The sequence below is a fragment of the Carya illinoinensis genome, chromosome 8, assembly GCF_018687715.1.
Source record: "Carya illinoinensis cultivar Pawnee chromosome 8, C.illinoinensisPawnee_v1, whole genome shotgun sequence".
NCBI classification, from domain to species: Eukaryota; Viridiplantae; Streptophyta; class Magnoliopsida; order Fagales; family Juglandaceae; genus Carya; species Carya illinoinensis.
The window spans coordinates 25989151-26061239 of record NC_056759.1 but is presented as its reverse complement, the minus strand read 5'-3'; the positions used below and the strand labels follow the sequence as shown (position 1 = coordinate 26061239).

The window sequence follows — 72089 nt, the reverse complement described above, 5'->3', positions numbered from 1 at the left end:
AATGGAGGACAGAGCACTGGAGGATTTTGATGAGCGGTGTAAGAGAAACGACGTTGTTTTCGGAAAAAAATAAATAAATGAGCGGGTGTATAACCGGTTACGGATTACCGGGTTTATAACCGGGTCCGGATTTATAATAACCGCCAGGGTATAATGTGGGCGGATAACTGCCCGGATACACCCGAATCTAGATTTCCGGACCGGATCCAGAAAAAATCCGGTCCGGATGCACACCCCTACTCCCAAGATACAACAATATCGATTCTCGGTAATCTCCTTTTCCATAAACACAAAAAGAGAATCTCAAGCCTAATATAAAATAGTCAAAGCTCAAAGAAAGAAATGCAAAATGAAGGAGAAAGTGTATGCTGCCCAGATGACTTAACACAAGAGGGAGGTAAATTGGGTTGTATTTAAAAATTAACAATTATAAATAAAATATATAATATAAAATATGAATAAAATACAAAGTAGTAGTAAATATAAAGAGTTAGGGTAAGAGATAAACAAACTCAATATTTTAATGAGGTTTAGCCTCACTGCCTTCTTCCTCGCCTCAAGCTATCACTTGAGGATTCCCAAATTTACTATTCAACCTTCTTCAGGTAGAGATAAAAACCTATTACACTTTTGAGTAATATCACTACAAAGAGTCTGTGTATAATAGCCTCTACACTTACAATGACATTACACGTAGTGATTCAACTATTCTCTGTGTAGAACACCTTTTATACACACTATTTTACTGATACAAGAGTTAATAGTGGATAGGTTATCAGATAACACTCAATGACTGCAATGAAAACAATGTAACTCAAAACTATATTTCTCTCAAAATGAACAGGAATTAAGGCTCAATGCTTAGAGAAGATAGATTAAAAGTTTTGCATGAATGTTATAAAACTTGAAACTGATATGTTTATGCTCTTATTGTAAATTTGAAGATCTCAATTGAGTTATTTATACGCATATGAGACTTCATTTTCAAATTTAAAAAGATTCAGATATAAAAAAGAAGCACCACTCGCTTTTCAAAAATTTCAAATAAGAGTTTCTCCATTTTGCAATTGTCAAAGACAACACCATTCACTTTTCAAAATTTTCAAATCAAATCTTATGCTTTTCGTATATGACAAAAGGAGCATTATTTACTTTTTAAAATTTTCAAACAAAATCTACCTTTTGCGTATGTCAAAAGGAGCATCAATCACTTTTCAAAATTTTCAAATCTAATCTTTTACTTTTTGTATATGACAAAAGGAAAATTATTTACTTTTCAAAATTTTCAAACAAAATATCTACCTTTTGCGTATTTCAAAAAGAGCATCAATTAGTTTTCAAAGTTTTCAAACAAAACATGCACTTGTGAAATATGATGATCAATTATCTTTCAAATTTTTTAAAATTAAAATTTTTAATCATGTCATGCACATGTGAAAAATGCAATTTAATGCTTTATGAGAAAAGATTCTTTTTGAGCCTTAATCTAATTCCAAATTTTTCAAGAGATGTACAAAATCACTCTAAGAGCTTTATTTGTGAGTTTGTTCCCTTTCTTACTCATGCTTGGCTCTATTGTGTAGACAACTTGAATTTGAAACTTCTTTATGATTGAATTCATTTGTTATCATTAAAATTCATGTGTAGATATATAATTATATGAAGCTTGAAACCTTGGGTTCAACAGTGTTTCTATAATTTTCTAAAGAACTTGGACTCTAAATTCGTGGATAGAGTTCCCTATTTATAAAGAATGAAATGATACTTGGGAATAGTCACAACTAAAACAAAATGGCACATGTGAAGAGTCACTAAAATAAAAGGATACTTGTGAAAAGGAAATACTCTAGCAACAAATGGATTAACAAAATTAATCCCAAAATCTGATGTGGCATAATGTAATTTATCATATTGTAACATTATTTTCATTGTAATGTAAATCTAACAGACCATATAAAGCCATGTCGGTTTGTGAGATTAATTTTGTGTAATATTTTGGTGATTGTAGTAGTACTTCTTGTGAAAAGTCACAAATAATGAAAGAATATTTGTGAGAAGCCACAACTTTTCAATTTAATGAGAAGGCATTGAAAAAGTTTCTAATTCACTGAATGGCACAACCCCTCGTTTGGTAATTAAGGCTCATATCCCCAAAAAGCATGCATTGGTCCAAGTAACCATGTCACATATTCATTTAAACTTTTGACATCCGAATCAAAACATTGAATAATAACAATGGTTTACACAATTTTTTGCTTACCTGTAAAATATTTTAACCATCCTAACTCTAAAAACAAAAAATCCCCCACCTAATTAAAATATTTTAAAGACCCAAGAAATTTTTTTGGACGAAGTACTATGCATCAATAGAAATAGCTTGCAACTTTGAATGTCTACCTAGTGTTAACATGTTTTCATCTAAAAGATCCATGGTGAACCAACTCTTGAACCAGAATCTTTTAACTCAGGCTTCTCTACACCACACACATCATACTACAACATGTATCAGGTGCTTATCAAGGTGGTGTATAAAGGTTGTGCATGGTATCTTGGATTCATGAGCACTTTAGGGAGTAGCCCAATTACCATAGACTGCGGCCCTATAATCACACTCACATAGGTGTGTCCTCCAAAGATACATGCAATTTGATACTTGGCCTTAGTCTTGGACTCATTCAAAACATTTAAATTTTATTTTACCATTGCATTTGTAAAACTCACACCCTATGGATGAACTGAAAAATAATATTTTAAGGGAAAGGCTTGTATGCTGCCCCATATTGACCGCCCATGTTGATCGTTGGTCATTTTTTTTTTTAAACTTAGTGATTAAGGAAGTGATTTTAAGTGTATTGATGTATTTTTTTATTTTTAAAAATATTTAAAAATGATAAAAAAATGTGAATAAAAAAATATAGTAAAAATTAAAAGATGAAATTTAGGCTAGCGGTCACTTGTAGTGGTAAGCTGCAAGTGGCACACTAGTTTGACCCATATTTTAATAGTGCTCCAGTCACTCAAGTACTTTGTTATTCCCAGTGAACCTTATTCTTGGGATCTCCTGTTAGGAAGTTTGGGTTGACATTATCGGTGACCTAATTAATGGGCTTTGGTCCAATCCCTTAATGTACGTATAACCTTTGACTTTGCTAGTCCTTTTGTCAAAGGATTTGATAGGCTATCTTTTGACTTTATAGATTCCAAAGTCACGTATTCATTCTTTATCATGTATCTTATTGTAAAATGTCTAATACTCAGATGTATCCTTTTATGATTAAAGTGTTTATTATTACAAGCACTTATCACAGCCTAATTGTTACAAAGAATAGGAAAAGCTAGCATTGGCTTTTTAACTAGTGGGATTTTTTACAATAAATTCTTAAGCCACTCTACACTCATGTTCAGTAGTATCCAAAACTATTAATTCAACCTCCATAGCAGACCGTGAAATCACAATTTTCTAGGAAGATCTCCAACCCACAGCAACTCCATCAAGAGTGAAGTATATCCACTCGATCGCTTACAATCTACTATGTCAATTGTCCAACTAGCATCATTGTATGCTTATAATATGATGAGGTACCTATAATGAACGTAACAGCTAGTTAGAAATTCAATGCTGAAATTTCTATAGGCATTAGGAACCTCATGAAAACCTCATAAGTTTTCACAAATCGATTAATCGTATAGGTTTTAGTCTGTCGTCAACATAGTTAGTGTTATTACTTACTATGGTATCAGAACTGCGATTTTAATTATTTGAGATAGTTAGAAGTGTTAGAGTGTGTTATGGTCTATCCCATTAGACTCAATTGATTATTTAGGATTTTGTGGCGCAATAATCTCATTTTCATATTTTCAAACGAAACGCCTGGTCAAAACTATGTTTTTATTTTTAGGGACACTTCGAGTTGAATTTTGATAAATGAATTGCATGGCTAGATTTGTATGAATATTTAATATTTTATAGTGTAATTTATTGTTCAATTTTTCGTAGTGAATAGTAACCCCAATAAGCACACCAAGTGAAGTATTTTCAAAATCCACAATGTGGAATATCCAAATTTGGCCAGAGAAGTTTTGTTTGGACACTTGGCAAGATCTTAACCACACATAGTGAATAGTATTGGACACTTGGCACCAAGAGGAACTAAGAGATGGATTGTGAAGGAATCAAGGTGTTTGATCATGCCACTCAAGTAAAATCCTATTCCATCCAGCCAACTAGATTGTGCCGAACCAAAGAGGATTTCAATCCTAGTAAAATTCTAACTGGTTGGAATCCAACTAAAACCCGAATGTATGGTTGAAACCGAAACCCTAAACAATTTTCTCCAAACCCTAAAGTTCACCTTCAAACCCTAACTGAATTGGTTTCTAGCATTGCATTTAATCACTTGATTAAATCATTTTCACATGCTATTAATCCTTCAAATTCACGTTATGACATCATTATCCAACCTTTTAAACCTTGAAAATTTGATTGAGTCAAGAAAAATTGGATTTGGGCTTGATAGCATCCCAAACCCTCTTGAAACCCCAAATTGAAGCCCATTAGGTTAAGGCCTTTTAAGGCCCATGAATTTGGCCACCTTGCCCCTTGACAATACTTTAAGTATTTTTTTCCCCTCAAGGCAGACTGGCCTTTGCCCATATAGCCCCTAACTTGTACTTTAAGAGAAGGCTAGAGCCCCTCACTTTTCTCCTCTCACAAGGCACCTCTAGACAGCAATACCATGGGTTGGTTTTGTCCACTATTTTGGGTTGACAAAGCCATCCCTCAAGGTCATTCACAACCCTCTCATCATCCTTCACTTTGTAATTATTCATCTAGCCCATTTCACCCTCATTCTCTCCCTTTCTCATACTTATCTTGGAGAGAAAATAAAAGGTTCTCTCGGGCAGTTTTTCTTAGTCACTTTGCATGCCATTTTCAAACTTTTTATAAGTATTTTATCATAAAGTTTCCACCACTAAAGTTATTTAACCTCGTAAAGGTCATTCTAGGCAATAAACTGGAGAGTATGTTATATTTTTTAGTTTTTGACCAAGCTAATGGACAGATATTGATTTGATATTTTTATGGAGTGTTGTTAATATGTGTATATGATTATTGGTTAAGGATTTGTTGCATGATTAAAGCTTTTGATGAAATATTTTCTTAGAACTAGGAACTTAGAAACTGGAAGAGGAAAAACAATTTACGTTTTAAGAAAATTTGGATCTTTTGGAGTTTAATCTTACTCCATTGGCTTTGATATTTTATTTGAGGATCCTAAGCCTTTTATATACATCTTAGGATATTATTTTGAGGATTTTTTGTATTAGTTTCAAAGATATGAGTTTTTATTCAAGAGGAAACTCGGTTAGGCCAAAGGATTGATGTTTTTGAATAGATCCATATTTTGGTTGATTTTTAACCATGCGATTTTGAGTTTAAAGCTTGGATCTGCTTTAGGACACATTTTTAAACTATGTGATGTTTTGGTTCGAAGATCTCATCTTTTTAAGTCATGGATCAAGTGGTTGATCAAAACTAATTAAAAGAAAAATTTTGCTTTTGGGCTAAGTGTGGAGTCGAGAACTCCAAGTGATGTTTTGTGATTTTTTAGTGACTTTTGTTTGATGATTCAAATCATGTTTGTTCTTAGCAATATGTTATGAATATGTTAGAAGTAAGATTTGTATTTTCTAAAGTTCTTTAAGATGCTTTAAAATAGGTCAAACTGTATGATTCAAGGGTTTACCTTTTTAGTTAAAAAGTTTAGATCTTTTTACTAAAAATTTTGGTGCTAATAATTAGTATATTTATCGATTTTTTAAGTATGTTTTTAAACTAAGGATAGAAATATCTTTGTTGCAAAACTTCGATTTGATCATGAGTTTTGAAATTAGAAGAATTGCAACAAAAATCAAGAGTTTAGCCTATGAATGTTTTGGCCCTATGAGGTTTTCTAGAGTTGTGATTTGTTATAAATTATTCAAAGTTGATATTCGAGTTTAAGACAAAATTTACATGAGGCATATAAATTTTGATAATTTTTGAAGTTAGGATGTGGAATCCTTAGATTATGGGTAAAATGGTCATTTTTCCCCATGCAGAGGGTGAAATGGTAATTTTTATCTAAGTTAGTATTTTTCTATGTTTCTAATTGTTAGTGATGAAGTTTCTAACTTTTAGAATCATTAGTTACAGTTCCTTGTGTTCACGCTTGAATTCTCATAAAACGCAACAATCGAGATAAGTTAGCTCTTGACCTACTATCAATTTACTGTGTATGTGTGATGGGTAAGGGAACTACATTTTCGTATGTATGTTATCATATATGCACGTCATGTTATGTCTACATGTTTATCTGTTACACATGATTTATTATGTCACAAAATACTTATCTGTTACACACTCTGTTATGTTATGTATTGCTATATGTTACAAGTATTTCATGTTATGTTATGCCATTTGTTACATCTATGTCATGTAACGTAATATTCACTGTTGCAAGTATACCATGTTATTAAATATTGTCTGTTACATGTAATGCCATATTATGAAATATTGTCTGTTACATGTAATGTTATGCTATAAAATGTTTGCTGCCTCAAAGTACGCCATGTCCTTCAACTTAAGTTCATGTCATGTTACACTATGTCAAGACTTCTGTCTTTTCATTTCATGTCACGTTTCATCTCATCTTGAGTTCAATTTATGTATTTCAGGAACATCTTTTCAAGTCATGCCTAGAATTCTCACGATGTAATCATAATGATTTTCTAAGCAAATCCATGTATAATTCATGTGAGATACTTCCGGCGTAATCATTTTGATTGTTAGGGTATCCCATTTAAAACACTCATGATGTAATCATTCTGATTGTTAGAGTATTGCTAGTTAATCCTTGCATAATCATTTTGATTGTTAAGGTATTTTATTTAAAATACTTATGGTATAATCATTCTGATTTTCTAAGTATCTCTAAAGGAATATGTTGGGTGGAATCATTCTGATTGTTCACTATTCCTGATGAAATGACTGACGAAATTATTTTGATTGTCAAAATTCAAGTTCACATTCATAGTAAGTTCAAGTTCACGTTCATGTTATGTTTCGTGTTCACGTTTATGCTATGTTCAAGTTCATGTTCATGTCATGTTTCATGTTCACATCCATGCTATGTTTAAGTTCACGTTCAATCATGTTTCAAGTTTACGTTCATGTTTAATTTCATGCTCGAGTTCAGTTTATTGAGCAAGATTCCAAGTTCATGTATTTCAAGTCACGTTCATACTATGTTCAAGCTCATGTTCATGTTATGTTCAAGTTCACTTTCAAGTCTTGTCAAGTCAAGTCAAGTCTTAGATACTTTCATGTTATGTTCTAGTTCATGTTCAAGTCATATCAAGTCAAGTCTTAGTTCATGTTCAAGTCATGTCAGGTCAAGTTCAATTCACATTTCAGTTCAAGTTGTGTGAGTTATGTCATGTTATATGTCAAGTTATATTACGCTTAGTTATGACTTTGATTATGCATTCAAAACTTTACTGCCATGCATACATTATTAACCTGTGTGGAAGTTCTATATTAACTTGATGAAATTTCTAATAAAATCTCACTATGATAGTCCCAACTACCATTCCCTCCGAATGGTAGACCATGTGTCAAGATCTGAAGGTGCACCAAAGGTCGACCAATTAGAGATGGTCGATTAGATGACGATAATACGACAAGAAGCTTATAGCCTCGATGCTCTGATTTATAGATAGTATTATGGCATCCCTAGATGAGTTGAGCGAGCTACTCGATGGATTGCCTAATAGTTACTCTAGTTATTACTTGTACTTAAGGAGTTCAATCTCTAATACTCTTATGATTGCAGTCATTTTGAACTTGTATCGTCATAATGGATGGTTAGTATTTTAATATATATGGATATGTCTTAAGTATTTGGGATACTTTCAGTTTGGTGCATAGTATTGCTCAAGAAAAAAAAACTATTCGCTGTGAATATTCTATAATGTTAGATGCATATTAGGATCATTGCGTTTTATATGTCATGAATGAGGGCATGTAACCTTATGTTGCATGTCTCAATACTTCAAATATCTGTCTGATCCCAAGTGGAATTTGGAGGTGTCAGAATGGATATCATATGTCATGGTTCATCTCAAATATCTAAGAATGATGTCCAATGTCTTCCAATGAGAATCATCAAGCCTACTACTGAATTTGCTAAGTTTACTCACAACATATGAAATATCAGGTTTAGTAGATTAACAATGTACAATAGCATACATATAATATGGGAATATCTTAGTCAAGACACATGATCTTTAAGATTCTTACTTACAGGCAAACAAGGAACAAAAGGAATACTATCAGGTTTGCAATCAAATCTCTCAAACTTCTTAAAAATCTTTTCAATATAATGATATTGATTTATGATAATACCATCACGATATCTCATTAATTTAATACCAAGAATTACATGTGCATACCCTATATCTTTCATGTCAAAGTTCTTAGATAGAATATCTATATTGGTACCAAAGATGAGAATATCATCGACGTAAAGAAATAGCATTGCACATGCACCATCAACAATTTTAGTGTTCAACATTTATCACATTTACTTATTTTAAAATCATAAAATAAAATTATTTCATCAAATTTATGATGCCATTGTTTAGGGGTTTGCTTTAAACAAAGGAGAGATTTACAGGTTTTTTAGGAAACATATCCCATCTCACTACATGGGCAAAGGGGGGATTTTGCTACCCAGAATCTGGCCTTGCACCTCACGGATAGGGGCCCCCATCTGGGTCTCGAGGGGTGGATTGGTCCCTTGGTCCATCCGCCCCCCATTCAGTGCCCACCCATAATGAAAACTTTAATGAATCTAAAAGCAAAACTGGAAAACCAACCAAGAAATAACAAAAAAAAAAACAAATCCACAGATGCAAGCCTAAAATCTACAAATCTATCATCCAATAGTCACAAACACGTAATGAAAAAAAATAACTTAAAAAAATTGCAACTGTTTTGGTAAGACCATTGTGTGGTCATCGGTCAGAGCAAAGAACCACGACCATGAATGGTTGTGGGTCTCTGTGCAAAACCCAAGACCATTTATGGCCTCAAACCCACGGCCACATTGTGGCTTATGGCTCGTGGGTGTCTGAAACGCCATGTTGGTGTCTCACAATTACAACTCACGAGCTTTAGCCTTCAAGAAGAAAAGGTGGAGGAGAAAAGAAGGAGGGAAAGAGGAGATTCAGAGAGAACGGTGGTGGGATAGAGAGAAGAGAGGATTTGATTTAGGGTTTCTATTTGAACTTCCATTATATAGTACTCAGTTTATATTCAAAACAACGTTGTTTTGGAAAACCCCAAAATTATGTCATATAATATTTTTATTCAAAATTTTCCCTTTCATTTCCCAAAACCCAATAAAATATTTTAACTCAAACCATTTCACTATTATTCACAGATTTCTCATCTTATCTCATTCCCCAAGCATTCCTTAATAATTTAACCAATTTTCATTTCCTGTCATGGAACCACAAAACTCTATGGTTGATCCATTTATATCTCTTCTTCTAGATTGTCATTAAGAAAGACGGTCTTTTTGTTCATTTGGTGGACTTCAAGTTTATAGATCACATCTAGAGCAATTAGAATACACATTGTGGTTATTCTAGTAACATGAAAATATGTATCAAAATAATCAACACCCATTCTTTGTGTAAATCCCTTTGCAACCAGTCTAGCTTTAAAAGATACACTTTTTAAATAGCAAACCTCACTATGAATTAATTCAAGTAATGACCTATTTCTTAAATCAGACTTAAATGATTTTCTAGGTTGTTTTGATTGAATACATATCAAATATTTTTCATCCAGATCATCAGGAACTTTAGGTATAATCTCTAAATCCATCATTCTTCTAATATTATGGTAATTAACAAAGCAGTTTTGAGCATTTATTATAAACAAATCATCACTCACATAATCTTACCCCACATGTGACACATATTCTGTTACAGTAACATTATTGGATTGATAACAATGTGTAGTGTACCCCCATTAAGTAAAGATAAACTAATTAGGTTTTTCTAGCACGTAAAATACTTATTCTATTGGAAGGGTGCTTCCAGACATTAGTTTAAATTCAAATTTTCCTACTCCAAGTACTTGTGCAGAGGTGGAGTTACCCATTGTCCCTTTCATGTTGCTTATATCATGATACGATAAAAAAATATTGCAGTTAGAAGTGACATGTACATTGGCTTCTATGACTACTATCCAATCAGTAACACTACCAGCCAGATAAACTTGGGGATGTATGGTTACATACCGTTCACTAGTTACAATGGAGTCGGTCTTGGAAAGCACCATATGAGAATGTGGGTTAGGCAATTTTGGCTCTTCATTGCCTTGGATTTTCCTATTCTTATAGCAACCATTTTTGGCCAAGTGACCCAATTTGTGAAAATTAAAACAAATGGATCTCTTATCATTCTTGTTGATATAGGACTCTGGTCACAAATTGTGCCCCCATAACTAGTTTTACAGTTATTGAATTTGGACATCTGGTGTATTGGGTTTCTATGTGTTCTATGACCTTCTACAATATTTGCTTTGGACTGAAAATCAGAAACCAATGGTGGGATAGGATCATTTTTAAAGTGCTGTTCTTGGATCCTAATGGGAGAGATTAAGATTTACATGGTCATATCTTCAGTCTTATATTTAAAGACCAAAATCTTTTCACAAAGGAGGCAAATTGTTTATTATAAAAGCAACTTGGAAATGTTCGGTAATACCCATTCCCCATCGGCCCAATTCATGGTAAAGGATAGTTTAGTCATGTGCTTCCTCTACCATGTATTTGAAACCATCCCTCTTAAGGCAAGAAATTGGCTTGTGGTATACTTATCCATTACGGCATCTTATACACCACATTTCTTATCAAGAGCATTCCAAATCTGCTCGACAAATTTAATGTATAGGTAAACATAAAAAAGGTAACAATTAAATGATTTAGAATTATACATTTACACAAATGATCTTTTTTCTTTGTAGGTTTGCAATTCAACAATACGTGAGGCTTCATGTAAGGCCTCATTTGGATTTAGAAAAGAGATCAGATGAGATGATATGATTTTAAATGAAAGACAAAAATTGAATAAAATATTATTACTATTGTTTTGAGATTTGAAAAAGTTGACTTAGAATTTGAAAAAGTGGAATTGTTTATTATATTTTATGTGAAAATTTAGAAAAGTTGTAATAATGAGATAAGATGAGATGAGATCACTTCCCAATTAAGGCAAGTCATCAAAAGACTGAACATTTTCAATAACAAAATATAATCCAAGCATTTTTATAAATATTTTCGTCTTTTGTTGCTAATGTTTAAAATTGATTCCTCCTAATTTCTTGGGTGCAATAGGTTCGGTAGAAGCCATGGTGACAACCAAATAATTAATACTGCACCTCTAGTTTAACAAAGAGAATCTCTACTCTAAGAATGTTGGGAAAATATGAATAATAACAATATATGTGTAAACGCTTGGTAAACAAGAGATTAAATTAAAATTGACAAGAACAAATTAGAAAGAGAAAACTCGATGTTGAGGCACATTGTGAATGATGCTTTTCTTAGAGTAGATTCTATTGGTTTCATATCTAAACATGCACTAGGCTTCTTGGCAATTTACTCCCAATATATAACAATGTCGGTTCCCGTTAATCTCTTTTTTTAGTGCACACAAAAGGAGATCCTCAAACTCAATATAAATTAGCCAAAACCCAAAAAAAGGAAGGCAAAATGAAGGAGGAAGTGTTTTTCTAATTTTCTAGAGAGTTTGGAGTCTAAATTCATGTATGGAGTTCCCTATTTATATAGAATGAAATGACACTTGTCAAAAGTCATGACTAAAACAAAATAACACTTGTGAAAAGTCACAACTAATATAATATAAAAGGTTACTTGTGAAAAGTCACAACTAAAATAAAAGTGCATTTATGAGAAGTCACAACTTTTCAATTTATAGTGAACACATTGAAAATGTTTTTAATTCACCCAATAACACAACCCCGTTTGGTGGCCAAGTGGTTAATGCTCTTATCCTTAAAAGGCATATATTGGTTCAAGTAACCATGACACATTTTCATTTAAACTTTTGATGGAACAAAAGTAATGATTCACATGATTTTTTAAGTATTTGTAAAACATTTGAATGATCGTAACTAGATCTGTTACTAGAGCTAACAATTCATTTTCATATATTGAGAGAAACAAGCTTTTTCCCTTGAGTCCCTGACTGAGATAAGCTAAGGGTTTGCTTTCTTGCAAAAGAACTGCCCCTATCCCTTCACCTAAAGCTTCACATTCAATAATAAAGACCTTAGAAAAGTTTGGTAAGACTGGAGGTTTAACCATTGCTGACTTAAGGGAGTTGAAGGCTTGTGTGGCCTCCTTTAAGGCTTGTGTGGCCTCCTCTATCCAGCAAAATGCATTCTTCCTTAAAAGTTGGGTTAATGGAGTTGCAATCCCTCCATATCCTTGCACAAATTTTTTGTAATATCCGGTGACTCCTAGGAAGCCCCTCAATTATTTAGGAGTTCTAGGGATTGGCCAATCCAGCATGGCAAAAATCTTCTTAGGATTGGCTTTTACTCGTTCTTTGATATTAAATGCCTGAGATATTCAACCTCTTGACAGCCAAATGTACATTTAGATAACTTGGCATATAGCTAGTGTGTTTGTAGAATACTCAAAAAAAATTCTTAAATGCCCCAAGTGATCATCTAAATTATTATTGTATATGAGAATATCATCAAAAAATACCAGCACAAATTTTCTGAGATATGGCATGAAAATTTCATTCATCAACCTTTGAAAGGTTGATGGTGCATTGGTAAGCTCAAAAGGCATTACCAAAAATTCATAATGCCCCTCATGTGTGTGAAAGGCAATTTTGGATACATCTTTAGATTTCATTTTGATTTGATAATAGCCCGATCGTAAATCAAGTTTGGAAAACAACTCAGCACCATGTAATTCATCAAATAATTCATCAATTTTTGGAATGGGATACTTATATTTGATTGTTTCTCTATTGAGGGCACGATAATCCACACACATGCACCAGCTTCCATTATCTTTCCTTACTAGTAAGACAGGTGATGAATATGAACTTTGGCTTGGTTGAATGATACCTACCTTTAACATTTCACGTACTAACTACTCAATTGCCTCGTTCTGGTAGTAAGGATATCGATATGGCCTTACACAAGTGAGTTTGGCTTTCTCCTGCAATTGGATGCCGTGGTCATGACTCCTTGGTGGAGGTAATCCAATAGGTTTAGCAAACACCTCTTGGAATTCATCCAAAATGGATTGTATGGCTAGATTCACATGAACCTGTACCTTGGGTTTTTCTGCCTCCATTAATTGTAGCCAAACTCCCATTCCTTCCATTCGAGTGAATTTATTGATGTGATTGTCTTCCTCCAAAGTAATTCTAGGTGGTTTTAGCCCCTGCAACTACAATCTTTTCCCACTAATGGGAAATTGCATACTGAGATCTGCAAAACTCCCTTGTATGGTACCTAAACCACACAACCAATCCACACCCAACTCTATATCACACCCTCCTAAAGTTAGGATATAAAGACTAGCCATAAATTGAAAATTTCATAAAGTGAGAAATACTGCCTTTCAAAAACCTTGGCAAGTGTAACCCTATTAGCAACTTTGACTACAATGTGGCTTTCCTCCACCGAAAGCCTTGCTCTCCTTGCTACATTTGGATCAATGAAGCTGTGTGTGTTCCATGTGTCAATAAGTATGATGACAGAATGTTGGTTCAGTTTACCCATCAACCTTATGGTTTTTGGGGAAGGTGCTCCAGCAATGTCATGTAAAGAAACGCCTAATTATTTTCTCTGCTACTCTCCTTGTTCACCATATGCGCTAGATGGTATAATGATGGTGGAACCTCTCTCTCCTTCTTCCTCTTCATGTGGACGACTACATCTATGCCCAGGTTGGTACTTCTCATCAGAGTAATAACATAATCCTCTCTCCCTTCTTTCTTGCATATGGTTGGGTGTAATAGGTTTGATGGGGTATGTTGGTTTTCTAGGTGGTGGATTGTTGGGTTTGGGTGGTTAAGGTGGGGCTGGTAATCTTAATATGGGGTTAGGGGAGGGAGTGGAGGTGCTAGTGTTTTAGGAACTGCAGTGTAAGGGGTGAGTTGTGAATTAGTGGGGCGGTAACCCTGATTCCTTCTCCACACTTGTTCCTCTTGTAGTCTTGCCAATCCAAAATCTACTGAGAGTATCAAGCTTGAGCATGGTTTCCATAATTTGTAGCTCATCTCTTAGCCCACTTAGAAAAGTGCTAATTCAAAATTCTTCACTAACACCTGCAATTTTGTTGGACAAAATCTCAAAATTAGTTTAATATCCTTCCACACTACCTGTTTGTCACAATTTAGTGAATGCTCCCACTGGATCTTCATACACCAAAGGCCAACCGAATTTTTAGGGCTACTACAAAATCGTCCCAGCTTGTCACTAGACTAGACTCCATCAACCAAGTGTACCGGGATAGTGCTTTCGTGAAACGAGGCGATTCGTAGCTTGTGATGATATAGGGTTTTGGCAATATGTAAAGAAGTAGTTTGCTTTCAAGATCCAATCGTTGGGATCACCTCCATCAAAATGCGAAAAATCCAAGCGAAGTGTTCTTGCTTGAATTCCACCATGTCCTTCAAAGAGAGGTTTGAGACTCATCTTCAAGTAATTTTCTCCTTATGATCCTTCCCCTGAATTAGACTTAGTTGCTAGATGTACTAAGTTGTCATAACTAGCTGCTAGATTACTAACTTGTTGTAGAACATTCTCCGTTAATTCTTGCTGCCTACACTGTTCTTCACTTAGAGAGAAAGTTTCCCCACTTAGGTTGGCTACCACCTTTGTTAATTGAGCATTGTGAGTTCCTTCTGCCATGTCGAAGGAACACGGCTCTGATACCACGTGAAATGAACACAGTAACAATAGTAACTAAAGAATGGAAAATTCGAGGTGTCATAGACCTCCAAATTCCTCAATAATTTTCTAGATGAAAAGATGCCCATTTCATTAGCATGCTAGTGCTATAAATAGAGGAAATAATTAGAGACTTTCCAAAATAAAAGCAACAAAAAGTAAGTGGACTTAAACATGGACCTTAACACTAATCCACGTCTCCTGGTGGCCCAGGACTTATTCAACACCTAATTGACACACTTAAAACATAAAATGACACTAACAACCCATACAATTAAAATAACTAAAACTTTGGACATCCCACAAAACGCTGCGCAGAGCACTATTTCCTCCTAAATCCAAACAACGGTGTTGCTACAATTGTCTGAGAATTGTTTCCCATGCTTCCTATGGCTTATGGGTCCACAGGAAGAGTAGGGGAGACAGCCGGAGGTTGTGATGGGCTGATAGGTAGGTTGTTCGAAGTCTGATCATTGTAACCTGGTGATAGCAAGTCTCACTAGAATCACTAAAAGAATTCATCAAAAGAAGAGAAATGTGCACTAAGAAAAAGAAAAAGGAATCACACTCATAGTTAGAATCCTTCCAACCCAATACCATCCTCTCATGATCAAAAACTATGTGATAGCCAGTCATTAAGTTTTCTAGATGAAAATAAATAAATTCATAGTGTAAGTGGCCATTTATCAATTTAAATATATAAGTATACAAAATGACTTTCGGTGATATATGGGGGCAAGGAAATCCAAGTGATCCCACTGAAATTCATTGTTGTTCAATGATGAAATGATTAACGGTTACGTTTGGATGTTAATGTGATCACAGATGATCTGAGTTGATCCATAAATAGTAATATTTTTTGGGTCACATTGAGATATGTTTGAATGTATGAAATAGGTTAAGATATGTGTTTGAATGGATGAAGTATGTTGAGATGAGTTTAACGTTTTTTGAAAAATTGAAAAATTAGTGACATTTATCAATAATTAGTTTGAGATGAGTTGAGATGATTTGACATTCAAACATAACAATGACCGATGAAAAGAGCCCAGCCAACGCTGGCAAACCTAGTCCTTTAAATAGAAGGTTTTTGGCATTTTAACCATCATGGAGTGTCAATTTCTCCAAAATAGAATATTTCTATGAAGGAATGCATGCATAAAATGGAAATTCCAAACTGACAGAAAAACGTCATGAGAATGCAACACATGTACAAAAAGGTTAAAATAAGCAAAGTTCTTGCTCAGGAAATAAGAAAAGTTACTAATAAATAGATACTCACGTCCAATGATGTCTATATTAACATCGCTTTTGTGAAGACCCAGACAATACAAATCTGCATCCTGGAGATCACAACATTAAATTTTAGCACAACTCAAGCAGGAATAGGAAATTAAAGTTTTGGAAGTGAGATCACACCTCGGTACGGACAATTACAGTTGGATCATAGAGAGAATATCTGTCTCCCCCTTTCATTGTCAGATTCACATCAGGAGTTACAGGACTGGTTTGATTTGCACTGCATATAAAGTGGAAGTCAGTGCCTCAGAGTTGAAAGGGCAACTAATACAGAATAGGAATAGGGTTTTCTCCATATATAGATGACCTCAAGTAATAACAGTATTCAAAGGGCATCTGGGGATCAGATGTATGCCGTTTCTCTTGGATCTGGGAATTGAACTGTAAAACAGCATATATAATAAATCTCATATATTACAGAAAAGAAACTCCCAATAATATTATGAAACAGTGGTATTTGAAGAACTTACACTCTCAGAAATAAAAGTATAAGCTGGGTCCCGTATGGTAGTAAACGGTAGACCAGAGTCAAAGATTGCACTGAACTCCAACTCAGAAGAATTTTGTCCCACAGTTATTTGAGTGATGCTTATGTTATAAGTTGGACTGATAAAAAGTTCCCGAGGGAAATCAGTATTAGCATGGGATTCAGATCAAAGAAACGTCTTCTTGCCAAACTAAATGAACTTTCCCAACGGTATTTGAAATATCAATTAGTGAAAGTTACAGTGATTGCCTAATATCGAATGGTGTTTCACTTTGGTCTGAGCTGCCACTATTTCCAAAACTGATTCAACCAACCCCATCAGGTCCAAAACACAAGGCAAAAGAATTTGAAGTTAGCCCATCTCTTGCTAAGATGCTGGGAACTGATATATCCCCAATGCCAAGCCCAAATAGACCGTTTGGTGCTGCACCCTCCAAAAAGATACCAGTCTGATTTTGACCACAACTGCAATTGAGTAAAATGTAAGATAAGTTATAACAAGGCCCATAAAGAAATGACAATTCCTGAAAAAATAAAATTTCCTGTTATGCAAGAGTCAGATAAAAGAGTTGATATTGATATTCTTTTTAATTTTTCACATTTTCTCTTCTTATATGAAGAAAGATTTCTAGTTAATCATTAAAATCGAGGCAATACAACTGCTTGACAATCCTCATAAATTATCATTCCTACTTAAAGAGAAAGGCCATGCCAGACTCCAAATTCATCATTAAATTAGATTTCGGTCTTCAACAAATTGTTTTTAAGAATTTGAAGAAAAAAATAATTTTCTTACTTTATATTTAATTGGAAGAAAATTATAAATTTAATATTATATCAGATTATATCTCTTTTAAATTTTATAATTATTTTAATGAAATATATTTAATAAAAAAATCTACGTTTGTGCTACTTAAAACCTTTTAATATAATTTACTGTTATACATTATTCAGAAAACCCAAAACTTAGTTTATTCTTCACATATAATTATCTCTTTATATAATTTTTTTCCAAATTTCATAATTATCTATAGTTTATCCCTTGTAGCATACGTAACTATAATTATCTTTCTTTTAATTACAATATATGAAAATCTTATAAATAAAGTTTCCAATATTATTGGACGAATGAAGTTTTGAAGTTTATTATTTTCCTTTTTTATATTTGACTCACTTTATGTATTTATTGTATTACTTTTATTGATGGTGTTCCTAAAAAGTTTCAATCCAACTATTTATTTTAGGCTAAAAATATTCGGTCCCTCCAAACTTATAATCATGGCTTCGACCTGACTATAGATATAATCAACATCATATATTCACCAAAATCTCTTGGTAGCAAATCAATGAAGAACGTACCCAAAAGTAATCGGAGTGTCAACAGCTTTTTGTTGATCATCATCTTTAATTAAGTGCAAAATATCCTCTACAAGGATCCCAGTTGATGAACTGTCAGTATAAATATACGATACGTTATAAGGACAGTTACCATTTGCTGAAGGGCATGATTGAGTTTGTTCGCACAAAGTGGTGTCGCAGGAAACACTTTTGCTTGTTGATGAATTACTAGGACTGTAGATGCTGAGGTCTATTATCTGCTTGATAAAAGAAATGGAGTGATTATCAAAGAATTCAAAGTGTCCTGTACCGATTATTACTGTTCTAGAGTAATAAATTCTTGCAAAACCAATCGGTACAAAATGGTTTTAAAAATTTTGTTCAGACCCACCCTATGCATTTTAGAAGAGAAGGCACTACAAGAAATATGTTATTTAGCCACGATTTTCCTCCCCATGACAACCGCTGGTAGGAAATAGATGGCTTATGCCACAACAAGTCAACAACGAAATGGGTATTGTTTATTGTCACGAGTTATTGTGCGACGACTCATAAACCGTGCGTATAAGTGGCCTTCAACGACGACATCTGTGTTGTGTTAAAAGGGTGAACGGGAATTAAAACTAGAACACAGGCCATTAATCAAAAGCCCTTCACACGGTCAGTGTAAAGGATTCGGAAACCATATACGAGCCGAGCCCCAACCTAAAATTTCGCCTCACCTTCGACTACTCTCAGACAGACTCGATCATCGACGGTGGTTTCCGAAACGTCGGCGTCCTTCGACTTCCACTTGATGGTGACAGTTGCCGCCCATTACCACCTCACTGCCGCCAGTTCGCGCCACGAGCCGGGTAGGGCGTTTATTTCGCTTTTCAAGATCAAGCATCTCTCCCTCTCCCACTTGGTAAATCTCTTCCCTATTGCTGCCTCATAAGACTTTCACGAGATGTATCTCTGGCGATTGAGCCCATTTCATTCTCTGGAAATGTTTCAATCTGCTTGTTTAGGTACGAATAGGGGTTTAAAGGGACGATGATGAATGCTTAAACACAAAATTAGATATCCTGTCTTGGAGGTAGATCTATGCGCATGCTAGGAACTTTATTATACAAGTCTAATTTCAGGATTATTTAATTAGGTAAATATCCTGGTTATTCCTTGGTTATGCACTCCATGTAAACACCTGCTGCCGATTGCCATCTTTAGTTCTTCACCCTGCGAAGGCTAGTTTTTTTGGAAATTACCATAAATTGCGTGATACAATAATATTTATGAGCTTCATTAATTAGGAAATTAAATAAGTTTCAGGGGGCTAGCATCATGTATAGATATAGAGATTTCCCTGAGCACTTGAGACTGATGCAAGTCCAGGATGATCAATAGGATTTCTCCTGGTGTTTTTCATTAGATCTGTAGTATGTTGATCCAAATTCACCTACACGTTTAGCATACATTGAGGCTCATGAAGTACTTACATATACATATATATATATATATATATATGCCTAGCTATTAGTATGTAATAAATGTACCAAGATTTTGCCATGTCAAGGAGTACTGGCATGAGTTTTTGTAAATTGGGTGCTGCATAACATCTCAGGATTCCACCAATGTGGAATTCATGGCCAAGAAAACATGTGGCCATTTCAATACAATGTCGACTAAGATAACTTGTACAGACTTGAATCATAAAGCATGAATGCCAAGATTTGGTCCATGAACAATTTTCCATTTTCTGTTTTAAATGTGAAATGTTGAAGGAGATTGTGGCTTATCTGGCTTTTTCTTATGAGTGAGAAGGCCAGCAGAAATTCCTCCTCTTTTTGCCCTGTTTGTAACTCAAATTTAACATGTTGTTATAATGCTCCTGCCCTGTGTTCACCCAACCTATATATTTAATTAACAAGTCCTTTGTCAATGTCATAAAATTTTGTGGTCCTATGAATTTAATGACTTGTCACTTACCTAGTACTAATGACCAGCAGTGGGAGAGGGAGAAGCTTATACTGTGCTGTCAGCAAGCTGAACATGTGATCTAATGTTTATCTTGTGGGAGGCACATAATCCTATATAAATTTATGTGTTACAAAACATCATCTTAAATGATTTGCTGAGACCACAAAAGTGTTTAATTTATGATTTTAGTTGAAAGATGCTTGTGTAAATTATGGAAGTATAAAGTGTGATGAAACATAACACTTTCATGCTGTTGGAGGGTTATTATTAATGCTGTAACATTTCAGCATGCACTTCTTTCCAATAGCCCCTTCTTCAATTGTGGCATAGCTATGAATCTTGCCCTGTTTTGCATATGAGAAGCCCCTCTTGGCACTAACTAAATCATGTGGAAGCTGAATGACCATATGGTTATCCCTGCTGTGCTTCCTGATCTCTGATGCTCTTTACCTCTACTGTCATAATGTAGAGTACCCAATATATATGTCTTATCTTGCCCTCTCTCGCTCTCTCTCTCTCTCTCTCTCTCTCTCTCTCAAGAGCCAGAAATAAACTGTTGGGGAATTTGAGTGTCTGTAATGTACCGGTTATGTTGTATTCTAAAGGTTCTTCCAAAAAGATATGTGTACATTCTGGTTTAACGAGTGTATTAGTCCGTGTAAGCAGTTCTCAATTCATTCATAATTGGCCTCTATTTAGATTTGCAATAGTTATATATATTTGTACATGAAAATGTTTAGAATATGTTGTCTGCAGGGCATGAAATGTTCTTTTAATGTCCCTTTATCAATCGTTTACCTTTCCGCTATCCACGAAGAGAAAGAAACTTCCTATCTCTACCAGTGACCACAAACATGATTGGACTCATCATCCAATTTAAGGATATCACTTAAAACTGTATTTACACAATGAGTTTTTATATCTAACTCATTGCATCGCAGGCAGCTGACAGTAGTGTTACTTTTAATGCTTACTTATAATTTTTACAATACCACATGATATAACCTGCCAAAATCCCTCACTACTCATTGTGAGGGATTTTGGCAATTTTTTGTGATAAGTAGAACCTGTCTTCCCTGAGCCCATCCACTCATATATTCCATGGTTTGTCAATTCAAAATTTTTTCTTGTGATTTGGCCAGGGTGTTGCTGTTACCATAAAAACTTCTCAGATTAACCACAAAGGTGAGTATCTTCAATTAGTTAGTGCTTGGCTAATTGGATCTTAAACCTTGTATTGAGCTGTTTCCTATGCCATATATGCACTCTGTTCTGTTTGAATATTAATTTTTGACTACTATGTTGCAATTCATAATTATGTTAGTATATTGTTTATCATTCCATTTGCAAATATTGATACTTTCAGCTATAAAGTATAGTGTTTATCTGTGACCAGTGGAAATGATCAAATGCACCAAATTGTTATTGAGTTTGAAATATCTTGTCGACATGGTTATATAGCTGGGCCACGTGGGTAGAAAACTGATGCAATATACATGAGGAATGTTTACAAAATTTCACCTTGGAATGAATATACTTGGAAAGTGTTTCATCATAAAGCCTATCACTTCCCAAGCATATTCAGTCCCGAAAATTGGCTAAGTAGGACTAGGAGAACATGCCCTCTTTAAGCTGACCATAGTGTAATCATGCACTTGTTGTATTGCCTAGTTAAACCAAAATTGGGTTTCACAATTTTTTTGCTGAACAAGTATAAGAGTAAAAATGCTCTGTTATTTATACGTTATATAATACTTTATATAAAGTATAGCTTCTCATATATGCAATGAGAAGCAATTTGCCTAGCCCATCTCCATAGACTTTAACCCTGGTTCTCAAATCGCACTTCATACCCGCTTGGGAATTGTCATCGCACAAGGGCTGTATTATTACCACATATAATTTTAAGATCTCCCGAAACACAAACATCTTTGTCTCCTTTCAAATAGGCAGTTTCTTAAGAACTGCCTATTTCTGTGCGTATAAGATTTAAGGGCCATGATCAACAATTACAGTATATTTCAAAACTGAGTCTTAATTCTCTTAATGTGATTCCATACTATATAGTTGTTCATAGATGTAACTTTCCTTTTTTGCTATTTGTCATACATATTCATACATATGTATATTTCTATATACATATGTATGTATATATATACATGTGGTGTTTGGGAATTACTAGGAGAGCATCTAGGACCTTAATGTATTCATTTACATAATAGGCAATAAAATCATTACAGCAAACATGTATTGACCACGTCAATACATGGATGCCTTTGACAGTTATCACTCCATACAATGCTCACGAACAATCCTAGCACCCATTTTGCAAATTAAGCTCTTCCTTACTGTTCCAATCTATCTTCAACTACTTTCACGATAAACTAAAATACACTCAATTCATTCTGTCCTTTGTGTAACAAGATTTTCCACATACCTGATTTTAACTTGTACAATTCCTATGAACTCAACCAGATGGACAAGGCTTGGATGCATATTGAAGATAGATTGCGTTCCAATGAATATGCTGAAGGCGTTAAACACTTCTTAGATGTGGCGAAGGCCCATGCACCTGGTAGAGACTGCATTAGGTGTCCATGTAGGAGATGCCGAAATCATACTTTCCATCCCTTTGGAGTGGTCCAGGATCACTTGTTCATCATAGGAATTGATACATCTTATACAGCATGGATATTCCATGGCGAGGAAGAATTGTTGCCTGAATTTTCCACAGATTCTGAGGAAGAAGTTCCTCATGCCTATAACTACAATGACTACATTGATGATGTAGACGAGATGTTAGATGACATCCGTGTGGGATCCTTTATGGATAATTCCTATGGAACAGAATTGAATTTAGATGAAGGGCCTTCACAACACACCGCTCATAATCCGCTACATACTACCTTCGAAGAGTTGCTAGAGAATGCAAGAAAGCCACTTTATCCAAACTGCACAAACTTCTCACAGCTATCATTCATAGTCAAGTTGCTTCACATAAAGACAGTTGGTGGTTGGACTGTGAAGTCTTTTGACATGGTTATAAAGCTCTTGCAAGCAGCATTTCCTCATGCACTGTTTCCTACCTCATTCCACGAGGCTCGCTGCTTACAGCAGGGTTTGGGATTTGGTTACAAAAAAATACATGTATGCCCAAATGATTGTGCCTTGTTTTGGAAGGAGCATGCTGATAAAGATGAGTGCCCTAAATGCAATGCATCTAGGTGGGCCTCAATCCCTCATCTCCAACAGAGGATACCCCAAAAAGTCCTCCGATATTTTCCTTTGAAGCCGCAGTTGCAAAGGCTGTTTATGTCAAAGAAGACTGCACAGTCAATGAGATGGCATGTTGAAGAGTGTGTTGATGATCCCAATTTAATGAGACATCTAGCAGATTCCAGTGTATGGAAAGACTTCGATAACAAACATGCTGGGTTTGCCCAGGATCCTCGTAATGTCAGACTTGATCTAGCCAGTGATGGGTTCAACCCATTCAATAATCTTAGCAAACCGTACAGCATTTGGCCAATGCTACTTGTGCCTTACAACTTGCCCCCTTGGTTATGTATGAAAGATCCATACGTGATGATGTCATTATTAATCCCTGGCCCAAAGGCTCCGGGAAATGATATAGACGTGTTCTTGCTTCCCCTAATAGATGAGTTGACAGATTTGTGGGTGGAGGGAATTCATACATATGACGCATACAAACGAGAATCGTTTCAGTTGAGGGCAGCCTTACTTTGGACCATTAATGACTTTCCTGCATACACTAACCTTTCTGGTTGGAGCACGAAGGGTAAGTTGGCATGCCCTTCGTGTAACGCTGAGACAGATTCATTGTGGCTTGTGCATGGTCGAAAACATTGTTATATGGCCCATCGTCGTTGGTTGGCCCAAGATCACAGTTGGAGGAGGAAAAAGTCAGCTTTTAATGGTAAGGAGGAACATCGTCTCCAACCAAGAATGGTGGAGGGACAAGCTTTAATGGAGCAATTACATGAGGTCTCAAATGTGCAGTTTGGTAAATCAGCAAGGAAGAGAAAACGTACGCCCAATGAACTAAATTGGACAAAAAAGAGTATCTTCTTTGAACTTCCGTACTAGTTAGACTTGGGATTGCGACATAACTTAGACGTCACGCATATTGAGAAAAATATTTGTGAGAATGTGATGGGAACCTTGATGAATATTGAAGGAAAAAGTAAGGACATCACTGCTGCACGTATGGATTTGGAAGAACGTAACACGGACACAGAGGCATATTTGCATGTCGAGTGCTTGACTTTTTGCTCTATGTACCTTAATGATATCGAGACTAGATATAATCGAGAGGAACGTAACACGGACACAGTTGGGCCGAGCTCCGAAAATTCGAATATATCGATTTTCATGCAAAAGGTGCGCCCACTAGGGGCAGCAAGAATGGCATATTTGCCCGACTCTCTGTTGGGCAAAGCCACGTGGTACGTCCTTAATAATTGTCCAGAGATCGAGGACTATTTAGAGTAAGTCCAATTCAGCCAATAATATTTTCTGAATTTTGTCAGTGGAATATCTTTTAAATATTGATATATATTTATATTTGTAGGGATCACCGTAACAAGATGAAAGAAGAGGACCCAACTAATTTCGAGCGTAGGCACCAAATTGAATTTCCAACGTGGTTTCGAACACGCGTAAGATTTCTCTATTTCATATGCAAGAATATCCCTTTTATCGTAACTTAGCCTTTTCATAATATTGTTATTGATAAAATCAAATATCCATGCTAGATTGCCGAGTTGCACTCAATGACTCCCCCCGCTGTGAGCGATGACATATTTGCATTGAGTTGTGGTCCAGATCCACGTGTCGCATCATATTCTGGATGTATAATGAATGGAATTCGGTTTCACACCAAGCAGCTTGAAGGGCGTCGTCGCACCCAAAACAGTGGGGTTGTTGTTCATGGCGAACATTAAGGTTTGCCTGTTGACTTTTACGGTGTGTTGCAAGACATCATAGAATTACGCTATATGGGTTGGCGTAAGTGTTTCATTTTTAAATGTGATTGGTGGGACATTGGCGATACAAGAAGGGGCATACATGTTGGGGAGCACTTCACGAGTGTTAATACCAACCGACAATGGTATAAAGATGAGTCATTCGCCCTGGCTTGCCAAACGTTGCAAGTATTTTACATTAAGCACCCGAATTGGGGGGGAAGTTGGCACGCGGTACACAAGATAACCAATAGGAATGTTTACAATATTTGCCACAATACCTCGGACTTGCATAATGATGCTGATGATGATGATGATGAGTCTGACACTGTTGACTCTGAAGATGAGAGTGACACTGAGGAACGGGAGTACGGCCTGGTTAATGAAACTAGCCCCGAGAGCCTCAATCCACTGACCCGAGGAGATGAAGACCAATTGCCGGTTGATCCGTCTACCCGGTCACCTGATGAGTTGTCTAGAGAACTCAGTGACGCTGATGATTGTATTGATGAGTGAAGCTATAGACGTGTTTGTAGAAGGAGAACACAGAATATTGGTGAAAGACTTGGTACATATTGAAAACCTCAATAACACTATTATTGTATTTTCCAAAGCTATAACAACATGATTTAGAGGGGGGGAACTATTGATGTAAGTATCTACAAGGCTAACCCAGATCATTGCTGTTTTTGTTCTACAAGGCTATTCCATGGTTATAAAATAAGTCAAGAATTCCCCCCCCCCCCCCCCAACCCAAACAACAACATACATGAAAATGAGGACAAGTGGATTGTCTAGATTTAATGGGAATTGTTATTCTATTCAAGAGCTTGGGACTTGGTACCATCATCATGAGGGATGATGGTACCAAATGTTTGTATTTATATTGGTGCCTGACCAGGTTTTAATTTACTCCATATGCAGACAGCGCGTGAGGTTTGTCAAAGAAGGGAAAGCGAAAACACCTTCATGGAAGATAGATGAAACAGTGGTATATAAATAGTATGCCTTCTTTACTTTCACTTGCAATGAGGTTTTCATAGTGTGGTTAGTGTATTGAATCGTCTATTACATTTTTTGCACTAAGCTTGTTAGTCTGCCGCATGTAAATTGGAATTATTTTAACATGCCTATGAACTGGTTGGTACTAGTTGAAATGAATGATGCTTCAGTTTGCCAATTTCATACAGATAATTATGTGAGCTTATTTAGAATTTTGGTGGTCACCATACATAATTAAGTAATGGAACACAAGGTACTAGTTGAAATATTCAAGGTACTAAGATGGTGCATAGAAGGTGTAATGTTCACAGGGAAAAACTAAAATCAAAGCAGCAGAATAATAATTGAATTAGTCACACTGATATAATTATTATTATTTAGTATGTCCAGGTTTTTCAAACATGTATTTCCTAATAGAAGAAATGGATGACACCAATATAGCTAGCAGTATCCATAAAATGATGTGGTACACGCATGCAAATGGGTTGATCTTCATAAGCAGTCACTCAAACTTATAAACTGCACTAAGTTCGTTTTTCACTGTTCTTGATGCTATCCACTGCTAATAAGGGTACAATTAGTCTGTGAAAGCAATGAAGTATTTGTGATTTCTTACGCAATTTAAATGGCATAGTGGTATATAAATATTACACAGATCATATTGGACAGTGTAATGCATTGACCTGGAGATGAGTTGGTTTAAGTCACATATCAATCCTCAAAATTGATATGTGAATGAGCTACTTTCAGTTTAATTTATTAAACTGCACCTAAAATGAATTTTCAGACCTAGTTGTCAAATTCAACTAGATGCTCTGCAGAATACATTGGGATCATGCAGCAATAACATGGGTTGGGGAATTCCATGGTTATACAGGAAGCCTTGTACCAGTTATTTATTGCATTGTGATATGGCCCATTTTTGTTGCATGCATATTGCTGCATGCAAACCAAAATATTTAGCCCAATGCCTCTGTACATAAGAAAGACTCAGACTAGACAAAATTGGGAATTAACCAATTCTAATACAGGTTCTGTAGTATATCCATCAAAGACACATTAATGGATAAAGTTAATATTACCAATTGGACACTTAACAGAGGAAACTGGTAGCTGACAGCAATAACTGGGATTGAATAGTCACAAGGTGGTCAAACCTGTCATATATTTGGCAGCCTTGCAGAAAGGTTGTACATTATATGGTAAATGTAATTGTCACCATCCAGGTCTCTTGTAAGCCACAGAATACTTATGAATTTTCCAGTATTGCCAACTCAATGAAACCAAGAATGTTTCATTCAGTTAAAATATGGAAATGTAAAGGTAAAGATCCAAATTGATAAGTGGAAGTGTGATGGACATTTGCCACCTTTATCACCAAGATCACAGTTGATAAAAATACAAGATGAAAGGGGAATAAGGTAAAGGAAAGCATAAAGCAGTTGTGAAAGAATTGGTTTAGGCATAGTGGATAGAGCACCCCAAAATGGGCGTGAACTGGACAGAAATAAATTTTGGCCTAAACCAATGCAAACTTCCTATTGGTTCAATGACTATAATGAAGCTGGTTGCACAATCTTGTAATGGAATATTCCTGTAATTCCATGGTATACAAAAGGCAAGAAAATGCAATTTATATTATACAGAGTCAATAATTCAACCCAACTAAACCACTCATTATATACAATGCAAAAAAAATTATAAACATAAAAACAGGACGTGAATTATTACAGCAAGTTACAAATGATATTCTATTATACAGCAAAAATGCAATTTGATAGTGTTTAATGTCCCCTAAAGACCAGAGGAATCATATTTTCACACTGACACAACGTGTAAGCCTATGACTTTGTGAAGCATATCATTTCAGGATCCCTATGGGTATAGTTTATATACAGATAAATTTGTATATAATGAGATTTATTAAGGCAATGCACAAGTGGGGTTTAGTTCAGGCACTGAATAACGTAACCCAATTAAGGTGTTAAATGCCTGACTATTTTAACATGTCAGGAGAGAAAGCTATCCAAAAAGAAGCCTGGCCAAATAAGCCATTGGGTCCCACAAAAGTAATAAAAGATGACATGTTCTGCTAAAGAATTGTAATGTTCCCGGATTGTATATCATACTTCATGCCAACAGACGCTTATTGTCAACATGTTACTGATTTACAATTCTGTCCAGAATATTAGAACACAAAGAAAAGTAATGTGACAAGGTCCACGAAGATGTGGTAAATGATCTGATATAGGGGTATTTATAAATGAAGTTGTATATAGCATGTTCTCAGGCAGGCCTAAATCCATACATGTGTAGCATACATTGACAGATCTAGTAATGCAAAGGATATATATACTGGAACAGGAGACTTTAATTTCAGGATGTTTATTGCTGGGCAGCCCATTTAATTTACACATTAAAAGCCTGATATCTGGGAAATACAAGATGTCTAGAGAACCCAAAGGGTACTGAGGAATGGAGCACGCGGGAAAGTTAAAAATTAATTGCCAACGCGGGATTTTAATTTTGGAGGCATGAATGACCGTGGTTAAAGTCTTCTGAGCATGAAGTGACAGATATAAGATTTACATCAACCACAGATCGTGAGAAGCCAGTAGGGTGGGGAAGTAAGCAACTGGTGGGGGTATTTGAGCAGAAAACTGAAAACTTCAAGCTGGATTCTCAAACTAGTTAGCTGCGACAGACAGAAATCTGCAAGAGAGCTCAAGACATCTTGTAGTCCAAGAGTTGCTGCCAAACTAACCTATCGAGGCAAGAAAAGGTAAACAGAGTTTTTAACCCCACAAGCTCCAACTTTACTTTACAAGATAAGCCAAGACATATTTATGATGATGGTTTTCTGTTAAATGGAATAATTCTTAAGATGATACGCCTGTTTTCAGAGATGATTTTTAAAGTTTGAGTTTGATCTGAATTCTGATCTCAGGAAATATTTTTAATATACGGTAGGAACTTTGTAAACCTAGTTTATGGCCAAAATAAGGTCATATACTAGGGTTTGCATTTCGGCCAAACGAGTAGAAGAACATAGTGACACAACAACATGGGTAGTTGGTGGTTGTTGTCCTAGTGGTGATTTCTCTAGGTTTTCCAAGCATGTTGTGGAGGCATATTTCCAATAATTACAGTAGCAGCATACACGGTGTTGAGGTGTTTATGCTTATCTGTGGTTTGAAGCCTGGTGCATTGAGGGTGACGAAAAAATCACCACTGCAGTCTTTTCAAATGTATTTTGTCATAAAGCATAAATTAGTTAATGTCATAACAGAGTAAATGGAGACCAGGACTTCATCAATCCTACCCGAAATAGACCGGAACAAGCAAATATAATTTCAGTGAATTTTCCACCATGTGATAATCTCTATGAAATGTCATATATAGTCTCTGGGTTGATCATAAAACACAGCCCAATATATTTATATCCATGTAAAGTGATAGTATGGCACCACAGATCATATCTAGTTTTGCTGATGGGGGGGAAATTCCTCATCTCATTATCACAGTAATGTCAAACAAAACTAGCTTTTGTGTTCCACCTTTGACTAGGTGGTTGAATATAACAGAGTAATGTGACAGAAATACACAAGATTTCATGTTTACCACTTTTATTCATTTCAGAAGGTAAATATATACTCTAAATGTGACAACATTGATGTAACCTGAGGAACTTTCGCATATTTTCAGCCAAACACAAATATCCCCACCATTACTTGGTAACTTGTAATTGTATATTAAGAACTCGAGATAAAGTTAAGAAAAGGTAACATGTTGATAAACTTTCTCTTCAATGTTTCATGAACAAGTATTATATAATTATGTTGATTAATGTATCACTAATATATACATTTACATAGTAGGTAGTAATGGTGATATCTGGGAAAAGAGGGCGGAGGGGAAGAATTAGACCTCAACGTCCACTCATAGCATCAAGCCAAATTGAAGAAGCTCCAGCCAGGGTGCGTCCAACAAGGAGACTAAGGGATTACGTCAATCCCATAATAGATGCCTCAACTGAAGCAGTACAAACAGAGTCCAATTCAGTTCCAGATTTGGTGCCTGAGACAAGGAGCCTAAGAGATGAGGAGGATCCTAGGGTTGATGACTCACGGGAAGCGGTACCAGCTGTGGGGGTAGAAGAGTCCATACAAACTGCACAACATGATTTAGATGAGGGGGATAACAGCACAGGTATCAGACACAAATTAATGGCTATTTATAACCACAGTGTATTGTAATGCACTGTTTTTACAATTTAAACTCTTTAAGCTGACCATTGTGTTAACTGACAGTTTTATTTTAATCATTTTTATAGTTCCACCAATAAAAAAACGAGGCCGTGGGCCTGCTAAGGGTACACTTTTTGAACGTTTACGAAAGATGGGTAAGATCCCTTTAACTATAAAGGATGGGCATAGAGGCCCATCATGCGAGAATGCCATGTTGTTCATTACTCGGGTGAGCTGGATTATAAGAGTACATGCGGATATGAGACATGCAAGTTGGAGTGTCGTAGATGACAAGGAGAAGCATGAGCTCATCAATCGTGTTAGAGTAGGGGTTTAATAATGCTTCCTATTGCTAGTTATTTATGATTACTTATGTTGTATTTTCGAATGACAAGAAGATGTGATATGATACAATATCCACGCAGGCTGATTTCGTGTTGGATTGGACTAGAGAGAACCATAGGGAAGCTGTAGCAAACGCACTAGCTGATCGGTACAACGCCTACCACTATGAATTACACAAGCACTAAAAGAAATTTGCATCGCATGAGGAGGCATTAGCTGGTCGGAAGGAATGGGTGGAGCCACATGTATGGGAGTGGCTATGTCAAATGTGGGCCAGCCCCAAATTCAAGGTAAGGACCATCAGTGGAAAAACAATGTCCCTTTAATAAACTATTTCAGCACCTTAATGAGCTGTTGTTAACACTATATAAATTAACCTGACCACATATATATACACGTTAAGACTTATGAGTACATAAGTGTATCACCTAGATTCAATGATTTCTCTATTTGTCTCGTGTTTCAGGAGCAGTCTCGTAGGAACAGCAATAATAGGTCAAAACAGAAGGTTAGGCATACAAGTGGGAGAAAATCTTTTGTACGGCTTATGGAAGAGAGGGTAAGCTGATTATTAAAGTGATTATGGCCCTGTTTTGATAAATCTTTGTTTATACTAAAAATTCAATCATTGAATTTGAAGGGTGAGGAGGCACCGAATATGATAGAATTTTACAAAGAAACACACTGGTCATCCAAGAAGGGGAAATTCATCAATGCAGCAAGTGAACATAATTATGTTAGTTAAATCTTTCCCTCTTAGCTAAATTTATATTTTTTATATAATGGTTGTGTAGGTTGACAGTTTTTCAGTTTCTTTACTGGGTTTTTTTGCTTTATTTCAGAATCTGATGCTTGAGAGGTTGAATGAGAAAGAAACTGAAGAAGACATTTAGGAAGCTGCTGGTGATGTTTTCAAGGAGGTGATGGGGTTCAAATCTGGCTATACACAAGGGCTGGGCCACTCAGTCATACCTAAGCCCTCCCCGTTCATGAAAAAGAACAAGGCATTTAAACGTATAGCCGAGGAGAATGAAAGGAACAAGGAATCTGCAGACTTGTATAAGAGTAAACTTGAAGCACTATTGGGTGATATGGCTGAGCTTCGAAAACAGTTTTCTGAGCATGACAAACAAACTATGGCCATGTCATCACAGTTGGGGACAAGTAGGGAGTCTCAACAAGAGACTCAAGGAGATGCATAACATCTAGCTGTCTTGAAATTTTTTGATGAAGGTCCTGGGGTTTTTTTGGGTTTTTTGTTCCCCTTAACTTGGAAATGGCAACAGATATAAGTGATGACAAAAAGGTATTAATGTATGGGGTGGGATGGGTTGGGATGGGTTGGGGGTTCATGTTTTGATCAATAGTATAGTGTTTTAGGACTTGATGTAAGTGATGACAGTAAAAAATTTTGGCGAATACATAACCGGGTATTTAATGGGAAGTGGTTGGTAGCTGAAATTGGTGGTCAAGAGGAATTTCCTAATGGTAAGGCACTAGCATGCGTGAGTATCCTATATTATAACAGTTGAGAAGTAGTTATAATTTCCAGGCTGGTGTATATTCATTACCTGAGTGGGTATAGTTTATGATGGTGATATTTTTTCCATGCAGGGATACACCAGATTTACTAATGGGCTGGCCAATTGTCACGTGTGATGGCACCAAGGGATTCATGTACACACATTCATTTCAGAGATTCCTATGAATGGCAACCATGCAAAGATGTTTAAAATCTGGAACATAGGTGGACAAGTTCCAGATCCAGTGAAGGTAAAAATCATATTTGCCTCCTTTAGTGGTTTAGTCAATGGGACAAACTTCTCATAGCTTCATGCTGTTGTTATATGCTACTCAGGGTAGACCACATGTTTGTTTAAATTAAACCATATCAGGAAATGACTAGTGGGAGGAAAGAGTAATTAGCTGGAAATCACAATAGGTGGGACTGATGTTAATTGTCAATTTTAGATCATCAAACTTGGACTTATTTTTCCATCGACACGGAACAGGTGGGTACACCTATGTCATAAGGAATGGTGGTGTAGCTTTTATTGTATCCAGATTTGGTTAGGAGGGTATGTTTTATATGAGTTTACTATAACCTGACCATTAATTATAAATGGTGTAAATTGGGTTCCCATAGTCTAATTTCTGCTTTGTATTTGTCCATTGTTTAATGTCATCGCCTCAATCCTATATATTATCACAGCTACCATATGTTTACACCATTTATCCCTTTGTGTTATGATTGTAAAGGACCACTCAATGACTAATAAATCTATCTGTAGTAGTCAGGAGGTTCTGACTTTGTTGAAGTCAGTTGGACTTTGAAATGAATCATAACATAATGTATGCATGTATTGCAGGTCTTTTCCAACAGAGGCAGGGGGAATTTTCTGACATAGAGATCCAATAGGATATATAACCTGGTGCGTATAACTGGTGACTAAAAGCCCTCTGCAAAGGCCAGAAATGAAGGAAATGGAGCTATCTGTTTAATGGAAGTTGGAGGAAAGTGAACCTGCATTAAAATGCATGTAGAACAGAAGCTAGATACCTGGTTGTGTAATTAAAGTAGTTTTAATCATGTGCTAGCCCTCTTCTCCTTCCCACACAGTTGCAATTAGTGTATTGCCATTTCCATCAAACAATATGGGAACATTCCTGAATGCTGTAAATATTTATGTTATGGGGAATTATGTTCCATGGTTGTTCAGAAAGTAGTGTATTATCTCTTTGCTGCGTTCCATGAAGAACCGTTCATGTATATTGAATGTTCCAGGTTTGGATCAGGTTTTGTGAGAGAATGGTTCCAGATTTCGTATGGGATTCACATGGAACATGGAACAAATCAAAAAAGTCTAGCAAATACTCATATATACATATTTCCTACAAGTACAAACCATGGAAAACATGTATTTCCTATGGGTGGATTTTGTGGGGCATAATTTTATACATTCTGACACTTTCATAGGTTATCGGGTTTCTTGCCACAAGCCAACTTCATGGGAAGTAAGAAATTCCCACCATCACTATCATGTCAAATTGTGAGGGATATGTTTCTAGCGGGGATTATTTCCTACCACAATAGGTGTGGCTAATATATCTATACCCATAACGACCGATGGAGGTATAAAACTTACTTACCGATGAGTTCCACTAGTGGCAAAAATATTTCTACCTAAGAGATGTTATGGTGGGATTTGCTCTCTAGGCCACGAGTTGCTCTGGTGGAAGAAATACTCTACCCAGGAGTACTAATGGTCTTATATTTTTAGTTTCCACAATTTGATTTGGTGCTATTTAATATCTTGCGCACGAATTCATATCGTGGTATTGAATCCATTGACCACGATTTCATCTGGTGGAAGAACGACTTCACCCACGATATCGTATGATGGCAATAGAGATATTATCCACGGGCCGGTATGGTGGCATTATCTCATTTTCCATGAGATTGTAGGAAATCCAATGAACTTTTGCCATGAGAACTGAAGTCTTCAGCCACCGAATGTGCCGTGGCTAAAAATGTTTAGTCCCCACCAATTACAGTCACCATGGCAAATAATAGTATTTGCGGCCAGTTATATGCCACGAGCCTCGCACGGGCGGAACTTGTGGGTATATTTTTTTTACCACTAAAACAGCATTTTTAGCCACGATTACCACCCTTGGGGAAAATCGATATATCTTGTAGTGAGGATAACGCAAACACACCCACAAACAAAAACAAATTATTCGGGATAGCGGTAGAAGCAACAATATAATTTAGAGTTCCATGATTCCAAGAAAATAAATAAATAGTGAAGTTTAAAGTTAATAACATACACTTCCTGATGATGTCTGCAAGCTGGTATTTGCGCAACTTCCTGGCTTGCAATCGCATGGCAGCCAAAATAGATCACTGCCTGTGTCTAAGGCCACCAAAAATGATAAACTTGGTGTCCCCACAGAAACATTGGCATAGTGCAAACTGAAACATGATCAACAACATTGGAAGAATTGGTTAACACAAAATTGTCACGAATAAAGAATCCCCATAGCACCTTCAGTCCTTGTTTGGTTAAAAAAACAATAACATTGAGGTATAACTCAAATAAAGAAAGAAAAATCCAGATTTTGTCATTGAGCATAAGCTTTGAGAAGCTATTTCTATCGTTGAGATATATACTGATAAACTGACAACTTTTCTACAACCCTTTTATAATTATATTTTTAAATGAAGGGCACTTATGTAAAATCAAAACTATTTTTAATGAAGTGGCAAAATTGTATTGGTTGATTGTAAAATAAGTTGTAAAATAGTTGTAACAATATCAATAGTCCACCTTAGCTCTAAGTTTTCGGACAATGATTTAAGAAGGGAAAGAAAGATCTAAATGACGGTAAAAAATAAATAAATAAATAAAATAAAATAAAAAGCTACAAACAAGTCCTGCATGTCCATTTAGGGAAACAAAAGTACTTAAAAATGAATATCTGACAAGTGACTACCTTAGCTAAAGGATGGCAACTCATGTTGGCAACTCAGACTCTTTTCCGCCAACAGATCATGAGTACGCATGAACTATATGCATAGCTTCATATATATATATATAGGCATAAAAGCAATAAACTTATTGCGTTGGGATCTATGTGTTCTAAAAGAATTATAATTATTATTTCCCAATACTAGTGAACAAATTCACTACAACATATATGGCCTGTAGTGGCCAACTTATTTTCGGCAATATAAAGTTTGTTGCAAAAACTAACATTTGTCTTCAAAAATTAAGATTTTTCTACAAATATCATGCGGCAGATAAAAAAAGTATATTTTTTGCCATTTCATTTGTGGCCAACCAAAAATAGCAGTAAATAGTGACCTTTTCCCACAAGATTTAAGACGTCGGAAAATATGTTCCAAAATATTATATTTTGCAACCAACATATATCTATTTGCAATAAAAGATGTGGCAGAAAATTCTATTATCCATTTTATTGACGAATAACATCATAGCAAATGAGGATATATAAAACATTTTCAAATCTATTATCCCCGCTCTCCCGGTCTCTCTTTAAATCCAATCCCCAATGTTGGCACTCTCTTCCTCTTTTCGGTTGGATCTCTCCCTCCCATCTCTCAGTCAAGCTAGCGCTCTTTTAGCTCCCAGTCACAAATTAATTCCCTTCACAGCTTCTTTAGCCTTCGCTTGACATTTCCAACACAAGCCCAACCTTGTGCTTTAGGTAAATATTGTTCTCTCCCTCTCTCTCTCTCTCTCTCTCTCTCTCTCTCTCTCTCTCTCTCTCTCTCTCTCTCTCTCTCCCATAGATCCTCTGGTTTGAGAAAACCCACGAGATCTTCTCTTCAAATGATACCCACGAGGTGTCCATTGATGGTCGTGGATATCCTCTAAGGGAAGGCAAATCTCCTTGACTTCAAGACCTAATTTTGTTGTTCTCTATTGTTATATAATCCCTATTTGAAGTTCTCATCCTGTTCATGAAATTTCTATGTCACCGATGCTCTTATTTGTGAACCCTTATTTATATTCATCCAATAATTATTGGTTATTGTATACCTCAAATCTTGTTGCTTTTACAAATTTCGTAGAGCTATTTTTGGGTGGCTTGTGTCTAGGTATTGAAATAATGTGTCTTTTCTTTTTATACTCTTGGATATTTTGTTTTGGAAATATTCTGGGATTTATAATAGTTGACTTTATTTTATAGTATTGTTTCTTTCTATATCTAGGCAATAAAAGAACAATACGTAAATTTTGATTTTAATGTTATTGAGTTATGGAATCTTAATCTTAGGGTTTCATTTTGTGGCATTGAGTTCTAGAATTTCAGGCTGAACAAAATTGGGTTTTTTCCTAGTACAACAAAATAGAAGAAGAGGAAGAATAAATGTGGGTTTCACTTTGTTATTTGACAGAATCATGGAATTTGATTTCACTTTGAAGAGACAAACCAGGATGTAGTAGCAAAAAATCAGATGCTTGCAGATATGATTTCTTTTTCACTTCTTCATTTTATTGTTTTTTTCTTTTTCAGATAATATGCATATTATGACTTACCTCAGCTTGATAATTTTAATTTAATTTCTTTGCTTCTGGATATTATAGAGCCCTGAAGTGAACGAAGCAACTAGGTGTCTTAGTTGAATGCTCCAAGAGTATTTGGTTGTTGGAAAGGATGGTCCAGAATATGTTGGTTAAGTTCCTCTTCTTGGTTTTCTCATCCCATAGTTTTAGCATGATGTATGCATAGATGATTAAGTTCCAAACTAGATCATTTTTGTTGATACTGGTTCTTTGTTGAACTAACATGATTCCTTTTGTTTTCGATGCCTCCTTTGGGTTAGTTCCTCTTATTTCAATATGTTTCTTATAACTTTTCAGTTATGAATAAAATGGTAGATGATGTTGCTCTTTAATCACTTCAATATATATTGAAACAAGAGGAAACAGAGCAAACAGAGCATGACCTTAAAAGTATAAGAACATCTAGTTTAATATATATATATATATATATATAAAGTATAAGAGTATAAGAACATCTAGTATAAGAGCATGACCTTAAAGGAGAAAACATATATATATAGCAAACCTAATTGCTTTATATATATATATATATATTTATATGTATATTTAAGGCAAACAGAGCATGACCTTAAAACTGATAGTTAGATGCCATTTTTTTTAGTTACTTATCACTTAAAAGGTTGGGTTGTTATTGTTACCCTGGACACTTTTTTCTATGTTTCAGTTCTAATTGTATCTTGAACATTGGGTGTTGTGTTATATAGAAATATGGAAGCTTTACTCACTAAATACCTACGTGAACATTTTATTTGATTCTGAGTTAATTTTGATTCTGAGTTATATTCATTTTGGTGGTTCAAATGTCTACCGTGCTACACTTGGATTTGTAACTCAGTGGGAATAGATGGAAGGTTCAAATGTTGGATTTACTCTTAGATAGAGAAGGCAATTATTGGGTTTTCCTGATTCTCATTTTATACTTTTGTAATAATAGAGGAATTATTTTTCCTTTTAATTTTCTAAAATCTCTTGTGCCCTACAATTAGAGCATTTGATGCTAACAAGTGATCCTTACTTTTATTAGAGAAAAGTAACTGAGAGTATTTTACTTGAAAGTAAACAACCATATTTCTATAAGGTTTTTCGACTGTTGAAACTGTATTCTTATATATTTTCATAGAAATGGTCTTCATTTAAAGGACATCTAGTTTGTTTTCAGGCAAACTATATTCTTATATATTTTTGTTCTATAAAGGTCATCTAACATTATTTTTGGTATTTATATCAGCATCATATTTGATCTTTAATGCAATACAAGCCATAATCCTCATCCCCTATTCACCTGAGGTGAAATATTCTTTGAAATTTCTATCTAGATGGAAATCTAGAATTGTCCTAGTTGCTCTCAAATTAATGTATTTTTTGTTTATTATTTTAACAGTGAATTAGTTTATTTCTTATGATTTCGTTTTGCTTTATGTCATATTTGTTCATAATGCATAACTAGTTCTTTATTGAAATTTCTAACTGTTGTTTTGCTCGTAGCCCTGAATCATTGTATGTGTTTTTATAGTTTTTCGGCAATAATTCCATCTATTGCTTGTGATCTTGGTTTCATGATTGAGAGGTAGATCTATGCTTTACCTATAGGGAGGCAGTCTTCACATTAGTCTCGTATGAAGCATATCTTTCATTATTTTTGCTTTTAAGTGATGTCACTGGCTTTATCTTTTATCATATTTTAACAATTTTAGCAATCTAGTGTTCTCTTTTTGTTAGTTGAATTGATTTTCATATCTTTCTTTTGTGTCGTAAGTTGTAGATTTTTATGTTCTTATGCAGAGGATGCTTATGTTACCTACTTTCCAATATCATTTGATGGTTACAAAATCTAAGTCCCCTTAATTGAGTAAAGGTACTTTCTACTAGACTCTTTCTTTTGTAGTTATTTTCTAACTTTCCAAAAGGAAGCTATATCTGATTTTGATTTATTGGTTAAGGTTGGTATATTTAGAAGTAGTCAATGACCCTTGAGTGATTCAGATTTTTCATTTAGCAATGTCTAGCACTTTGGCTAACAGTTCTTTTATATATATATATATATAAGTAAAGAAACAAGTTAATGGGGTGAGAGAGGCTCGAACTCTCGACCTCAGGATAACTCAGAAGCTATAAAACGTACCCGCTAGCCAACTGCGCCACCACCCCGTTGATAACTTTGGCTAACATTTTTGTAATATGACAAACTTACTTTGGCGGTGAGGGGATTTTACTATATTAGATGGGACATGTTCAATGAATTTTTAATGTTAATTATTTTAGAGAGGGAATCCAATGGGATCAAGGCCAATAATTTGGATGTTAGCTTTAGGGAGCTACTCACTAGTACTACATTTATTTGTGACATCTTAATTGGATTTGTCTTGAAGCTTTTTGAACATTTTCTTTTTAAGTTTTGACTTATGTGGTTTTATTTTGGTGCCTTCTTATCTGGTTGTAGGAAAGGAAAGTAGCATACATGCATATACAGGAGAATGGACCAACTGTGCATATTTATGCTGGTAGAATCTATTTTTTTCAATTGGGTGATTTAATATCTAATGTTTCTCATATCCAACTCTGTATGAATAATTGAAATCTAGTTAACATACTAGCATTTAATGTTTCTCATATCAAATTCTAAATCAATAATTGAAATATGATAAAACATGGCAAAGAACATACATGCAAGTTACAGCAAACAGAGTTACAACTTATATTTAGCCGTTCGATTAACAGACTTTGGAACATTTTTAAGAAACTTGATATTGGTTTCTTTGCACAAGATGGATATGTTGATCAAGAATAATGACTATAAAGTATGCATGTTGCTTTTGTCTTTACTACAAGTGCTTCTTCTTCAATAACTCTATGCAGAGATTAAGTATGTCTTGATTTAGTAATTACTTCACGACTGTTTGCTGAAATTTTGAGGTCATGTTTTGCCATGCAAAGTGAGTTCATATTTGTGTTGAGAAGATGCCAACACAAACATAAACACAGGTTGAGGTAGGAGCAATACACCATGGGAACATCACAAGATTACTGGTAGCTATAGACTTTTTGAAGATCATTCTGGTATCATGATCTTTAATCTATGTAATTTTATTTTATTTTATTTTTTTTAATGGATCAGAGATGTTTTGATAACATTGAGTTGGTGAAATTGGAAGCATAGTTTGTACATCTATTTTTGAAATTGTTATATGATGTTTTGCTGAATTTAGATCTCCATTGCATTCATATGTATGTTTTTAGGTGTATATTATGTCATTCTTTTTCTACTTTTGGACTCATTCTCATTTCATCGGTTTTATAGTCTATACTTTTTTTTTTGGAATTTTTTTTCCTATTTGCAGCAACATGTTGTGGCCACAAATATGTTTTTCTACCAGAATAGCTTATTTTCAGCAATAACATAATGTTGCAATAGTAATTTGCGGCAATCCTTGGGTTGCTAAAGAAAAAGAATTATCGAAAAATATTTTTGCATACGCCAACTGATTGTGGAAAATAAAATTTTATGATAGTATCTTTACGTGGATACAAATTATAAGCCTATGATGTATCATGTCTCTTTGCGGAAATTGAGTTTTAGCAGCAACGTTAACTTGCCAATAAAATTATTTGCAACTAAACTTCTCGTCGAGAGTGTTTTTTTTCTTTGATGTCTCTTTGCGGCCAGTACATAATTATTGGCGATGTATGCTGCCAATATAGAATTTTGCAGCGATTATAATTTGTAGAGGAAAAGAATTATCGACAAATTTTTTTCTCAAAAAAACCATTTTATGGCAATATATCAACATGGAAAATAAGTATTTTGAATTATTAGAACCATTTATTTCTCGCAATTTTTGTTCTTATTTGCTACAAATTGAGTTGTTGGAATAAGTACATTTTGTGACAAACGTAAGTTTTGCCAGAGAAGATATTTAAATTGGCATTTTATTGTCTGCAATGGTGCAGCCAATCTTTTCTGCCAGTAAAAAGTTTTTGCAGCAGTTTTTTATATCTTTTGTGGCAAAATTAGCCCCCACAAAAAGCAGTATTTGTTGTAGTGAAAAGAAATCCCATCTATTATCTTTTCCACCAGTTTCTCACCAGCCATACAAACATAATCCAAATTCTTCAAAAGCTCACCAAAAACTCTATAAAAAATAAAAATAAAAAATAAAAAATTCTACATAATGTGTATAGGGAGTGGGTTAATGAACTTACGGTTCCAAAGTGTAATTTCCCGTATTCAAATAGTAGTCGAAGCTAGTAGTTTTGTTGCTGGCGGCGAGATGACGGCCGCGAATCAAGCTGTCTCGGTGTGACATAGCGGCGTAGTATTCAACACTCCCTCTCTCCGGGAGGCCATCGAAGCTGAGAATTCCCTTAACGGGATCGGAGAAGCAGTGGTGAATGTCGAAACCGAACCCGGAACCGTAACAGATGCGAGAACCCAAACCCAAAAACAGAAACAATAGCAGAAATTAACAAGCGGAAGTAAAAGGACCCCAAGACATGGCTTCGAGTACTCGCAGGCGAGGTTGTCGTCGAACGTTGTTTTTGTTGTAGAGAGAGTATATGAGAGCTCTGATCTCTGGAACTGATAATTCTGACATATATATAGAGTGAGAATACGAGGAGCAATGCGAAGGGTTTATATTTTAATTTTAATTGGCTGGGATGCAGCTGAGAAAGTTTGACGTGTTCCCACACTAAGGAGGAAGGAGGTGAAAACCGCGAGTGTCACTTACTCACGTTGGTTCCCCTTTCTGATTTTCTTAAATTTCCTGTTTTTCTTGATCCCTTTCAAATATTAAAAATTTTTATTTTCAAGTCAAGTGCACACTTCATATAATTTAATTTAAAAATTAAATTTTAATTAAATATTAAAAATTAATTTTTATCATTTAAATAATATAAATAATATACTCTACACACCAATTTAAAAATAAAATAACTCTTTAAAAAAACAACAACAAACATACAATTAAACTTAAAAGTCTTAGATTAATAATAGACCTATAACTATACTTTTTGTTTTTTTGGATTTATTTTACTATTCACAAATATAATTATATCTGTCTCTTAAAAATAATTTAAATTTTATATAATCATCGTCCATTTGAAATAAAATTTTTAAATAATTATAAAAGTATTATAAATTTATTATTTTTAAGACTTGATAACAAAGACTTGGAAACTATTGGATGATGACTTTGTTTGGTTGAGTTAGATGGGTTAAATGGTCTTACGTAGTTCGCATCCAATCATTTATTATCTAGTAATGGAGATATGCCCCTTGTGGTTGGTTATTTTTTGAATGAAATTGAACTTATTAAAAATAGTAATAATATGCGGAGCTGGTTGCTCGCGGATTCAATTTAAAATGACGACTAGTAAACAGTTTAACAGTCTAATGCATATGATTCAATTCTTTGAATAGAAAATTTGAGTTTGAAATTCCCCACACCTATATAAAAAAAAAAAAAAAAAAAATGAGGACTAAATTGATCTTATTTATTATCATTTTTAAATTATCACTATTTTATTATTTTTAATGTTATATTAATTGAATAAAGGTTATTTATTATTTTTACTTATATATTACTTATTTGATTAAAATGATAAAAATTTGACAAATAATATTTTTCAGACAAAAGTTTTAAGGAACACGTTTCTAATTTCCAACAATAATTAAATAATACACTACAACAAATATGACTTTTAGTGACAGATTATAAATAGTGACGGTTTCCAAACTGTGACTAAAACGTATTTACTGTGACGGTTTGTGAGAACTGTCACTAAATGTTGGGCAAGAATTTCAAAACGTTCGGACGTTTCCCATAATACGTTCGAACGTCACAGTAACGTTCGAATGTTATGTATATTTACGTGCGAACGTAAAAAAATTAGCGCGAACGTTCGAACATTTTAACTATTTACGTGCGAACGTGAATATATTAGCGCCAATGTTCGAACGTTAATGTGATAAAGTTCGAACGTTATATGTAAAATTACATAAATTAACCATAATATATATTTTTTTTAATAGTAAGGTTGAGTAACGTTATATTAAAAAAAAATTAAGAGTAGAAATTAAGCTACACAATACATACATTAAATATTTGTGTCCATTACATATGTCGAAAATAAAAAACGTTCGAATGATAAATTTTTACAAATCACTTTCAGAACTGCTGGTTTACAAAAGATCGAAACTCCTCAGTCAATGTCTCAACCTTATTGTTTAGCACATCTACATGATGTGCAAGATGTGCGACAACCTGATCTATATGTGCAATCTGTCTATCGATCTGTCGGTCTATATGCGCCTTCATATCTGTCATCATTGTATCAACCCAAGCAGGTCGCACATTCCCAGGAGATGTAACTCCCGGCTGCTGACTAGTACTCGCCGACGGGCGAGCAACATCGGCCCCAGACTCAGTCGGAGGAACAAGATCTGGCGTAGGACCAGACTGACGCCGAGCTGAGCCTCTCCCCTGTCCAATGCTCCGGCGGTGTGTGGTTATGTCGATAGGGCTCATCTGGTTTATCACCATCTCCTCCGCCTGGAGTGGCACTCCCCGGGCTAGTAATAAGCGGCTGATGATGACTCCGTACGGGAGATTATCCGTGGTAACGATGCTGGCCTCGTAACGGATCCGCTCAAATATAACAAGGGGCAAGTCAATGGACTCACCACGTGCCAAGCCAATCAGGAACTGTGCACGAGCCCGACTGAATGTGCTCTTATGTGCCACCGGGTCTACATTTGTTGCAACAAAAATGTGCAACATGCGAAAGAAAGGCAGCAGCTGATTCTGGCTGAAGGAGTTCGGCCTATCGAGCTTTGTGCGGTCCGTGCTAGTGAGGATGTAGAAATCCTGGTCCCGCTCATCGTCACCAACCTCAGCAGCAATAGGATCGCCCTCGGGTCGATCTTCTTCATGACTGGGCATAAACTCAACAGGGCCCGAAGATGAAGCAGAAGCAGCTGGATCTGCCTCGAATATGCCCGGGGAAAATGCAGCTGCTATGTCATCAGCCTGAGCAGCTGTCGACTCAGGTAGCATACGCGGAATCTGGAGCAAGTCGGCGAGAACATCCGCCGAGAACTGAAACTGTACATCGCGTACACTGAGAGTATGGGATGATGCATCGTTAGGCATGGTGGCCATCCCAATGTAAAACTCTCGAACCATTGTGGGGTAAATCTTTCCCCTCAATGTGCATATGGGGCCCCAGCCTCTGGTGACGAAGACGTCTCTCAGCGTCTTTCGCTCCCAGCTGAGCTCATCAAACTCATTAATGAGGATTTCTCGTTCCCCCATAACAGTTCGTGCCCCCAGTCGAGCGATGTCCGGATTGCCTCCATCCCTCCCTCGCTTCCTTGTCGTCATATACTGAGCCATATCCTGAAAATAAAAAAATATATATAAGTTATAACATTTTAAAAAAATGATTATAATCACAGATACATACGTATTATGACATATATGGATTATACTAAAAATTAAAATATCATCCTTATAAATTTACATAATTTTGCGAGTAAAACTTTTAAAGAAACTCACTTTTTCAATATATAAAATAATAATACCTAAAAGAAACAATATAAAAAAATTTTATATTGTAAACGTTCGAACGTTAATACAATGTACGTTCGCACGTTAAAATACGTCCGAATATACAAAGATGAAACGTTCGGACGTTTTTATCGAACGTTTCATTCAAACGTTCGATAAAAACGTGCGAATAAGTTCATTACGTCCGAACGTATTACCTAAACGTTCGGACGTAATGAATTTGAATCGTCATACGTTAGGACGTTCTTACTAGCCGAAGAAGACCAATGGATTACGTTCGAACGTTTTATCCAACGTTACGTTAAAGCGTTGGATAAAAACGTTCGCACGTAAAACTAATACGTTCGCACGTAACAATATAACGTGCGAATGTATTGAATACAAAAGGTCACACGTTCGGACGTTGTGTCGTGACGTCCGAACGTTACGACACGGAATCGCTGAGTCGACTCAGCCATTACCGAAAGCTTCGAAACGCATGTTTCGAAGCCACAAACAACCAAAATATGAATTTCAAAAGATGGGAAATGTTTCTACAGTCCTATTCTATCATTTTACTGCGAATGGTGGCCGGAAATGCAAGTTTTATAACCGGGCTACGGTGGGTTTCGAATTTTTGAAACCCACCGATTAAAAGTAAGGAAATAGAAGAGGGAGAGGGCACATTACCTTTTAGTGACGGTTGCGGTGGCGGATGGCGACGGTTGCGGCGGCGTGCGTGGCGGAGAGGATGAGAGAGTTTGAGTTTCCGGACCGGTTTCGTACAAGTTATGGCCTGGAAACCGTCGTGCCTGGCCTTATATACAGTTAACGTCCGAACGTTAATTAATTAACGTTCGAACGTTAACTCCACATGCGAACGTTATGTATATCACGTTCGGACTTAAAATCATACGTGCGAATGTGATACTTTTACGTTCGGATGTTTTGTTAACATGCGAACGTAAATCTATTATGTTCGGACGTCAATCGAAACGTCCGGACGTTTTGGTTATAACATTCGAACGTTGTTACACTATATATTATATTATATATATTATATAATATATATAATGTAATATATATTATATTACCTATATATTACTATATAATATGATATATAATATATAATATTATATATTATATAATGTATAATATTATATACGTATAATATACGTATATTATATACTATATAGTGTTATACTATATAGTATATAGTATATTACACTTATGTTCTATATAGTGTATACTATATAGTGTTATAGTGTATGTAGTTTTAATACGTATATAGTGTTATATACGTATTATTGAAACCGTTATTATATAGTATATATTATATAGCACTTTATAATGTTAATATATATAGTATATATTATATAGTAGTATTATATAGTTATTTATATATCCAATACTATAGTGTATATACTATAGTATCTATATAATAACTATAGTATATTATATAGTAATTATATAGTCTATAATATATATATAGTATATACATATAAAGTACATGTATAGTATACTAAGTATTACACTATATTTGTAGTATATATACTATATTATATACAAGTAGTATATATAACATAGTACTAGTACTATATTATATCTATAATATATTTACTATATAATATATTATACGATATTATATAGTTATTATATATAGATAACATACTATATAATACTTATACTATATTATAGACTATAATATAGATAATATAGTATATAATACTTATACTATATTATAGACTATAATATAGATAATATATTATATAATATTTATACTACATTAGTATATAACTATATTACTTTAATATAGTTATTAGATATACTATATTAAAGTATACTATACTAGGATAATATACAATTTTTCCAATATAATATATTATAATATACTTGTTATAACTATAATATATAATAAGTATATTATATATTATAGTTATAATATAATATATATTTTATATATATTATATTTATATAAAGTAATAATATATATATAGTACATTCTTATATAATATTTATGTTATATATTATATAATTGGTACAAATTATATATTAATTAATATTGTATAATTTATAATTTAATATATAAGTATATTATGAGGAATATACTAAATATATAATATGTAAATAATAATATTAACGTTCGAACTTAAATTCTGACGTTCGGACGTTATAATAAATTCGGAGGAAAATTTCCCGCTTAAACCAAATTTGCACAGTACGTTCTAACGTACTATTTTAACGTTCGAACGTTACTGACGAATACGTTGGATGGACGTACATACGTGCGAACGTACTGTATAATTATTGGGCGGGATAATTTTACGTTCGAACGTTAATGAATAAACGTTCGCACGTAAAATGAAACGTTCGAACGTTCATTAATGAACGTCCGAACGTTAATTGCATAACAAGCAGAAAATAAAACTTTCACGCACGGGAAAGCAGATTCATTTCTGCTTTCCTCCGTGCGTGTTAGAGTGAGAGACAGAGAGAGTTTTAGAGAGACGGAATGCTAAAGGAAGTGGAAAGCAGTGGGGAGAGAGAGAGTTTTAGGGAGAGGAAGAGAAGAAGTGGAGGGTTATAGTGAGTATATGTTTGCAAAGGTATTTTTTTAAGCATTAAGGTAAATGGTTTTTCTCATTTTTTATTTGTAATATACATGATAATTATCAATGTTTTATTTCATATATATTTAACTAACTAGTATTGTGTATTTTTTGAAGGATCATTTGTTGTGAATTGTTGAGAAGTTGTGATTTTTGAAGAAGAATTTATTTAAAGCACAAGGTATATATACTAAACTCTATTGTTATATTTTATTGTGGATATAAGTTGTGATTAAGTTTGTGTTGTTTGGATGAATTAAAAAGAAAAATTATTGTTATTGAATATGTTTATTCTTAATGTGATAATGTTTTAGTATAGTGTATGTTTTTGAATAATAATTATTTGTTAGTTTATGTGTCTATTTTAGTAATTTGTTGTTATAAAAGAATATATATAACAATTTATTTAATAAATAAATTGTTATATTATTTGTGTAAGAATAACAATTTTGGTATATAATTTATTGGATGATCATAATTATAAATTATAATATTACAATTATAACTATTATATATATAATTAGTTAAATAACTAATATCATAAATTATCACATGACCCTAAGTATCAATTATAAGGCATAACTATTTAGTAACTATATTAAAAAATCGTATTACTAAAATTATAATATAAATAAGTATTATAAAATAATAATACTTATTTATCTAATAGCTCAATAATCCTAAATATTTTATCTAATAATATATAGTATAGAGTATATTAGTATTAATCCATAATAATAATTATCATGTAATGTATAGTATAAAAAAATGATTAATAAGAAATAGATAAGTAATTATAATAATAGTTACTTATTTAATAACTATATTTTATTATAATAATTATAATAATTTTGGCAATAATAGTAATAATTATATAATAACTGATATTGTTTAAGTGTTATCAATAATAATTTTGGCAATAATAGTAATAATTATATAATAAGTGTTATTAGTAAGTTATATTTGTAATTATAAGATATTTTATAGTAGTGTTATATATTATATAGCTGATAAATGACATATAATATAATAAATAAGGAATTATATAAGTCTACAAATAATTTCTAAGTGTTATCAATCATTAATAATATAAATATTATTAGTACATCGGTATAATTCAAACAATGTGCGCTAATTTATTGTTGACTTTTTTGTTAGATATTGTATAACATTGCATAAATAACCTTAGACCCGTTTGGGAATTAGTGTACATTTAGGTGTACATTAATTCCTGAATTGTCCAGTGTGGACAGTTTGAGATTATATTATCTGTATTGCACATAAACGTTATTCATACTTTGAACGTTTAGTATGAAATTTTGGTGTCTTCCTCATTTGTTCTTTGGGTATACTGTTCTTAGGGTCATAATCCCTATATGTGAACATGTATACTTGGAGAACTATGGGGAAGTGCTGCCGAAATTTTTACTAACATTCAAAGTAGTAGAGTGACGGGAATTGTGCAATATGGAGAATATAATCTCGAATGGGATAGGACCAACTACCTTGAGAAAGAGTACTTTGAACATGATGTATCATGACATGCATGTGTATTTAACTTTACCTTAATTACTAAAAAATTAGATGTTTTTAGAAATGGATAAAAGTTGGATGCGTCTACGCGATAGACTTGGAAAAGATTACATACCCTATGCGCGTGGAGTAAGGGCTTTCATTGATTTTGCAAAGGCGTCTGCTGATAGTCGTGGTTACATTAAGTGTCCATGTCGAGGTTGTAAAAATTTGTGTGCGATCGGATTGGATGAAGCTGAAAGTCATATATTTGTGAATGGTATGGATTTGGGCTATACTCGATGGGTACTGCATGGTGAGCCGTATGCTGAATCAGCGGATGACTTATTCAGTCAGCGGGAAAATTTGCACAACGTGGATGATGATTATGAGCGAGATAAGATGGAGGAGATGTTGAGTGACATTGGAGCTGGGATGTTTATGGATGAGGTTGACGACAATGGCTCAAGTGGGCGACGGAATGATTCAGATAATTTTCCAGAAATGTGGGAAGATGCAAAGCATGAGCTTTATCCAGGTTGTACAAAACATTCTAAAATGTCGTTTATTGTGCGGTTGCTTCACATAAAATCATTGTGTGGAATGTCAACCAAAGCAATTAACATGGTATTAGACTTATTTAATGAAGTACTTCCCGAAGGATCTGCATTGCCGAAGAACTTTTATGAAGCGAAACAGTTGAGAAAGGGATTAGGATTTGAGTATAAGTCCATACATGCGTGCAAGAATGATTGTGTTTTATTTTGGAATGAGAACGAGGAGAAACAAGCATGTCCTGTATGCGGAGAGTCGAGGTGGAAGGATAAGAAAAGCGTTCCGGTTAAAGTATTGCGATATTTCCCATTGAAACCCCGGTTGCAAAGATTATACATGTGTAAGAAAATAGCTCACGATATGAAGCGGCACAAAGAGAAAAGAGTTCAAAATGATGGATTTATGAGGCACCCTGCTGACTCACTTGCGTGGCAATCTTTCGATAATCAGTATCCAGAGTTTGGGATAGAAGCAAGGAACGTGCGTCTCGGACTCACAACTGATGGATTCAACCCTTTTGGAAATATGAGTACAAGTTATAGCACTTGGCCTGTAGTGTTGATTCCGTACAATCTTCCACCATGGAGGTGCATGAAGGCGCCCAACTTTTTGTTAACTTTGCTTATCCCCGGCCCGAGATCACCTGGGAATGACATTGACGTATATTTGCAGCCGTTGATTGAAGAGTTGAAAGAGTTATGGGAAGCAGGCGTCAGAACTTATGATGCATCCACATCAACAACTTTTCAGATGCATGCTGCGGTAATGTGGACGATAAATGACTTTCCGGCATATGGGAATCTTTCTGGCTGGAGTACTAAAGGAAAGTTAGCGTGTCCGACGTGTAATAAAGAAACTACTAGTGAGTGGTTAAAATATTCTCAAAAGTTGTGTTTCATGGGTCATCGACGTTATCTACCAACTAATCATGCATGGAGAACAGAATCCGCTAAGTTTGATGGACGCGTAGAAGATAGAATTGCACCAAATGAGTTGTCTGGGGAAGAGATCCTGGAACAATTGGTACATGTGGCAGCGAACAATTTTGGCAAAGGTCGGGGAAAGAACAAGAGAAAACGAGGCGTAGCAGAATTGAATTGGACAAAGCGTAGTATTTTTTTTGAGTTGCCGTATTGGTCGTCCTGCATGTTGCGACATAGTTTGGATGTAATGCATATTGAGAAGAATATTTGTGATAATATACTGGGTACATTGATGAGCATCAATAAAAAGACGAAAGATACGATTAAGACAAGGAAAGATCTTGAGAGAATGGGAATTAAACATAATTTGCATTTACGAGTGGATGGTGAGAGGGTGGTCATGCCGCATGCATGTTTTACAATGACAAGGGAGGAGAGGATGGACTTCTGCAAATGGTTGCAAGGTGTGAAGTTGCCAGATGGTTATGCTTCAAATATCAGTAGATGCGTAAGTCATGATGACTGGAAAATTGGTGGATTGAAAAGTCATGACTGTCACGTATTTTTACAGAAGTTATTACCGGTGGGAATTCGTGGGAAGCTAACATCTCCTGTACGTGTTGCCATAACTGAACTGTGTATGTTTTTTAAGGATTTGTGTGCTCGGGTAGTGAAGCGAGATATGCTGCAGAAACTGCAAGAAGACATTGCTACTATACTATGTAAATTTGAGCAAATCTTTCCACCGTCATTTTTTGATGTCATGGTCCATTTAGCAATACATTTACCTCGGGAGATCATGTTGGGTGGACCAGTACAGTTCCGTTGGATGTATCCAGTTGAAAGATATTTAGGTCGACTGAAGCGCACTGTTGGGAATAAAGCCAGAGCTGAGGGTTCAATAGCAGAGGCCTATATACACGATGAATGGTTAACATTTTGCTCTTTATATCTTTGTGGTGTTGAGACACGATTTATTCGTCAAGAACGAAATGCTGATCTTGCTGCTCCGCCTTCTCGTGAGCTATCAGTGTTTTCTCAGAATGTACGACCTTTGGGTGCACAAACGGGTTACGATTTACTTGATACAGAGTTGGGTAAAGTTCGGTGGTACGTACTAAATAATTGTCAGGAGATTGATCACTATCTCAGGTATGTCGTTGTATAAGGTTTAAATAATTCTAAAGATTATATACAACTTTAACTATTGTTATGTAAAATAATATGATAATATATACTATACAGTGAGCACATGGACAAACTTAAGATGGAAGGCGTCGAGGATATAGTGGCAAGACACGAGTCAGAATTTTCTAGATGGTTTGAACAACGTGTATGAACTAAACTCTATACTATATGTTACATGATGAAAGTTTTAACTCTAGCTAATATTTAATAAATGACATTATTTAAATTGTTAGATATTGGAACAACGTGCTCGTGATCCCGAATCAGTCTCTTTTGAATTGTATGCATTGGCCCGTGGTCCATCAAACAGAGCACTTCAATACACTGCATGCACAGTTCGAGGTTATAGATTCCATACTCTGGACCGTGAACGTAATAGAAAAACTCAAAACTGTGGTGTCTTGGTCTAGGGGAGTCATGGAACAGATGATATTGATTATTATGGTGTCATTCGTGATATTATCGGATTGAAATATCTGGGTGGGTCTATAACATATGTCTTCAAATGTGATTGGTGGGATCTAGGCGGTGGTCGGGATTCAATATATAGGGATAATCATTTTACGAGTGTCAATACTGCATCTAAATGGTACGAAGATGATCCATTCGTACTGGCTTGTCAAGCTACTCAAATCTATTACTTGATTGATCCAATGAAAAGTGCTGATGAAGATAGTGGAGAGATAACTTGGCGAGTTATACAAAAATTTGTCCCTCGAAATATATATGAAGTAGGAACGAGTGCAGATTACGATAATAGTGGAGATGAAGATGACACTCTAAATGTAGAGGCCTACCAGGAAGATGGAGGAGGGGGTATTAACTTATTTGTTGACCTCGGTGCACTCGAGTTGCTCCCCTTATGTAGAGATGACGTCCCACTCATCCATCTCGACTCGTCTTCATTAAATTATCACTCAATTGAAGAAAGTGAGAAAAGTACAGAAGAAGAAGACGAACAAGAATCCGGGGGGGAAGTGGATAAGGATGACGAACAAGAGCTTGATGATGATGACGAAGATGTTATACAGAGACATTCTGAAACAAACATGGAAAATACATCCGAAGATGAAGACTAAAAGTACTAAAAAGTTTATTCATATACAGCCATTATAGAATTTTATAATAAATATAAATTTATTCTAATAATATTTTTTTCTTATATATAATCATTTCCAAGTATGCCGCCAAAAAGACAAAGGAGAAATGTGCCTCCTCCACCGAGTCCAAGTCCTGAACCCATTGAGGACTCCCCACCTGAGGAGTCTGTTCCCGAAGATGAAGTTAACATTACAGAGAACGATGCACAGTCGACACCTACCGGTAAGGAATGTTTACGTTAATACTATATATACTTGAAGATGTTTGTTTCAATAAATAATATATATAACCTTCAAAATTATACTATCATTTATTAGTTGATGAACAATTGGCTCGTCGCGGTCGTGGCTATACACGCGGCATCTCACTTGAGAAAAATCGAAGGCATGGTAAATTGAAAATCACAATTCCTGATAATTCCACTGGAGGAGTGAATGATAGTGCAGCAGTGCTTTCCTCCTATATTGGCACAGTAATTCGAGCTTACGCTCCATTTTATGTGCGCTCCTGGAGAGATGTGCCGAATGAGATTAAGGAACACATTCGGAGTCGTGTGCTGGTGAGTTTACTTATTATATCATTTTTTTCACCTACATTAGTTTATTATATTTTTAACGTTCCTAATTTATAATTAGGATGAATTTGACCTCGACTTTGGTCGTAGCGAGGATTTGAGAACTGTGAATGAGTTAATGGCTACACTATTCCGACGTCACAAGGGACGATGTCACGACCATTTCAAAAAATTTGAGACGTTTGAAGAGGCTGCACAGTCCCCTTTCCAGCAGATGAAATTAGATGACTGGATAAAGTGTTGTGATCTTTTTGCCTCTCCAGAATATCAGGTATTCTAGAATTATTTTCTATAATTATTTACATTTATATTTGTTGTTTATATTATATGTATGTACATATATTACAATTAACGGTGAGAATTATTTTTGTAGCACTTAAGTTCTACAAATGCAAATAATAGATCTGCTCTGACTATTCACCATCGTGCTGGTTCAAGATCATTCCATCGTCTTGCTGAAAAAATGGTAATTAATAAACGTAATAATTCATATTTTTTCTTATTATTCTTTTATATAAGTACTAATATTGTCTTTTTCAAATTGCTAATGTCATTTTCTTAGAAACGTGATGATCCTGAAAACTTTTCCCTCATTCATGTCTATGTTGCTGCTCACACTAATGAGCATAGTGAGTGGATGGATCCTGCAGCTGCAATTAATTATGTAAGCGGTGTTCCTTTTGTTGAATAAATTATGTAACATGTGATTAAATTATTTTTTATTTGTATTTCTTTTAATATGTTACTTATTGTGTGTTTTGATCTCTCAAACTGCAGGGAAAAATGATGGAGATGCAGTCAGCTTCTGGGGATTCCTCTCCTAGTGACTTGGACATTTTTTCACAAGTGCTTGGGCCCAACTCTAGTATGGCAAGAGGTTTGGGACGATCTTTCAAGCATTCCGGTTCATCTTCCTCAACCTCATCGACATCACAAATTAATAATCTTACCAAAGATTTAGAAGCTGCACGACGCGAGAATGAGTATATGAGGTCTAGACAGCAAGAGTTGGAGTCCCTCTTAGAGCGACAGTCTCATTTAGAGACGCGTTTGCAGGACCAACAAAGAGAACATGAGGAAAGAATCCGTAGTGAGGTCCAAGAGCAAGTGCAGCGGGAGATGATGCTGCAAATGGACCGTGTTATGTCATTGCAACAGAATCGTGCTGGGCGAGGAAAGAAAAAGAAATGAATCTTATTTCTGTATTACGTTTTTTACATCTAATTTGAAAACAGTTTCAAACAATATTGGTTGTGAAATATGTACTGTAATGTGAAACAATTGGTTTGTTTATTAAGTGGATGAGTTTAGCATTTCTGATATGTACGTTCGAATGTAAAAAAAATATGTTTCAACAGTATTAAACGTTCGAAAATACGTTCGAACGTAACCTTACAAAATAGTAACAAAACGTTCGAACGTTTAACCCAATTTAAAAAAGCGTTCGAATGTCAAAAAAGTTTAACGTTACAAACATCCGAACGTACTATTTACGTTCGAACTCTACTCACTTAACATTCGAATTAACGTCCGAACGTCATGATACAAACGTTCGGACATTATTTCATTTTCGTTGGATTCGAGATTCGAACGTAACGTTCGCACGTATAAACGTTCGAACGTTTACATTATACGTCCGAACTATAATCAACTAACGTTAGCTTTTCTCGTTCGGATGTCAGCTCCTCCTTTTTACGTTCGAACGTTATATTCTGTGACGGATTCTAACCATCACAGAAAATCATACGTTCGAACGTTATTTCAAACGGCACATCTCCAACCGTCACTAAAAATATTTTTAGTGACGCTTGTACAGTAAACTGTCACCAAATGTAATCCGTGACGCACATTACGTGACAGTTGTTGTGACGGTCAGAAACCGTCACTAAATATATTTCGTGACGTTTTTTGCATTTCTTGTGACAGTTTCATCTGTCACTAAAACCTATTTTTGTTGTAGTGATATATCTTAGGGGTAAAATTACTTTATCAGATTATTTATATTCAAAATGTATTATTATATAATTATTTTCAATAGATGAAATAATTAATCCATTAAATCTTTCATTAGTCGATTGTAAAAAATAAATAAAAATCATTAATTTTAGTTTCCAAAAACTTCTCTACGCAAAAGCTAAATCGCTTTTGTAATTATTATCAATAATATTTCTTTAAATACAAAAGATTAATGTTAGATACTGTCTTAAATTCTTTAAAGAGAATGCAAGGAACAGATAATCCAGACATATATTGTAAGGGCTCCGCCTAACGTGAAAAATGGGACAAATCGCTTTTGAAGTTGATTGGAAGAAAAACACTCTAGTTGTATAAGGAATTAATGGCAGGTGACGCAAAGTGCAATTAGTGGAACGAATCTTGTAGGAGGCCCAACCAATATATCTCATAGCAAAGTAGAGATAGGTGTCTCGACCATAGTAGGCAAGTTACAAAAATGATCTATTGTGAAGGTAAGAACGAGAACTTGAAGAGTTTAGTGAACTCAGATGAGACGAGACTTACCCGCCCAAGACAAGCTAGCTAGGATTACTCGCCTAGGAAGGATGAGTAATAGTCAAGGATAGACTAACCCAGAAATCGAAACTTTGTTCTGGATAATATAGTGTTTTTATTAATTTAATATGCATGCAAGGTGATTTCAGAGTCGGTTTGTGTATTTAATGAAGTAACGGGCAGTCGCCAAGGGTCAATCTGGTAGCATATTTCTTAATAAGTTTTCTATTAATTATCATTTTTATTTTCAAAATAGAGATGTTCTATTGGAAATTACACAATCACATAAAATTTTCGTGATCATGAATTGCATTATTAACTATTACAAGATTCATATAAATAGTATATATATACATAGGCCTGAAAACCGACATTCTCGGTTGGGTACTGCGCCGAACCGACCGCCGACCGACCACCATTTTTTCCTAATTTTGCCGACCGAGAACCGACCGTTCAAGGGGCTGGAACCGGCCGGAACCGATTCCGGTCGGTTCACGGTCGGTTCAGCGGTTTGGGCCGGTTTGGGCCAATGTTTTGGGCCCCTTTTCAGAAGGCTTTTTTTGCTCATTTCAAAGTTTTTTGACTTTTTCTACTCAATCTAGTGAATTTATTAGTCAATATTCACAATATTTTTTATTTTTCTTCTTGTATTTTTAAAATTCATTACTAGTTTAAAACAATAAAACTAATATTGTTTTAGAAACTAATAATAGTAACTAGTAGTAGTAATTACTAAATAATAATTTAAAATCTAATAAGTTAGTTAATAACTAACTACTAAGTAATCAATAAAAGTATCCACTAAATGAGTAGATGTTTAATACAAATACAAACCAACATAAATTGTTTTAAGCAATAAACAAGCAACTAACACAAATTAAACATTAAAATCTTGGATCTTTAATTCTTCATTCCATATTCGAAAAGTCTTCAATCTTCAATAGTTGTGACGCCTGATTGTGCTCCCATTTCTATATAAATATGAAAAAAAAAATTAAGATTAAACATCAAATATTAATAAATTTGGATAATCAATAAATAAATGAAATTAACTTATAAAAATAAATTAATATTGAATGAATACATTACCAGATTCTACTACAAAGTTCTCCACATTATCTATGGCCTCTCGAAGATCAATTGGCGCCGACGAATGTCATAACCAATTCTGAGTATAAATAAGTGCCTCAACTATTTTCGGAGCCAATGAACTCTGAAACTGATCAAGTACACGCCCTCCTGTACTAAATGCTAACTCTAAAGCAACAGTGGAAACAGGCATGGCTAACAAATCTCGTGCAATCTTTGCAAGTATAGGATAATTAACCTCATTCTGTCTCCACCAGATCAACAAATCAAAAGATGAACTAAGTGCCTCACAACCATCTGATAAATATCGATCCACCTCTATTTTAGTAGCAGCTGATTCAATCTCGTTATCTGGCTCATACCAATCCATATACAATTGTGACTCTTCTTCACTTTCTATTGAGGGTATAGATGTCGAAGCGGGCACATGTTCTCGGCTACTCGAAGTAGAACCAAATGTAGCATTATACTCATCATATAAGTCGAATAGTAACTTTCTCACACTAGACACCAAATGTAATCCTCGAGTCTCATCATAAATTTTTTTCAAGTTGCGGGTGAGAAGGCCTAACTTATTTCGAGGATCAAGCACAACGGCAACCAACAACAACAAGTTCAGCTTATCTAATGAACCTCAATACTTATCATATTTCGTTCTCATGCTTATGGCCATGTTCATCAAACAACTATTAGAACTCTGACTCAGCCTAACCAATTCTTTTTGGAGCCTAGTTTTTGTTTTCAGAAACTAGGAAGGCCAGACGGAAATGGAAAGCCGAAGGGGAAGGGGGGTATTTTACCCTAATACCAAACGGCGCCGTTTATATTTAAACTTAATAAGTTAAGACGTCAGAAAATGACGCCGTTTCAATTATTTAAATGAAACGGCGTCGTTTTATATGTATAAAAATGAAAAAAAAATATAACTGAACGGTCGATCGGTTTAGCGGTTTATTTAGCCCTGAACCGCACGCTGAACCGACCGATGTCGGTTCATGATAATTTCCCTCGACCGCCGATCAGTTCTTGGCCGGTTCCAGCGTCCTGAGGTCGGTTCCGGTCGGTCTGGGGCGGTCTATCGGTTTTCTGTACACCCCTATATATACATACACGGATAAAATAATAGAGATTTGAACATTTATATGTTGAATCATTCTATTCCTGTGGGTTTTCCCTTCCACAGATTTGGTGGGGGAATTTAGATAATTTCATGCAATAGTTGACATTCTCGGCCTCTACGGCATCGTTTAGTTGCTTTTCGAAATAGAAAATAAAATAAATCCAGAATTGACTCAAAAGAATCAGTTTTATAGAAAATAATTATTTTTATTTTGCATGTTAGGTAAGCAGATTATAAATAGCTAATATTCTTTTAAAATGCATGCAAATTAAGGATTCCTGTAGATAGTAAGATGAGATGAGATGATTTTATACGAAAGTTTAAAGTTGAATAAAATATTATTAGAATATTATTTATTAATACTATTATTGTTTTGATATTTGAAAATATTGAATTATTTATTATATTTTATGTAGAAATTTAAAAAAATTATAATGATATAAGATAAGATGAGTTGAGATGATTTTGATATCCAAAACAGCCCTAAAACTTCCACGAAGCTGCTGCGCGCTCTCACGTTGAAGTGAAAAGGCATATGACCATTTCAAAGATATATACTGTTTTGGAGGATATAGAAACATTTTTAGTCATGCATGACTAATGCATATACTATAGAACATTTGTGCACCACACAAATTATGGAGATTTGTGTGGCGCAATTCAAGGAATGAGTTCAAGACCAGACACTTGGTGTTCAAGTTGTGTATAGGGTAATAACCAGACAATTCGATCGTAGCCCTAAAGTCATAAGTCGTTTATATGGTACTCAGTTAATGTACGTACGATAGGGAGAGAAAGATAGAAAAAAATGGAACAATTTGAATTCTTTCAACCAAGAGTTGGTTTCTTGTGCAAAGTGGGGATAGAAGCAAGAAAAGGCTTCCCTTTTATCTTCACTATTTCTTTCCCTCCTTCTCTCACCCTGTAACCATCTCATTTACAGTAGATTTACTCCTTCCAAATCTTTATATACTAAGGTCTTAGTGTTGAACCATATAAATATTTGTGATATTTATGCATTGTTAATGCGTTCTATATTTAGTCATTTAAGATTAAGCTATCTCCACCTATACTCTCCCATCTACGGATCATTTGATCATCATTGATGCTCAAAAATTGGCAACAAGCTGACTCTTGATCCATGCGGATACAACAACATTTTCAGTCTCTCTAAAATTAATAATTTTGTCGAATATATGATTTATTTAGCTTTTTATGATTTGAAAACTATTATTTTTTTCCTTTACTTCAATTGTCAAATAGTCAAAATATGGTTGCCTTGTTCACATGGAAATTACTAAGATCTCCAAAAATTCTTATTCCAATTTAATTATATAAAGTAGATTTTAGAACATTTATTAGTAATATAATTTGTGTAAACTATTTATCATGAAAATATCAAGGAATATTAGAGGGCCCACTTGGTATGAAATTGAAGCTTACAATTAATGTGGAGGTGCTACGGTTTGATGGTGAGATCAATGTTATATTTTTCCCAAATGTTTGCATTCTTTTTCAATGGCTTTTGCGTATCTTACACATCGGGCAAATAGACTTTTAAAAATAAGTTGAAGAAATGCAAGCCTGTTATAAAACTAATGAAAGAAAGAGAGCAAAAAACAAAGAGAGAGAGAAGGAAAGAGAGATGAACGAATGTGTAGGATTCAATATTGAAAACTTTGAAGGATACCCATATATATAGGAGTACAAAGGAGGTCTTGGCCTTCATAATTGACCGTCCTATAATTGATAGCTAAGGACGGTCAATTATGACGGCTACGGGCGGTCATAATTGACGGTCAATAAGGGTCAATTATGATGACTACGGGCAGTCATAATTGATGGCTATGGGCAGTCAATTATGACGACTAAGGATGGTCAATTATGAAGGCTATTATGACAGCTAAAAGTGGTCATACAAATCAGTTTATAACACTCCCCCTTTGGATGACCACATATAAAGAATATGTCTCGTTAAAACCTTGCCAAGGAAAAGCCCTGTAGGAAAAAAACCAATGGTGAAGGAAAAAGAGTATAGAATTCATATGTACCCCAAGCGCTTTAGGATTGCCTCATTAAAACCTTACAAAGAAAAACTCAATGGAAAAAAACCTTAACGAAGGAAAAAAAGTACAATTAGTACAAGTCTTCAAGACATTACTCCCCCTGAAAAGTGCATGATAATAGGTCTTCAAGTCTCTTCATTCCAATGTTCTACACAATCTTCGTAAATGTTGCAGTTGGTAATACTTTAGTGAATAAATCTACCAGATTGTCACTTGACCGTATCTGCTTTACATTAATTTCACCTTTCTTCTCATGATTTGTAATGATCTCTCTGTGTGGATCTGAAAGATAACCTGTATCCGTATATCCAACTAATTGTGGACTTGATCTATGTTGATAAAATAATCTCATATCAATCGTATCTCGGAGTAACGAATGAAATGTTTAATACCATTCCAATGTCTTCGAGTTGGTGCGGAACTACATCTTGCAACTAAATTAACTGAAAATGCAATATCAAACTGAGTGCAATTTGTAAGATACACCAGGGCTCAAATTGCACTGAGATAAGGTACTTCAGGACCAATAATTTCTTCATCGTCTTCATAAGAACAAAATGAGTCTTTCTGCACATCAAGTGATCGAACAACCATTGGAGTACTCAGGAGATGAGTATTGTCCATATAAAAGTTCTTCAAGACTTTATAGTGAAAGGTCTTTGTGTTGATGTATCTCAATATTGTATACCAACTCTTTAAATGATGCAGTTGGTAATGTTTTGGTAAACAAATTCGTCATATTAATTCAAAATTGTTTTAACATTAAATTCACTACTCTTCTGGAGTTGTGCTTTTCTGGAGTTCTTGTAAATAACATAGTTAGTAGAGAAGTCATCAAAATTAAGCCGCGAACCTCCATATTCAACAAAAATTGTGGTCACTTTCTTAGACCAAACAAGCACTGCAGGATTTTACAGCTCTTCTGTAGCTGTTAGGCGCCGCAGGGTTATAATGCTACATCTCTTGTCTCTTGTAGAGAGATGCTTCACAAGAGATGCTATAAGGACAAGCTGCATTTAATCTCCCCGTGGATATCCGAAAAAATCCAACTTCAAAGAGAGTAGGGGCAAGCTGTTTTTAATTTCACGGCCTAGTAAATAACTATAGAATATATGTGTTTAGCGTATCCTCTATCAATATATATAATTTTGTCTTGCTTTCATAATTTTCTTTATAAAAGAAATATTCAGCTCATCTTCATTTGCATCCTATCTTCTTCACTCTTCTATAATTAGTCTGCATTCTTACTCTATAATCTCTTTCTGCATTTTTACTCTGCAATGGCCCAGCAATATTCTCGTGACCAATATATGAGGTATTCTACACCTCATTCACCAGTTGTTTCTGCTTCTACCGTAGGTGCTATAATACAATACAATAATGATCTAACTAATAAGTCAGATAATGATGCTATCTACGAGCTTGTGAGTCTCGGTACCCGATACTCATCAACCATTGTCACATTTTCTCAGCGACTACAATCTAAAACTTGTGAGGTTGACAAACTCAACGAGAAAATTTATATCCTTCAGCGACTTCTTCTAGAGTCCAACATAAAGATAGGAGCAATAAAACAAAAAAATAGGAATTAAAAATCCTTGCTTGACTCTTCTTTTCAATTGCCTATTCCTTTATATAGGGATGCCATGCAAATTTTTGAAGAGCAATATCGTTTAAAGAATGAGACGAAAAGCCTCAAATTTCTATAATTTTGTTTCAAGATAATAAAATAATATTTCACAAATATTTATATTGTGTTTCTATCTTCTGGTAGATGTTCTGTGTGCTTCATTTTATTTCTCCTTTAATAATATACATTTCTTACAAAACCGTAATATGAATCTGAAATACTGATTGTATTTAAGAGATGGTATTTCAAAATTAATAATTTCATTCATCTCCCCCTCGAACCCGAAAGGGTTTCTGATTTATATTTCAAATATGTGCAGTTTTCATGAGCTCTTCTGGAGTCTTAATGACATTTAAATCATCTATATAAACTACAATAAAAGCTAATCTAGATACTGAAAATATATGGAAAATAGCTTGCTCCAGGTGCGTTTGGATTATTTTAGATCATATAATGATTTTTGAAACTTGATAGAATAAGTACTTCAGGACTATATGCTTCATGCATTTCATATCTAATGATCCATATAAATATGCAATTAATCATGCATACCCAAACACTCAGTAACTATCAAGCTAAAAAACACCTCAATATAATTTCATCAACTTCAAAAGCATATCAATATTATTTCTACGAGAAACCTACTCGTGATTTATATATCACATTTTAATTTCCTTTATATAAATACCCACTGATATTCAACAAGCATCACCTATTAGGTGTTTGGATTACAAGTTCATATGTCTCACATTTTACTAGTGATATCAATTCTGCAGGAATTGTTTATTTCAAATTTGGCCAATATTTTTACGTCGGTATTCTTTGATGGTTCTTGACTCACTTTCTACATTACTTCTGGTAATGTCAAGTGTCATCTTATATGAAAATACGTTGTCGACAACAGTTTTATTCCTATCCAGAATTTCTCCAATACTTATGAAATGTATCGAGATCTCGTTATTTTCAGGTACCTATCCCTCTTCAAGAGGATTATTCTTCAGAAGATACTCTTCAGGAGGATTATAATCTTCAGGAGTTTTTTATTATGAGAGAAAGTTTGGATGGATCTTATTGCTTGTTTTGTGGGTACGGCCTCTTTAGGAGCACCAATTTCTTTTCTTTGTGCTTTTCTCTTTCGGAATGCTTTATCTTTTGTATTAATAGGTCTCCCACTCTTTTAGACATGTCTTATGTTCATTAGACTGCTAAATTTCTTAATTTTCCTATGAGGACTTCAATCCTTGTTGGGATTTTAGCAGCTAGAATATGAGACCTTTTTATCTTATTGCATCTATAAATTAATTATCATCTGAACTTCCAGTTCACCTATGATAATCAAGATAACGTCAAATTTTTTCATTTTATTTGCTTCTAGCGAATTTTTCTTTCCGCTCATGGTGGGAAGACTTTATAGTAAAAGAATCTTCTGGTTCTTTTATAGATGTCCATATGAAAATTATTTGACTTATCATAATTGATTTTGGATGATCAAGTTAATCATGAAAAAGATACAAATATTTTGAATCATATCACTTTTAATGCATCATAATATTTGATTCAATAGTTGTATAATATCATCTCAAAAAGAAAGCTGGTAGTTTTTCTAATACGAGCTTCTAGCCCGAAATCATAGAAATACTATAAAGATATTCATTACCACATCCAAGCTCTTGGTTTCTTTGAAAAAATGCACCATTCATTTCTGGAAATGATATAAATCCAATACCATTCATTTCAGAGAATGATGTGGAACTAGTAGAACGTGACTCATGATTTCTTAACAGAAGCTCATTATTTTGCTCAGCCACTAGAAGACAAGATATAAGTTTAGAATATCTTGTAAACTTTCACACTCGATATTGCTACTTCAGCAGCACATTTGAGACATTCATTTTAAACAGATATTCTTTAGTGGCTTTTCTCTACACAATTTCAATTATGTAATTTCAGCTGTATTAATCATAACGAGCTTTTGGGAGGATTCTGATCTTTTGGTACACGTATCACTCATTTAAACTATCTCACAGAATCAATAGATCTTTTATTATGATATACTCCATAAAATTATTGGTTTAGGGCGATCATTCAAGGATATTCCATTTCTATTCCAAGATGAATCTTATCATCAATAATTCATAAAAAGTATAAAAAAAATAAATAGAACCTGTATATAAACTATGTGAATAAAAATTGACTACAGATATAACTGAAATGTAAATTATGAAAATTTTAATTCACCATAGATATAACTAAGATGTAAATTATGTGAATAAACGTAGAATTTTATCAAGTAATAATAAGGAATATAATCTTTAATACTCACCTTGGGAATTGCAAATAATATATTGAAAAACTTACTTGAAGTAGAAGACCACGAGCTTCAGAATCAACAGAATCTTGTGCTGATAACATGTTATAAAACTAATGAAAAGAAAGAGAGCGAAAGACAAAGAGAGAGAGAGAGAAGGAAAGAGAGATGAACGAATGTGTAGGATTCAATATTGAAAACTTTGAAGGATACCCATATATATAGGAGTACAAAAGAGGTCTTGGCCGTCATAATTGATAACTAAGGACGGTCAATTATGATGGCTACGGGCGGACATAATTGACGGTCAAGGACGGTCATAATTGATGACTAAGGACGGTCAATTATGATGACTACGGGCAATCATAATTGACTGCTACAGGCGGTCAATTATGATGGCTAAGGACGTTCAATTATGACGACTAAAGGTCGTCATACAAGTCGGTTTATAGGCAAGCTAATTGACTTTATGAGCCATAGCAATTTGAGAATATATATATATATATATATATATGGAGATTATGAAGAGGAATATGGCACTTGAAGTTGAATTTAACAATCTTTTTGCAATTTCTAGACTCCATATGATTGGTCAAGATCAAGATCAAAATTGGAGTTTCTTGAAAATTATTAAAATCAAGAGCTCACTCTCAAATGACATTGGATTCAATTCACCAATATCCCTTCAATTTTATATATGTGAGGTGCTACAATTTTTTACTTAAATATTCAACATCGATCCTCGTCATGCCATTCTATTTTTGGCTTATATATATATGGTAAATATGATTTTAATTCAAATCATAACTATTGGAATTGGGTGCCGTATGAAAGCATGTCTATCTGACTAATTTTAATTGAGTCTTGCTCCTATTCTGATTTCGACTTAGCTCTTATTTTAATTTTAACTTCGTCGGATTCACAACCAAAGCTATTAGAATCTTCAACTCTATTCAGAGTTACATTGTGAGTCGAAGTGATCAAACTAATCCTCTAATAAAACTTATATGTATATTCTACTAATTAATTTCTATAATAACTATAGCTTATAAGCTATATATAACATATAGATGTGGTGTTGTGCTATATGTTAATTTTGCTAAATTTTATAAGTATAATCTTGTATTATTGCTTTAAATTTAACCATGTGCTTCTATTTATCTATTTATTAACTCTATATAACTTCAAAAATATACTGCATAAGCACAATTATACCATATGTGCAACTTATAGTCTTATATTATATATATATATATATATATATTAAATATATAGATTTGCCAATATTTAGAATATACACATGCAACATAACAACTACAACTAATACAGCTTATACTATATATATGGTTAATTACTAGTTTCAATATATAATACATATGATGGCAGATGGGGTTTTTCTCTAAATGCTCCTAAGGAACATAGAGACTTGTCTCTTGGGTCCTTTTGATCTATAGAGTTTGGCATTATCACACTAGCTTTACTCACCCACGGGACTTGAGAATCCATGGAGGAGGAACTTCCTCATCTATGCAAGGGTCTCAAACTAACAGAGGAGGAACAACAAGAAATCCACCTTCCGGAGGAGGAGATCCTACTCTCACAGGACGTAAACAACTCATGCCTTGTTGCACTGGTCGTCTTAGATAGGGAAGTGAATAAAGAGGCCTTCAAAGCAACATTGTCCAGGGTCTGGAATTCTGAAGGTGATATATCTTTCAAAGATATAAGGAGGAACAAGTTCTTGATCTAGTTTCACAGCCCCATTGTGAGAACCACAGTGCTAGTTGGTCGACCTTGGTCTTTTGACAAAAACTTGGTTTGTCTTCAGGAATGCACAGGCAAAATGGCCTTAAAAGATATTGATTTTTCATTGGAACCTTTCTAGATCCAACTCCATGATCTCCCCTTTGCTGGTATGAATAGAAGAATGGGTGAGAAACTCGAGGCCAATGCATGTAAGGTCCTCATGGTGGATGTAAATGAAAAAGAAAGAACTTTGGTGGAGTCTTGCGGGTGAAGGTGCTGCTTGACATATCAAAACCTTTGGCTAAGGGGCGTGTAATCAACATGGCAGACTCCCACATCTGGATACCTTTCAAATATGAATGGTTACTATCTTTCTGTTATCATTGTGGTATAATATTACATTCACAATTCAGTTGTGCACAACATGTCTTAGATGGTAGCACTCCCACTACTTCTCAACTTCAGTATGGTCCCTGGTTTAGAGTTGGCCCTACTCTAAAGCTAGCCCATAACCATCCTCAGTTAAGCAGTCCAATGAGCAGGGGTTCAGGCAGCGATCGACAGGGTAGCTTCGATGACCAAGGGTCTAAATTTGGCCAGAACAACACCTTTCAAAAGCCAGCTGACATTTCAAGAACTGTTCCTTGTGAACTTGTGCAACCAGGCTATGTACTGGGAATGGAAAGAGGAGTTGATACTTTTCTATCACAGAGGTACAATGTCAACTGTCAACCATCAAATAAGGAAACCTCAACTTGTCTCGAGGTGCCACCAACAGCAACTATCAAAACCACTTTTACCAACATGCAGACAGACTCTTTGGCCCTTGACACCAATATGGCTCCTACAATAGAAAATCCCCTTGTAAGTTCCTCTCCTTTGTACACCCAGCTAGACCCAATGGTACAACCCAAACACCTCTTTATGTCAAACTAGAGAAGGAGGGCCCAATCCAATATCGTTTTGAGTGCTGAGACAAGTATGGCCAACCCCCTTGCTGAACCTGTTACCTGTAAAAACAAAAAGAGAACTGTTTTGACAGCCAAAACCACCAGATCCTCCACGGCAGAGGCTGTTCAACAGCCTTGCCCATCTCCATGAACACCTTAAGATGGAACTACCAAGGGCTTGGGAACCTTCGGACAGTTAGAGAACTCCATCTGCTAGTGAGAGTCAAATCCTCAACTCTGGCTTTCTTAATATAAACCAAATGTAAAAGAGAAAAAATAATAGTTATAAGAAATAAGTTAGGATATGAATGCAGTTTCATAGTGGATTGCATAGGTCGAAGTGGTGGCCTAGCTTTCTTTTGGAAGCAAGAAACACCTGTTAACTTGTTGTCTTATTCACTTAGTCATATCTCCCTTCAAGTCCAAATTGGTAATATAGCAAAGCATTTCATCATCACTAGCTTCTATGGTCAACCAATCACTGCTACAAGAAAAGAAAGCTGGAACCTACTAAGACAACTGAAAGTGGACCATAACACTCCCTGGTTGTACGTGGGAGACTTTTATGAAATCACATCTCATGGTGAGAAAATGAGTGCCCCCCCCCCCCCCCCCCGGCCGGGAAGCTTCAAACAGATGGAGGAGTTCAGACAGTCTCTTACAAACTATGACCTCAGAGACCTTGGATATGAAGGTTCCCAATTCACCTAGTGTAATAACCGTGAGGGAGCCAACTTCACAAAAGAAAGGTTGGATAGGGGATTAGCAAATTGTGCATGGTAGGACTTATATGACACTAATTCAATCACTATATTACCTATCCTATGCTCTGATCACAACCCCTTTCTCATCTCAAGCAAGTCACTTGTCTCTCCTCTTATCTTCCATAAGAGGGTATTTAGATATGAGGCCTCATGGGCCAAGCAGGAGGGCTATAAGGCTGTGATCAAAAGGGCCTGGAAAGGCTCACTCAAATCAGGCTCTAAAGTAGATGTTATAAGGAGGGGGCTTGAGAGGTGCCAATACCAACTGAAAGAATGGAATAACATCTCTAGAAAAACCCACCAGCAGGCTATATCTACCAAAAATGAATTTATGAGATCCTTTCAAGCCTTCAATACTGGTCTGGATAATGAGCAAATTCGTACTTTACAAAAAGATTTGAATGCTTCCCTAGAGGAAGTTGATATAAAGTGGCTCCAAAGAGCCAAATAGAGATGGCTCCAAGATGGTGATAGGAACACCAAGTACTTTCACAAATGTGCCTCAATGAGAAAACAAAAGAATTTAATTCAGAAGCTCCAAACTGAGGATGGTCAGTGCTTGACAACACTTGAAGACATTGGGGGCAAATTCCAATCAGTTTTTATGGACCTCTTTACATCCTCCCATCCTACTGTATCTAACTCTTTGCTGGAAAATTTCACAGCCATTGTCACCCCTAAGATGAACCTATCCCTAACAAAGGCATACTCCAAAGAAGAGATTGAGAAAGCCATTTTTGAAATGACTCTAGGCTCCCCTGGCCCAGATGGATTCCCTGCTATTTTCTTCCAAAAACCACTGGCATACTGATGGAGATAATGTGATAGCAGCAGTACTAGAGTTCCTAAACACAAAGTTTGGTTTGTTAGCAATTAACCACACTTTCATCACCCTTATTCCCAAGAAGTACGTCACAGATTATAGGCCTATTAGCTTTTGCAATGTATTCTACAAAATCATTGCAAAGGTTATTGCAAATCATCTAAAAGTCATCTTGCCCTTATTAATCTCAGACACCCAAAGTGCCTTTGTTCCAGTTAGGATCATCTCTGATAATACTATAGTGGCATATGAACCCTTGCACTCTATGCAAAACAGAAGGAGGACCACAAAGAAGGCTTCATGGCCCTCAAGCTCAATATGAGCAAGGGCTATGATAGACTAGAGTGGCCTTTCATTCCTTTTGTGCTTCAGCAGATAGGTTTTGACAAGGGATGGACTGAGCTGATCATGCAGTGCATTGGAATCTTGTCTTACTCCATCCTACTCAATGGTTCTCCTCAAGCAACTTTCATGCCTTCAAGGGGCATACATCAAGGAGAACCCCTCTCCCACTATTTTTTATCCTATGCTTAGAAGTACTCAGTTTTGCTTTGAACCAATCTGAACAAAAGGGCTTAATCTCTGGCTTCCCTATTTCTGGAGGCCCATTGACTGTTAACCATCTTTTTTTTTTTTTTTTGGTAGATGATAGTCTGGTTTTTTGTAAAGCTCAGCTTAAGGAATGGAACATGCTACATAGCATCATTACGTCTTATGAAATAGCCTCTGGTTAGAGGCTCAACCTGGAGAAGTCTTCAATCTACTTCAACAAGAAAACAAGGCAAGAGATCCAAAATTCCATCTTGTCCATTGCTGGTATCAAAGCCTCGGGTCCCTTTGAAAAATATCTATGATTACCTTCATATGCAGGTAAGAACAAATCAACGGCCTTTACTCCCATTCTGGATAGGATCAAAGCTCGAATGAGTAGCTGGAAAACAAACCTGTTATCTCCAACAGGTAAGGAAATCTTGCTGAAGTCAGTCATTCAATCCATCCCCACATATTGCATGGGCATATTCCTAATTCACAAGGGTATCCTAAGGAATATTAATAAACTATTGCAATCCTTTTGGTGGGGGATAAGAAACCAAAATCCAAGATGCATTGGCTTAATTGGAAAGCCATTAGAAAGGGCAAACAAGAAGGGGGGACTCGGCTTCAGAGATTTAGAAGACTTCAACTTAGCCTTGCTTGCTAAGCAAGGGTGGAGGCTCATCACCAACACTCAATCACTAGCTTCTCGAGTTCTTAAAGCCAAGTACTTCCCTACTACTAAATTTTCCAATGCAAGAGTCAGGATAGGTGATTCCTTTGTCTGGAGAAGTATCACAGTAGCTAGACCTCTACTATTGAAAGCCTCCTATGAAAGATAGGAAATGGAAAAAAGGTGAAGATCTGGTCAGACCGATGGTTGCCTACTCCAACGTCTTATAAAATCTAGTCCCCTCCCAAGATGCTCCACTTAGAAGCACCAGTCAGTTCACTTATTGATCAAGACACCCATTATTGGAATCTACCTCTCATTCAGAGTATTTTCATTCCTTAAGAGGCTAAAATTATCAGTAGAATACATATTAGTTCCTGCAATAGCAATGAAAAGCTGGTATGGAGGTGCACCACAAATGGGATATTCTCTATAAAGTCAGCTTACCACCTCCATTTGTCTCTGAATGAAATCAATAAGGGACAAGCATCAGGACCAACAAATCAAGAGGCACTGTGGAAAATTCTATGGAAGCTTAAAGTGCCAAACAAAGTCAAAATGTTCCTCTCGAGATCAGCAAAGGACATTCTTCCCACCAGGGTAAACTTACATAAAAGGAATATCATTGACTCACCAATGTGTCCAATATGCCTAATTCACCCAGAGACCACTTCTCATGTTCGATGGACGTCTATAGTAGCTCAGGATGTATGGAGTATTAGCTCAAGAAGACTACAGAAAATCAAGACTGAGGAGGCCCCATTATACAATCTACTTACAGAGCTTCTATCCATTATCCCCATAGAGGAACATACTATGTTGGCTCTCACAACTAAGGACCTCTAGCATAGGAGGAACAAACTTGTGTTTGAATCCAGTTTCATTCCACCACAACAAGTATCAAAGCTTGTCTCCACAAGCATATTAGAGCTGGAAGAGTTAGACAGACAACAAAAAAGGAAAACTCCCCAGAGCCAGCCTCCTGTCAAGTTGCAAAAGCCTCCTATAAATTGCTATAAACTAAACTGAGATGTAGCTATCGACAAAGTAAACTATAGGGTGGGTATTGGGGTGTCAATCAGGGATTAGGATGGCCTTGTGATAGCTACACTTAGAAGCCCTCGTGACTCATTTCTTGACCCCTTACTGGGAGAAGCATTAGCTGCCCTGAGAGCAGTGCAATTAGGCATTGAGATTGGCCTTAACAATGTCATATTCGAAGGGGACTCAAAGCAAGTGGTTAATGGCATAACTGATGAGGTTGAAAACTAGAGTACTGCTAGTCTAATCTTTCAAGACATAAAGAAATTATTAGCTCATTTCATTCGTGGTCCATTCTTCATGTACCTAGACAAGCCAACATAGTGGCTCACTGCCTGGCTAAGAGTTCATCAGATTTGTATGAGGACTCAATTCATGCAGAGGATTATCCTTAATGTATTCACAATCATCTCTTTTTGAGTTCTTAATATGAAGTTACCTTTTTCTCAAAAAGTATATAATACATACATACATTCATATTATACGGTTCCCCTTTTTTTATAAGCATAATGTATTTAACTCAATACCATACGATATAGTTATTATATCTTAGATCAATTATATTTTTCTGTGTTTGTTGATGAAGTTTTGCAATAGGGCAAGAGTCCAATAGTACAATTGAATAGCCTAAGATGATGGCCTAGGCATTGATGTGGTGCTTGGGTGCTCATCTATGAAATAAATGATAATAATATAGCGTATAAAATATAAATAAAGAAAGAGACACGGAAATTTAAGTAGTCTGACATAAAAGCCTACATCCACAAATCATTTGGAGGTGAACTCCACTATATTTGATGATTCTATAGTCTCTTATGGACTCACAACACAAATAGAGAAAATAGGATTGAAGAGAAGTTGAAAAAGATGTCTTCCCTTTGGAGAGAGAGAGAGAGAGAGAGAGAGAGAGAGAGAGTCTCACGAGTTATACAGTAGTAGTAGAGAGTCTCACAAGTTGTAAAGAAGTAGTATAGAGTCTTTTTCTTTTATGGAGGTCATGTTCCTGCTTTGGAGTAGACATACTAAGAGTATTTTCCTTTTATACAGAATTTGCCTTCTGTCGCTTTTACATTTTTATATGTTAGTCAACCTTTTTTGTCTTTATCTCTTCCTCTTGTTCTTGCTAATGGGCTTTCAATGAGTTAGACCCAGTTCAATTTATGTCCAACAGATGCTTGCGATTCTTAAGGTCGACTTGTCCAAAATGAAGGTTTTATAAATTTTCATAAAAGTCAACCATGATCAAGAAAGTCTACAAGAACTTTACAAAATTAAATTTGGAAACTTGCCTCTAATTTTCAATTGTTATGTCTAAGGCTTGAGAAGACTTGTACATCCCTAGGGCCTTTAAGGATGGGTATCTAGGACGTTTGCTTGTGCAAGTGCATGACTAATAATCACATATGATAGTTCATTGTTAGTGAAAAGCATGGAAAGCATGTATTTCATATTTGATGGTCATTTTTGTTTTTAAATGTGCTAGTGGATTGCATGCCCTTTGAGTTGATTTCTAGGTTGCATTGTTGTTTTGGCATTTAAAGGTTAGAGTTTATTGTAACCTGTGCTTTAGTGGTCAGGGAGTCTGTCTGCCCCTGGGTCCATCTAAAGCAATTGTCGAGTCTATCAACTCATTCCTGAAGACAAGCCACACATGGCAGCTATGGAGCTTGGAGGCTCATTCCTAGGTGTAACATGCTGGCGGTAGTTATGGGGAGAATATTACTCCTAGTCGCATGTGTGTGTGCTAACATTTCTCACTGAGATAGTTGAAGAATTGCTCGACCACTATTGTGGCGAGAGGCTTGCTCAACTGCACTATGGTGGTGGAAGGCTTGCTTGACTACACTACTGTGGCGGATGGATAACTCAACCATGCTATTGTGGTAAAGGCATGTGTGAGCCTTGACTGCCAAAACTCAACCTAAGTGTTGCTATGTGATTGTTTAGGTGCAGGAGGTTTGCTGCACTACTATGGTCATGAAGGCATGTTTTAGCCTTGGTCACCGAAGT

General features: G+C 35.2%; 2 long non-coding RNA genes and 1 pseudogene across 2 annotated transcripts; 2 read left to right on the top strand and 1 right to left on the bottom strand.

The window, feature by feature from the left end:
• Positions 1-15445: 15445 nt before the first annotated feature.
• On the bottom strand, positions 15446-41558 carry LOC122274546 (annotated as a pseudogene).
• Positions 30324-31453, top strand: LOC122318168. Its single transcript, XR_006244732.1, has 3 exons — positions 30324-31010; positions 31187-31279; positions 31361-31453. It is a non-coding gene; the product is annotated as an uncharacterized LOC122318168 (long non-coding RNA).
• LOC122318170 lies at positions 38261-39993 on the top strand. Its single transcript, XR_006244733.1, has 2 exons — positions 38261-38670; positions 39256-39993. It is a non-coding gene; the product is annotated as an uncharacterized LOC122318170 (long non-coding RNA).
• Positions 41559-72089: the final 30531 nt, after the last annotated feature.